The 58,751-nt window shown below is 33.2% G+C and overlaps 3 protein-coding genes and 1 long non-coding RNA gene across 4 annotated transcripts in view; 1 reads left to right on the plus strand and 3 right to left on the minus strand.

Annotated features, from left to right (window-relative positions):
* The window catches only part of LOC111413867 (SKP1-related A), a 998-nt gene extending 171 nt beyond the window's left edge, over window positions 1-827 (minus strand). The window contains exons 1-2 of the mRNA XM_023044987.2: window positions 709-827; window positions 1-617 (exon numbers count right to left, since the gene is read on the minus strand). The exon at window positions 1-617 is cut by the window's left edge and continues 171 nt beyond it. Of these exons, the coding sequence (XP_022900755.1) occupies window positions 129-617 (489 nt within the window). The 5' untranslated portion in view covers window positions 709-827 and the 3' untranslated portion in view covers window positions 1-128. The remainder of the gene's footprint in view (window positions 618-708) is intronic.
* A 20,835-nt stretch (window positions 828-21,662) lies between these two features.
* LOC111421249 (uncharacterized) lies at window positions 21,663-36,978 on the plus strand. The gene is made up of 5 exons (XM_071200101.1): window positions 21,663-21,726; window positions 36,351-36,480; window positions 36,560-36,646; window positions 36,715-36,757; window positions 36,815-36,978. The coding sequence occupies exons 2-5, from the start codon at window positions 36,368-36,370 to the stop codon at window positions 36,893-36,895; spliced, it is 324 nt and encodes a 107-aa protein (XP_071056202.1). The 5' UTR covers window positions 21,663-21,726; window positions 36,351-36,367; the 3' UTR covers window positions 36,896-36,978.
* Window positions 36,967-47,998, minus strand: LOC111421250 (mitochondrial ornithine transporter 1). The gene is made up of 3 exons (XM_023054392.2): window positions 47,749-47,998; window positions 47,169-47,693; window positions 36,967-37,401 (listed from the first exon to the last, which is right to left on the minus strand). Exons 1-3 carry the CDS (start codon window positions 47,828-47,830, stop codon window positions 37,082-37,084), a joined length of 927 nt encoding a protein of 308 aa, XP_022910160.1. The 5' UTR covers window positions 47,831-47,998; the 3' UTR covers window positions 36,967-37,081.
* Window positions 47,999-53,908: 5,910 nt separating this feature from the next.
* LOC111417415 (uncharacterized) lies at window positions 53,909-54,172 on the minus strand. Its single transcript, XR_002706680.2, has 2 exons — window positions 54,131-54,172; window positions 53,909-54,072 (listed from the first exon to the last, which is right to left on the minus strand). It is a non-coding gene; the product is annotated as an uncharacterized lncRNA (long non-coding RNA).
* Window positions 54,173-58,751: the final 4,579 nt, after the last annotated feature.

Here is a 58,751-nt window from a genome sequence, read left to right on the forward strand (position 1 = left end):
ACTCTAACATTTTCTGAATTTTCATCTCAATGTTTCTTTTAAATGAAAATATTTTTTAAACGAAAATACCGTTGTTATTAAATATACAAAAAAAATAATAATAAGAACTTAAAATCATGTACAAAGTCTTATTTTTCTTCACACCACTCGTTTTCCTTTCGCACCTGTTCCTCTTCGGAGGCGGTAAAATCATTTTTAATATTAAATGTCTTGCGGATTTCTTCAGGAGTTTTTCCTTTGATCATATTAGCAACAGTTTTGCATGTTACATCCAATAATCCCTTAATATCCAAATAATTAGCAGCCAAAATTAATTCAAAAAGCGTTCCTTGATCAACTTTAAGAAAGTCTGCATCCCAAGATGAAATATCATCGGTACGCTTCTCTTTGTTTTCATCATCTTCTGGTGGTGGAGGATCATCTTTATGATACGTAGCCCATTGAATCACCTTTTTTAAAATAGCTGAATTTACGTTTGGTAATGGGACGGGTTCTTCCTCCTCTTCGTCCATCCCCAAATCCTCCAACATTGTTTTGATGGTGACGGAACATTTCGCTATTTCAACATCCACCTCGAAAATTTCGCCGTCAGACGATTGTAGCTTTATGATCGGCATCTTAAGGGAATAAATAATTTAATCATTAAACGATTATGGTTTGTGTAGATTGGAATATGATTTGAAATGAATCCCAAATGGTACTACTTACGATTAAGAAGCGGTTAAGTTTTTAGCGGAGTTTATTTGCGAATTTTCAAAGAATTACTGGACAGTTTGAGCAAGAACTCGCACAATGGCCGGTTGTCAATGTCAACACAGCGCAAACTCAAAGCGTCATCTAGCGTTTTTTTTATTTATAGTTAGCTTGGTGTTGGAAAAGGAAAGAAAATTAAAAAGTATTCCCGGGGAATTAATGATTTAATTATTGATTTAAACTAAATTTAAAGAAATAAAATAAATATTTACGTTAATTGTTATTTCATAATGAAAAAATGATTTAAACTATAAATAAAAGAAAATTATTTAAAACTTGATTTAGTTGTGCTTTCCGACAAGAGATGGCGGTAGTGGATTTAAAAAAGATTGATTTTAACTATACCTTTTCAGGCACAAATTGGCACTAATCAGAATCAAAATGACATTAGTCAAAATCATATTGGCAATGTCAATTTCAAATTGGCATTAGTCAAAATCAAATTGACAATAATCAAAATTAAAATGGTATTAGTCAATGTCATATTGGCATTAATCAACAAATTTAGCACTAATCAAAAGCAAATCGGCATTAAACAAAATCAAAATGACATTAGTCCATATCATATTGGCACTTATGAATTTTAAATTGACATGGAAATAAAATTATATATCAGCATTAAATAAAATGAAATGGGCAAAAACATTTTATTGACTTACAAACACAGTAGATAACAATTATATTACTTAAGAAAGTAGGTAACGTTATGTTTTAAATAACACTCTTAAAAATTTATATCTTGCATATTCAATGCAGAAGGGATAAATCGTTGGATGTGGGCAATAAACACTGCGCAATTGGCAACAGTAATCTTGTCCATATTATTATGAACGGTGTTCTCTAATTTCTGCATTCGATATTCTGTTTGAGTCAGATGATCCTGGTCAGCACCAGCCAAGATGTTATTCAGCTGTACAGCCATATCTGCTTTTACTCCTGCTTTTAATGCAAACCACGCTTGTTCAATAGGATTAAACATAGGGCTGTACGGACATAGTCGTAAAAGTGTGTGGTGTTCAAATTAGTTTTCTGCAAAAACCTCTTCAATAGTAGAGTGGCATGGAGCATTATCAATAACTAATGCAACTCCAGTTTGGTAAAGGCTTTGCGCTCTTCTTAGGCATTGCCTCAGAAATTCATTTGCTTCCGGCTTCTTGAAAGAGCCCCGACGTAGTTCGGAATGAATTAGCCCCATGTTTCCAATGCATCCTATTAGGTGAATATTCGACCTGCAGACACTGTTGTGCAGCGAGTCCCTTTTTTTGAACGACCCCGAGTCCGCAACATGAACAAATTAAAGTTTGTCTCGTCCATGTATACGATAGGTATATTTTGTGCTTGAAGATCCAATAAATTTTCTACATAAATACTCCTGCTTGTTTTCGTTTGAATACTATTCGCGTTCTCTGGTTCTCTACAAGCAGTCTTCAAAGTAAACATCAATCCATTGAGATGCTGTCGAACGCTTTCGTTGGAGACATTGAGTGCAAAATCTTCACGGATTTTTTCACTCAGTCCTTTAAGAGTAATTTTAGGATTTTCTTCGACTGAACGTTCCATGAATTGACGGTGTTCATCAGTTATTTTAGCTCTACGTTTACCTCCTCGCTGCTTTTCCGGTTGTTCTTGGTTGTTAACCCATCGATACGCGGTTCTTTTTGGCACCTGTAGTACGTTTGTAAGATTACGCCAGTCACCATTGGCATTATACAAAGCGCAAATCTGTGTCCTCAGATTTGCAGCAGCATTTTTCTTTAAATAAGGCATCTCGTGTGAATATAATAGTTGAAATCTCGCAATAAATTACTATAAACTTGACAATAACCGATAAGTTAACAATTGTTTGACACCGATTTATACATTTATTTTTCATGCCATCTTGATATTGTTTGGTGCCAATATGATATGGACTAATGTCATTTTGATTTTGTTTAATGCCAATTTGCTTTTGATTAGTGCTAAATTTGTTGATTAATGCCAATATGATATTGTTTATTGCCAATATGATATGGACTAATGCCATTTTGATTCTGATTAGTGCCAATTTGAGCTTGAAAAGGTATAGAATTAAAAAAATAAAATTATATCAAAAGATGTGTGTCTCAAGATCTAAGAAAATAAATCGTTTATAGTTATTAAATATTCTTAAATATTTTTCAATCTGATTATGGACGAACCAATAACTGAAGTGAGGAACGTTGGAAAGGGATACACATTGGGGGAACAAAGAACTAAAGATAATCTGCTACGCAGACGATCTCGTTGATCTCGGAGTTGATCTCGGAGGACGAGGACAACATGTCGTTGAAGTTGAAAACGGATTCAGAAATGAAATTCACATTTTTACAGCGGACCAACCAAATAGTGCACTCTATTTATAATTTCGTATTTATTAGTGATAATAACCAAAAAAACATCAAAATTTGCATTACTCTCTTTAAAGCTAATTTTGATGTTTGGGAATCTGCAATTAACTTGCTTCGAAGCTACTTATTGGATCGCAAACAATAATGCATAATGAATCGTCCTCATTGATGATACTAGGATCAGAAATTGCCCACACTGAGGGAAATGTATTCTTGAACGAAGATTATTACTCTTGGCTCAAGCTTATCAAAAAGCTTATTAAAAACCACATATTCTTAAAGCAAGTATACAAATATTCTTGATTCTCAAGAAAACGAATTCTTAGTAAAAGTAAATCAATAATCTTGAAAAAGAGTATCTTAGTGTTGCTTCAACAGTCATATTTTCGTATCGAGAATATATTTCTTAAGTCAAGAATAACGTATCTTTCTTTTTAGAAAAACTTATTCATGTAATAACAATCTTGTATAATTCTTCATTTGAGTATTATAAAGTATTGACGCAGGAGTGAATTTTTTGATACAAAAAGTTGATATTCTTCGATGCTAAGAATATGATATACTTCATTCGATAATATTTCTATTCTTAAAATAAAAAAATATTTTTATTTTAAGAGTATCTTATACTTGTTTCTAAGAAATACATTCAAGAATAAATTTTTCTTGAAAGTCAAGAATAATTTTCCTCAGTGCAGGGATCAATATTATTACCACTCCTGTTTTCTATTTATACAGCTCATCTTATTAATGTTTTTCAGATTTGTAACATTTATTTATATGCAGACGACACGCAAGTGTATTTTTCGTTTCTTCCACATAATTTTGATGATAGCTTAGTCGTGATCAACAGGGAATTGGCTGGTTTTTCTCAGCTTGCAGAAAGGTTTAACCTTAGATTGAATCCCAGTAAGTCAAAGGTTATGGTCTTCGGTCGAAGGGGAGACGTTCAAAAATACTCCGACAGCATTAATATAAATATAAATGGACAACTTCCCCCTTGGTTTCTGAGGTTCGTAATCTTGGACTCAATCTTGAAACTGATTTAAGATTTCACAAACATATTTCTTATGTTCTCCAAGCGGCTTATGCTAAATTAAAGGCTTTTTACCCCTGTCGACACGTACTGGGCTCTCACACCAAAGCAACGTTATGCCAATCGCTGGTTTTATCTCGATTTAATTCTGACGATGTGGTGTATGGGCCTTGTTTGTTAAAGGTGGATCAGCTTCGTGTTCAGCGACTACAAAATGCTTGCCTGCAATTCATTTTTGGTATTAGGAAGTATGATCATATATCACACAAATTGGCCACATAGGGGTGGTTGAACATGGATAGACGTAGGCAGCTTCACTGTGCCGTTTTTTATCATAGAGTTTTAACCTCAAAAACACCTAAGTATTTGTTGGACAGAGTATGCTATCGAACTGATGTACATCATCTGAACTTGAGATTTAAAGGTCTTTTTACCCCTCCGGCGATGTTTCAGTTTTCAGATAGCCAGTGTGTACAATAGTATCCCTGACGATATCAAGTTGCTTCCGCTGTCCCGGTTTCGGAGGTCGATGTTCTTATCTCTACGCTCGCAGCAGAACCAACAGTGATTTAACTAATTATCTCCAGCATGTTTCAATTCAGTTTTTATATAAAAAAATTCATAGTGGTCTATTCTACACGGGCGACATTGGATGCTTTCACTTGGATCGTGATGATGGAGTGTTCAGTTTTTGTTTTTATTTTTTTTTAAGTATTATGCAATAGAGTAGTTTTTTCTTTGTTTTACCGCGTCCTTGCGTTGGCTTCTCATGTGGTATTATTGTTAATTTAGGTTAAGTTTGTGCAGAAACCGTACGTTCTGAACTTCGCCTTTTCACCTAGATGTTTTTAATTTCCCTAATGTTGGATTAATATTTTTGTATATTACTGTGTTCCGTAATTCTTTATTTAGAAATGTAAATTTTTGGGTGAAATAAAGTCATTATTATTATTAATACTTTTAACCTTACCTTCCCAAACTAATGGTGCATACATTATACATGGTTCAATTACACCTTTATAAATAACTGCTGAAGCTTTGCCATTTAATCCCCATATAGTTTTAGATGCAGCACCTAGAAAGAGCATTCTTTGCAAGTTGTCCTCATGTCGTTGAAGTTGGAAACGGATTCAGAAACGAAATTCACATTTTTACAGCGGACCAAGTAAATAGTGCACTCTATTTATAATTTCGGATTTATTAGTGATAATAACCAAAAAAACATCAAAATTAGCATTAAAGATAGTAAAATAGAAAACCCCTCTAAAACTTTCAATTAAAATTCATTATTATTAAATAAAAATGTGGGATCGAAATCACTCTGTCATTATGTGAAAAATTCATATTTGTATTGAAAAAGAAAAAACTCCACATATCAAAATCACTATTTCGAATAACATATCTAAGCACCACCCGGAAATTCAGAGGATAAAGGGTCGAAATCATCCCCTAAATAAGTAAAAAAATTCACAACTTTCTTGAAAAATTTTGTGACACCTCCAAACTCAGTCCAAAGATCGAAAATAACGTTTTGAATAACATACCCGCGAGAGTCGCGGAAATTCAGGGGATAAAGGGTCGAAATCACCCCCGAAATACGTAAAAAATTCATAACTTTGTCGAAAAATGTTGTGACACCTCCAAACTCAGTCTAAAGATCGAATTCCATCGAAGCCCACTGCACAAGATTTTAATTCATTTAAAGTAGTTATCACCACGGATTCCGTAACTATGTTAAATTTAAAAGAGGTATTCGAATTCAGGAAAGGATCCAAAAAGTCTTTCGCGCCATCAAGATCATTGGTGTGTGGTTGCGAAATTGAGTTCATGAAGTCATATTCACATGTTCACATGTTGTAATCATATTTTATGTAACCCTTTTTCCTGGTGAACGTGATGGTGTGGCACTTAGAAAAGTTTAAGTGTAACTGATTACTTGTACAGAAATTGTACATCAGGCAACGCGAATTAACAATATTATTAAAAATATCGTTTATGTAAATTAAAAAGAGTAAAGAACCAAGATGACTGCCTTACGGTACTCCGGATCCAGTGTGAATTAAGCGTGACTTATAGCCACCAATATGTACAGACTGAGAGCGATCGGACACGTATGAGGCAAACCAACGCAATAAGTTGCTAGAAATACCAAAAAGTTGTAGTTTACTTACCAACAGAGAGTGATCAATTTTATCGAAGGCCTTACTAAAATCGGTGTACACTGCGTCCACTTGAACATTTTCGTCGAGCGACGCAAATAGAAAATCGGTATATTGTAAAAGATTAGTTTCGACTGAACGCCCGGAAAAACCCGTGCTGATTAGTATTAATACTTTCACGAATTTGAAAAAATACACTGGCGTACACCAACTTCTCAAAGACCTTTCCAAGTATAGGTAATATAGATATTGGACGATAATTGACAACGAAGTGTCGATCACTTTATTTAAAAATGGGTGCAACGTTTATTATTACGTTTATTATAAATCAGCTGTAAAGGAGCCGATATCGCCTGAGCACAGTTTCTGACCAGTATAGCAGGTATACCATCAGCACCAGGACCCTTATTCAAAGCTACTTAACGCAATGACCCCTCCACTTCAATGAGACCAAAGTCATGAATGAATACTCGCGAAGAATCAACCGCCTCCACCACATCATAATGGGTAGCAGACGGTGCTGTGAAAACTACACCAAAATAATTCGCAAATAACGAACAGATGGCATCGCCAGAATCATAGTTGATGGGATATCCGTGCCGCTTCTTCTGCGTTTGACATATGCCCATAATTGCTTTGCGTCCAATGCGACACCATCCTGCACACGTTTAATATACGCCTTATAATCCTGATCAGTCAGGTATTTAAAGCGTCCGCGCAGAAGACGGAACGTTAAATAGTCAAACTGATTTCCACAACGCTTCCACTTTTTATGCGCTTTATACTTTTCGTTTATTACTTTTATTGTGCTCTTAAGGTGGGTTCATGCAAAGTGTTTTAGTTTTAGTCATAGTCATAGTCATAAGCGTTTGCTTTAGCTATAGTTATAAGGAAAGGGATCGGTTCATGCAATATTTAAGCGCAGCACATTAAAGGAAGCTTTTGACGTATAAACAGTCGTGCCACAACTCGTGCCAAATTAAAAAAAAGAAATCGGGAGTGAAACTGTTTTGTTTATTATAAATAAAAAGAAAATTGTTGTCGCTGCTAGTGTAATGTGCTTGAATGCAGCTCTATTAATCGCACAAAGATTAAGAAATAAAAGACGACGGCGTTTTAGCAGAAGACCAATCAATAAAAATAGAGAATTAGAGGGAAATTATGCCACTCTGATTAGAAACATGTTGGAAAAAGAGGAAGACGATTTGCAATTTTTTAAATATATTCGCATGTCGTTCGAAGAGTTTAAGGAATTGTTAAGACTGGTTGAACCTTTTTTAGCAAAAACACCAAATAAAGGTGCAATTTCACCCGCTCAAAGGTTGATAGTAACCCTACAGTAAGTTTTTGTTTAATTTTATATTATAAAAAAATTAAAATTATGTAATAAAATTATTGTAGTTATTTGTGAGAAGGAAGTTCTATGCAAGAGCTAGCTTGGAATTTTCGAATGGGAAAATCCACTGTACATTATATAATTAAAGAGACAACAACTGTTCTGTGTAACGTACTACAGCCCAGAGTGTTACTAGAGCTAACAAGAGACATATTAGCCTCTGTTGAAGATACATTCTACAAAAGATGGAACATACCCAACTGTATCGGGGCTGTTGATGGGAAACACATCCATATACAAGCACCAAAAGCATCGGGGAGTGGGTTCTTCAATTATAAACATACCTTCAGCAGTTTTAATGGCATGTGTAGATGAGAATTATAATTTCATTATAGCAGATATTGGAGCTGATGGAAGAAATCATGACAGCACTAAAGAATCTTCTTTCGGGAGAGCTTTTTTAAATGGAAACATAGATATCCCTTTTCCAAAGAAATTGCCTGGAAACAACATTATACTTCCACATTTTGTTGTGGGTGATGCCACGTTCCTCTAATGGAAAATATAATGAGACCATATCCCGGATAGTACTTAGAGCTGGAAAAAAACATTTTCAACTATCGTTTATACAGGGCAAGGAGGACCGTTGAAAATGCCTTTGGTATACTCTGCCAGCGGTGGCGAATTCTACGGGGGCCAATCATAGATAGGGTAGACATAGTAGAAAATATTGTAAAAGCCACAGTAGTTTTCCATAACTTCCTTTGTATTGAACAGCAAAGCGAAAGGTACTGCTCCCCAGAATATGGTGATACTATTCAGTCAGAATCAGGGGAAATTATAAATGGTCAGTGACGAGCTGAACCAATGTCACTGCAAAATATAGGACGGGTTGGAAGCAACAATGCGGCAAAAAGGTTCCAGAAGAACAGAGACTTGTTGTGCGAATATTTTAACGGTGTTGGAAGGGTAACATGGCAATATGACCATGTATCGCGCGTTAGACCTTAAATTTTTTATATTAATAAAATATTCATAAATAATGTATTTTGTATGAACTCTATTAATTTTGAGTCAATTTGGTCTGCATTTGACTCCATTGAAATAATTGTCGAAACAATAACGCACAACAACCTTAATACAATAAAATACAAAACCTAACTGACCTAACCTCAATTTATAAAATAAAACACTGCTATAATTACAAGGACACAAAAGAGAAAAGTGCGCATGCGACCGATTGTTTTAGCTTTAAGAAGTTAAAAGTTGGGCAACTCTTGGGACTAGGACAAAAACCATTTTAGTCGTAAGGTGTTGCATGAACAGTACTACTATAACACAATACTTTAACTTTTCACTCTTACGACTATGCCAACAACTACGACTAAAACATGTTGCATGAACCCACCTTTAGAGAATTAAATCGGGTAACCGTTCACAGGATGGCATTTATGTGGTATTTAACTTCCTTGGAAGTTCTCTTGGATGTCTTTGTCACTTTCCTAGTGACAGCAGATGGTTGCAGGAGACTGGGTTTGTATCGGAAGAAGGTCACACGAACAGATATCTATTTTGAAAAAATCATTGACTAATAAAATTAACTCATGACTTAAGTGGTTAAAGAAATGTTAAAAGCCTTACGACTTCTTTTTATGGGGATTATTTACACCAATAGTCTTATAGCAGGAAATGAACAAAATCAAAAACCTTTAGAAAACTTAAATAAAAGAAAATGTTTTGAAGGAATTAGTCGTTAGACACTTTAAGCGAAGTTAACTCTCAATTTTTTTCCAGTCCCCAATTAGATAGGGATTTATATGTTTAGTATTATGATCATAACAAGAGAACCTCTTAACCGATTTCGATGAACAATCGTTCATCGAAATTCATTCGAAAGCTTAAGCCTTGGACAATATGATAGTGGTTATGATTCAAAATCTCTATTGAATTTTACTAAAACGCCTAAACAATGCGACCGTACACGAAAATAACGGGTTATTTTTTTTAGTAGTCATAATTCCTGAACCATGTACTAAAATTTTTTATAAAAATGTTTCTAAACGTCTTAATAATGGTATAGAATACTAAAATATTAAAGCGAAATTTGAAGTACTTTCTATATGTATAATAGTCGCTTTTTCTAACGTTCATCATTTAATGAAGCGTTCTCTACCATTCTAGCTAGTAATACTAAAATCAAGTATGATACCCAGAGTGCTAAGAAAAGCTTCAAGTTGACAATTTAACGGTTGCCTCCAAAACAACTATACTCCGGTTTGAAAATGGTCGAAATTTCTGTTTATATTGTCGAATAAATGGACGAACATCCAAATATTCATCAGGAACGATGCAACGAGTTTCTGTTTATAGTAGTTCGCAAAGCACGAGAGGAAAACTTGGCAATGAAAAGGTCACTTTATGAAGACACCGAAGGTCTTGGAATTTCAAACTAGCCAATAATTCATTGGAAATTGAAAGGAATTAGTTCTTAATCAACTCTTAAACACGATACCTCAAAAAGTACTCCAATAATCATCCTATATTTTTTACAGATATAAGAAGTAACATCGTCTCTTATTTAAACTTAAAAATTTAAATGACTTATTTAAAAACCACTTTTTTATTGAATAATTTATCAACATTTTCTTTCAAAGAATGTTGTTAAACAATGTTATTTTTTTCTTCTTCCTCTTTCTCCTCTCCCCATTGTACCTCACGATAGTTCTAGGAGTCATCTCCTGTTTCTAGTCATTCTGCCTATAGTGAATCTCCTCAGTGAATTCTTGATGTATGTAGTATATTTCTTCCTTCTGGTTTCACACCATTTTAGCTGTTTCTCCTCTACCTCCCATACTAGCTTAGTTCTTTTCTGATGCTCTTATTTCCTACTCTGCCAGAAGAGACAGAGTTGTATCGTCTATTTTTGATTTACGTCTAACATTGCCCAAGTTAATGATTATCGATATAATATATAGACTTATAGAGACCTATGAGTTATTATATAGACTTAATGGTCTATAATTATATAGACTTCTGTTGATTTTCTTATTCTGTTGCGTATCTCTTGATATATCTTCTCATCATTACTAACCAGATACACGAATTTTTCTACTAGCTCTAGTCGTTGTCTATATCTACTTTAGATCTATGCTTTCTCTTGCTTCTTGTTTTATGTTTCTATGTTCTTCCTTCTCTCCTTTGTAACTTTCCATTTTGATTCCTTATATTTCCGTTATGCTTTGCATTGGTCCTGTTCAACTTCTCGACTACATTCCAGAACTATTGTTGGGTTTTCCCTACAATTTTCGCTCAACTTTCTTCCTAATTCTTCCGGATTTTCTAGTTTTATTCTTTTCACGGCTTCCGTTGCTTTCTGTCTCCTCCGTTTGTGTAGTTCTTGATTTGTGGCTATTGTTGTTCTCCTGAATCAATAATCTATCGGTTCTTCTTTGGTTTTTTCTGGTCGTAATTGTTTTTCTTCCACATACTTTGGTTGTTGTCCGTATTTTCGGACGAAATCATAATATAAATCAATAAATCATCATAGAGTGTCATCCTTAGGACCCTTTACTCATGGTCAGCGTTGTGACCAAGCATTTTGATAATACAATGAGATTCAGGTAAAGCAGATTGATTTAGCTTTGATAAGACAATTAACATCGGTGGCAAAAAAAGTGTGATAGAAATAACTGAATCTGAACAATAGTTCCAGAAGATTGACGTTACTCAAGCTGTTTTGACAATTTGCCAGGAATAAAATTAGACCGGCTATTAGAGTCTAATATACTTCGTATTAAATTAAATTTGACATCATGATTTTTAATGCGCAAAATAGCAGTTAACAAAATAATACGTTTGAGAAGTTAATATTACTTCAAAGAATGAAATTGAGAATTTTTATTTTCTATTCATGTATATATACGATCATTCTACAAATATAATCGTATTATTTAACTTATCTTCGATTAGATTACATTGAAATTAACGCTACTGTTTACCTTTGTAAACTTATCCATTATGTTGTAGTGTTTAATAAAGATTTGATTATATTTTATTGGACTGATCCCCAGACGGAAGAGGAGCAGTCCCGGTGACCGAGAGAGAGCAATATTGGTTTATCTGATTACGACGTTCAGGACGGGCAAACATGATTTAATTCCTCTCTCCGAGAATTCGGGCAAATTGAATTAAATCGTACCAGAGGCATAAACAGATTTGTTCGATTCCGTTTTCACGTTCAAATCCTTCTCTAATAATATCACAAAGAAGAAATTCTAATCGAATTAACCCTTTAATAATACACTTCAAAAATAAATTAATCTTTATTTATATATATAAGAAATCCTTAAATTAATAATGAAACATTCAGATGTTTGTATATAAATAAATGTGTATAATTTTATTTGTGTGCCTTTATTTTAGATTGAGCAAATAACAACAAAATAGGTATTTGAAAGTTATTAGGTGATTCTGATGACGATGACAATGCTCCTTCAGATAGTGACGACGAGGATTGGTTTCGTATAGAAAACAGAGCAGTTGATGCCTATAATAACGAAGAAAATGATGATAAAACCGGAAACTAGCGACGTAAAATTGAAAAAGATGCAGAAGAATTTGAAACATTATATGTTTGAAACAAATGAAGTGTTTCATATTTTCGTATTTTTCTCGATATTTATGCATCTGAGAGCAAAAGTGCAAAAGAGCAATGTTGTTACCCAATCCTTTCGAACAAGTCATCAGGAATAGATGAAATATTCTCGGAACTGATACCTAAAGTATAGGAGGAAGAAGCTATCCCCGAAGATTAGAAAAAAAACATTATATGCCCTATCCATAAGTATTTGTATTAAAACAAATACTATATATAAAAATATTATAAAAATACTATAAAACCCTGATATTGATATACAGCGTTTTCGTAGATATCAAACAGGCTTCTGACTCGATCGATAGATTCTGCATCGGATACTGATCGAACTGGGGATACCGCATGAATTATTCAGAATGATAGAAGCAGTAATGGAAACCACAGTGGTAGCGATGTCAGTGAATCCAAAACCAACTGACATACATATATGTTTAATACCTCGAACGGCTTGAAATAAGGAGATGGGCCTATCCTTTTCAATCTGGTTCTAGAATACATAGTAAGACAAATAAACGTCTGAAAAGAAAACCTACTCAATAAAGAAGAAGAAAAGTGTCCAAGCAAGTCATCGATTAACTTTCAGAATGATAGACGACAAAATGTGTTATACACTTACAGAAGTTGTACAGTAACAGTATACAATATACAGCAAACAAATGAAGATGTACTTCATCGCTCACTAATAAATTGAGATTCATATATACCTAGTACTTCGCCTGGGATGCTCAGTGGGTGGATTGAGTGGCTCACTGGGTATCACCCCCAAGTCCCAATTAAATATTGACTAACAGTACTGAAAGAAACGCCTCAAATGATGAACGGATTACTGAATGAAATATGACGGAAACTGCTATGATAAAAGAACAATGAGAGAAAAAGCTAGCCTGTTGGATTATAACCTATTGGAACGGAAAGAATCAGGAAATGATAATGGCAATGAGAAATAACACAGAAATAAACCATCGGAACGTCCTGTTGAAGTTATCAGATCCCATAGCGGGCGTCTCCTCAGGTGGCGAATAGGAGAATGCCTTCCAGATATGGATGGTACTGGGGATATTAGATACCCAGGGCTGGCTAAACCTGATAGTCATTTGTCCATGAGAAGACATCTCAAAGAGCGGACGTATCAGACATGATTAAAGGCATATGAATGCAGAAGGCAAGGAGAAACCGCTCGAAAATGGAACATAAAAATAATAACATACTAAAAATTTATAAAAATGAACACGAGGTTCTTATTTGAAGCCGCTAAAAGCTCACAATATTTGCAAAGAAATGAAGAGAATGAACATAAACATTCTTAGTGTGAGCGAAATCAGATGGTCCGGAACAAGCCAGACAATGATGATTGTGATGACCCTCAATACTATAATGGTGCAATAACAATGAACAATAATAAACACATATTATTCAAATCTATGGTTCCACAGTAGAAAACCGCGAAAATGAAATAAATCAAATCAAACTAAGTATGTATCTATTTTCCTTTCACTTTTTCTTACTTGTTCACGACTTCCCAACATTTTCACAAATATTCGGAGCAATATTCCATTTAGAATTTCAAATTTAGCACCATATTTCTCTTCTTTATTTTCTGTTTTTTATAGTATTCTTTTAACATGTAGTCCTCTTCCTGTAAGAACCTCAGGTTTACAGAGTTCAACTTTGTTTTATTATTATAATCAGTTCGGCTTGAGTATTTTTCAATTTCTTTCTTAGTATTTAAGTCAGCTACTACTACAGTAGGCGAATATATCTGAAGCTTAATATTTTCAAGACATAATAAATTTACCACGTCCCAAATATTATGCCTTGGCCGCAAGCGACCTCGGTTATGATTATACATATATACCAATACTACGAAGGATTCGCTTTGATAAGTGTAATATACACTATGTATATGAAGTAAGGAATCAAATCGATACAAATTCGGGGTATATTCTTCCAGAAAAAAGGCGTCGACTATAAGTTATTTTTGAACGTGCTTTTTTTTGAGATATATGGATGCTACGAAAAATTCTGAATATATTTCATGTAGCACACCCTATGTCAGGGTTTCTTAATTTGTGGGGCGTAACTCTATGTGAGGGGCGTCAAACCACATCAAAATGAAAAAGAATAATTACTAATAAAAAAAATTTAATTCACAGAAAGAAAAGCAAAATGATATTCCTTCTGACATTACAAAAAATTAAGGTACACGTTTAAACTAATATACTATTTAATTATTATAAATACGATAGTATCAGTAGGTACTGCCAAATGCAAAATGAAACTAATAATAAACTCATCAGTACTAAATTAAAAGTAGCTTTAATAATTATTAGTGACTCTCTTGGGCCTGTCTCGCACAGCAAAGTTTTTCAAAAGAAAGTTTTATATTACAAATAGCCACTCTCAGTTCTTTGTCTATATTCAGTCGAGAACTATATTTTGTCTTTAAAGCAGCTACTACAAAAAATCCAGCTTTGCAAAGGTAGGATGTTGAAAATGGCAATAATATACGAAATGTTTTCAATGGAAAAAAGGTAAAAAGGGAGATTTATTACTAAATTCTCTCTTGATTTTGCCGCTTGCAGTAAAGTCTATGAAGAATCCTTCTTCTGCAGTTGAGAGACCTTCGGGAGTAGTCGAAATGGATTCCTAACCCACTCGTAACTTACCACCAATTTGTCGTCAACAAGAAAATACTCTTTAAAATCCTGTGCCAACATGGCTAAACAACTTTCTATTGTTACAAAAACAACTTTCACATACACTCATTCACATTTGCAATCATTTCTAGTTTTTTTTGTTTCACATTTCTGCTCCAGAGCTCCAACTTTCTACAAAAAACACTAACTTTATCACTGCTATCCAACATATGTGTGTTTGCTTCTTGGAGTTGTAGATTCAGGGTATTTAATTTCTCGAACACGTCGACCAAGTAACTCCATTTAATCACAAACAAAGCATCTCCAAACTTTTCTTCTTCCGGGCGGTGTTCCTCTTCTAGAAAAGTGGGAATTTCCTCTTTTAACTCATAAACTCATTGTAGAAATTTCCCACGCGATAACCATCAGGCCTCACAATAAAATAGCAACGTCGAATGTTCTGCATCCATATCTTTGCAAAGTGCATTAAAGATTCTTCATTTAAGGGGTCTCATTTCTATATAATTTTCTACAGTTACAACCGTCGTTAACACAATGTTGAGACCAGGACTCATTTCCTTGGAAGCCAGAGTCTCTCTGTGGATCATGCAATGGGTCCAGACACGTTGCGGAGATTTTTGTTTCACAAGTACTTGTACACATTGGAATCTTCCTGACATTGTAGGAGCACCATTGGTGCATATTCCAACGCAATTCTTCCACTCTATGTTTGCCTCATTAATAAAATCATTTAAAACTACATTACAAACAGCACTAAGTCGTAGATCTTTCCATAAATTTTCATGTGTGTATTTATTTCTGTTTTAAAGTCAATCTTGTATGTAACAAGTATGTAACAGTTCATTCAAAGGTCAGAAAACAAGCCCAATGTTTTCATGAACGTTAATATAGAACAGAAAGGTATGTTCCTTATATCAGAAATTTGGGGCTATGGTACTCCAAAAGTGGATTCTCTTAAGTACGCGGTATGTATTCGCCAGTTTCATGTAGAACATATGCTTACGTAACCAACAGTGTCCGGTCAGGAAGAGGCTTTTTGATTTTCCTAGAAACTGAGTAGATCTCTTCCGGTCAGATTAGAGCAGAGTTTTCTTTGCAAAGACACCTACTGATGTCTCATCCATCTCCCATCCATCGCAAAAAGCTCGATGGGAGATGGAATTTATAAGCTTTGATGCCCGTTTTGCTAACCTGTTCGCATGATCATGTCCCTTAATTGCGATGTGTGCTTTTCACCACTTTATCGTGACGTTGTTGTATACGTTTGCCTCCTCGAGTGATTTCCGACAGGACTTCACCAACGATGATGTAGTTCGGTGCCTACCAACCGCCAGCATAGCCTGTCTGCTATCAGTGCAGACTACAACGTTTCTACCGATTTTTTTTTAGAATCAATGATCACATTGGCTGCTAAGTTTATAGCAGTTATTTCGGCTTGAACAGTCGTGCAATACGACCCTAGCGAAGTGGAAAGATGCTGCTAGCGATCGTGGGAGAAAATTCCCGTTCCGAAGCCTCCAGCCTACTTTAATGCATCAGTGTAAATGGTCAGCATTTTGCCCGTTAATCTTTTGTCCATTTTTGCTTTTTGTCTTTTTTATGCAAATGGTTATTCCTTAGCCTATTCTAAGAATATTTTGTTCTACGATAATTTAGGAAAAACCTCTTTGTTTCGAAGATACAGGGCGAACAAAATTTGCGACCGTATCAACATTTTATTATCAAAAAGTACATGTAAAGTTAGTCAATCTACAATAAATGTTCGAAATGACTTCCTCCAGCTTGAATACAAGCATTCAATCCTGTCGTCATTGACTGCTGAACTCTTTCAAACACACCAGGGTCGTTTTCCCGATTTCGCAAATCGTCCAAATTCTCCACTGGAATAGCGTAAACTAATGACTTCAGAGATCCCCAGAAAAAATAATCCGGAATCCAGCGATTTCCGTGTGTTGCTGTTTAAAAATTACGAGCAATCAAACTGAAATGTGGTGGTGCACCATCGTGCATAAATTACATTGCAATACTTGTCGCGTATGTCGCCTCCAAAAACTCAGGCAGCGTTTCTGCCAAAAAGTTGCGATACATCACGCCAATAAGTCTTCCTGGTGGAAATACCGGTCCAATTAGATAATCATACACAATTCCAATTTCATATTCAAGGAGAATTGATGTTGAAAATGATATTCGCATACCTCATGCGGATTTTCATCTGCCCATACATGATTTAGTGCTTGAACACGTTGAATGTGGTATGGATACAACAAATTGTCCTTAAGAATTTTCCAAACTGTCCAATGACTTACATTCAAAGTATTTGCATCTTCGCGTAGAATTGCTAGGATCTTCCTCGATCGTGCCCAGTACATTCTGTTCCAATTGTACCGTTCTTGCAGTCATTGATCTTCCTGGCCTTCCAGGAAGGACTTCGTTTTAATGAGCCTATTTCACGAAGACGTCGATGAAAATAAAATAAAATCGAAATAGTTCCTTTCACTTGGAGAAGAAAGCTACAAATAAAAGCACCCTCCATTGAAAGCAGAACTATCAACCTTAAAATAGAAGTTGGCAAACCAGATCTGCCGCAGGCTCCTAGGAAGAAACTGGGGTCTCAAACCACGAATGGTTTGATGGCCAAAAACAAAACATAAGACAGTACAACAACAGCTGGCACAAATCCAGCGGTTAGCATATCTTAACATAACGGGTGGAATGAGATCCTGCCCGCCGGCTGCTTTTGAAGCTCTACTCGGTCTCACACCGCTCCATTTATATATACAAAAGGATTCAGCCTCAAGTCCCTTATCACTGAAAACAGTTTCTTCACTCAAGTTGATGCAGGGTAACCTCAGAGCACACCTTGAAATCCTCAAAGACCCATGTCTAAATCACCTGATTGAAATTAAAACGGACCTTATACCGACAAAATACAATTTTAACTACCGAATAAGGTCATATTTAGAAGCAGAGATGATTGGGCTCAACTAAAAGGAGGAGCCCTAGCCTGGTACACCGATGCTTCAAAGACAGTTAGAGCCGGAATAGGCATGGGCATCAGTGGACCAAATAGCCACATCAAACTGCCTTTCAGCTCGGACATAACAATTTTCCAAACAGAAGCTCTTGCTATAAACTTTTGCACCGCTTTGAACCTACAGTAGGGACAGAAAGGTACTTCCCTAAACATTTTCACAGACAGTCGAGCCGCCTTAAAGGCAATTCAGGCCTACACGTGTGACTCCGCACTGATCAGAGAGTGTACCAGCAACCTGAGAGAACTCGATAGGGGCAATGATGTTACCCTATGGTGGGTTTCAGATCACAGCAACATTGAGGGCAATGAGAAGGCGGACAAGCTGGCCAAAGAGGCAGCGAACACGCCCTTCATTGGACCCCAACCTGGTTGTGGACTATAAAAAAGCCACCTAAAACAAATAATCAACAATTGGGAGGTCTCAAAGGCAGCCTTACGCTGGAAAGAACTTCCAGGTCACAGACAAGCGAAGAGTATGATGTTTTATGCCTCAGCAAAGGGGATCTAAGAACGCTCTCGGGTTACCTGACCGGCCATGCGCCCCTAAAATACCACCTCTTCCACATTGGAGAAGCTGAGGATGAAACTTGTCGACTATGCAACGACGAGTCAGAAACTGCTGAACATATACTGTACAATTGCGTCGTCAAAGGCCGTCTAAGACACAACATTTTTGGTAAAACTCCCTTGTCACCTACCGACATAAAGGTTCAAGACCTCAGGACAATCCTAAGGTTCATCAAGGCCTACATTTGCCCTAAACCTTTGGAGGGCTAAAGTTACAATAGATCTTATAGGTCGCGGTAACGAGAAGGGCCGCTCCCCTCAGCCCGGCAGCAATAATAATAATAATAATAACCCAAACATTCAAGGAGAATTGATGTTGAAAATGATATTCGTATACCTCATGCGGATTTGCATCTGACCACACATGATTATTACGAAAATTCCTTATTGTATTTCTGGAGAAACTGGCTTCATTGGTAAAAAGAATCTGTGTCAGGAATAGAGGGATGCGTACTGTTTGCAATATCCATTGACATAATGCAATACGTGGAGGAAAATCAGTAGGTAGTAGTGCTTGAACACGTTGAATGTGGTATGAATGCAACAAATTGTCCTTAAGAATTTTCCAAACTGTCCAATGACTTACATTCAAAATATTTGCATCTTCGCGTAGAATTGCTAGGATCTTCCGCGATCATGCCCAGCACATTCTCTTCCAATTGTACCGTTCTTGCAGTCATTGATCTTCCTGGCCCTACACTTCGTTTTAATGAGCCTGTTTCACGAAGACGTCGATGAATGTTTTCGAAGATTTTTGAATTGCCATCAGAAGTCCATACATGAAATGCATGTCAGTCATCTCGGCGTTCGTATAAATCATAATAGAGTACTACACTAACTGTTAAAGACACGTCAAACAGCCAATCTAAACAAATGCGAGCGATGAAATGTATTTAGGTACTTGATAAATTCCCCTGTATCCCTGTATCTTCGAAACAAAGGGGTTTTTCAAAAATCCTGTATATTACACCTGTATATTGCACAATAATATTGACCGTCTAGGGGCCACTTAAGCATAACAGCAGTCATTAAAGATTCAACAGATTCAACGGTCGAGAGTTTCAACAGAGACAAAGGGGAAGAAGAAGAGGTACACCAAGTCTTACTAACAAACAACTTTTTACATATCTTGAGTGAAGCTTGAAATTGAAGCTTCTTTAGATTTTCCACTGTTAGTCGGAAGAATTGATCAAGGTGAAATATTGAATCCAGTAACATGTTATGACTCTACATAACATGCATTGTTTGGATTACAGTTACAAAGTGATTTTATAGCATTCCTTAAGTGGTAGTATATGAAGTAAAATCTAAAGATTAATCGAAGCTATTTATTATGCAAAAGCAAGGATTGAATTCCTACAAATTCTTCCGGATATATTGGAATGAATGGTTGTAAAAAATTAATTGCCAACCATTTTACCGGTTTTATTATTTTTTTTGCTGTTCGAGTATTGTCGAAATCGATTGAAAATAAATTTTTCCCTACGACACCGTGAAATACATCCGTGACACCATCGTGAATTCCGGATGTGATTTAACCCCGAAAATCGAATAACGAACGTGAAATAACCACAGCAAGACGTTTCCACGTACATTTCATATTTTTCGATTTATTTTTATCCTGATTTTTCTATTAAATTTTCGCTGAGCTTCGATTTTCTCTAAATTTTTTCATTTTCACCGTTTAAACCGCTCGGTGCTCGTAAATTTATGAAGTTACCGGATAAATTATTCCCCGTGAATTAAACCGAGAATCTCGACCCGCCATCCAAAACAATAATAATAAAACAAGAGTTTTGAACAACTAACTTTTAATATTTATGATTCTCTCATTTTCTCTATTCCTATGCCTCTTTTTATACGGAGATACGATGAAAACGTACTTTTATCGATTTTGATATTTGATGTGGTTGAGTCGGAAAGCTTTAACCAGGTGAAATTCTATCTAAATATCCCCATATTTATGGATTTGCCGTTGAGACGTAATAAAGCGAAAAGGATGAAGCCCTAAAGGTATAAAGATCGGTTAAAAAGATTGCTATTTAAAAAAACCTTTTAACGTTTTTCAATTTTATTCACAAGTTTAAAATTACCAAACCAAATTTGCTATCAAATAATTTTTTTTTAACTTTTTATTACATCCTAGTAATTTTCGACTGCTAATTTAAATAAATAGACCGTAAATCTCAACTAATGACCTGTACCTCAACAACATCCATTACAATTGCGACGTTCCAAAGTATTGTACCCGCTTTACCGTGTGAATTTATAACCCATTACGTTTATTTTCACATCCCCAAAATTATTTGTCAACCTGCACATCCGATTAATTACTAAAATGTTATCAACAAATTTCGTTTTATGCATGTTAACCGATAAATTATTGTTAAATTAGAAGTGATAATAAAATATTTATTACTTCATTTAAAAATTATCTCGAAATTTATCTCGATATCACCAACAACATGTGACCAAGTTTAATTATAGAAACTTATGACGAGTTCTTGGGAAGTAGAATATAATGACCAAAACCCAATTTCACGACCGCTCGATGTCAAAAAAAGATGGATCGCCGGCTTAGAGAAACTAATTTCAATTCCGTGCGCATTGCAATTGCTCCATATCTGCATATAAATTGGAGTAGAAGCGAAAATCCCTAAAGCAACCACGTGGTACAAATCCCCACAGACCTACTAAAACCCCTACACTACTAATTACTCCGCTCACTCATTAAAAATTTACTAAACATCACACAACGTCAAACTTCCTTAAATTAAATTATAGAAACTAATCGTAGAAATCTTCATTGTTTTGGAAGTAATTTAATAATCTCTTATTGAAATCATTGTTTAATTGTATGGTGAGTATTAAGAGGTTCGTTGGATCGTAAATAAGTTTGAATGAGATGTTAATTCGATTTTGAACTGGTAAACGGTTGGATTCCGAGACGGTTCTGATGATTTGCATGTTGGAGGCGCCAAATACGAGTTCTTCTCTTCAACCGCAAAATGATGCTGACCGTGGTGGTTTGTTATTATTATGATGGTGAATCGCGCGCAACGACAAACACCACCGTCGTTTATAAGGGTGCGAGAAAGACCCGTTTAACGCCAGTTGGTGATTTCTACTGCACTGGGAAAGTCTTGATATTCAACCAAATTTTTTTGGTAAGTAAATAAAAAATATTTATATAAAATAATAATTTGAATTAAATAATATTTTTTATACAAGGTTTTTAAAAATTGAGTTAAACTTACGAAATTTGAAACGCTTTTAAAAATTATCAATAAATGTGATTATTATTTAATAAACAAACAACATTTTTCGTGAGTTTATTTAAAAAATATTTTTAAAATCCATTTCTTGGAAAGTTAATATAGAAATTTCCTATCTTAGAGAGTTTGTTGACGTTCCACTTTTGAATATAACCGTTCAAGTTTTGCAGCTTAATAAATATAACCCAAAAACTAAAAGCACCAAATATCAACAATTCCTATCAAAATCAAAATATTTTTGTATGAAGTATCCGAATAAGTAATAAAAATCATTTTAATTAAAATAACAAAGTTGCAGACCAGAACTGATAAATTATTGCCAAGCGCATTTAAAATTTTCCGTCATATTTAATGAAGTTATCAATTAATTATTAATTAATTATTATTTCAAATTTTCTTATTTGAATATGCCTCCCGATTTGATAGATCCGTTAATTCTATTGTAATCGCCATAATTCCTGCATGAAATCTTCAAAAAGTTTGCATCATCTTAGCTATTTTTCAACAAATTTTTGGTTCGATTGTTTAAAAAGGACGTAATTTAATGCGAGATCAATATTCAAAGATTTGTTGTAAACGAAATTTATATCTGCTTATTAGAATCACTCTTAACATCGTTCCTGATATTTGTCAACGTTAATATTGACATCTCTCAAAATCTCGTTTTGATATTCACCATCAGCATTACTAATTTTCTATTTAAAACATCACTCTACATTTGCCTAGACACTTGACAACAACTATTTGGTTTTCGCCAACTTCTTACCCAACATCTATAAACAGTACTTTTAATATCTCCCAACATCGTCCTTGATTTCCACCATCATCACTGGTGGTCCGCAACATTGTCTACAGCATCACTCTATATTGTCCTTAACGTTTCTCAATCATGTCTTGCCCTCAATCAAAATATTCTGTATTATACATTATTCCTAATATTTCTTAACATCACTCTGAACTTTTGCCATCGTTTAGGACATTGTCTTTCACATGTCCATACTTTTCAGACCTTCATCAACATTATCTACAGCATTCCACAAAATTATCCCTGACTTCAACATCATTATTAACACCCTCTTTGATACCCTCTACAATCATTATTGACGTTGCTCAACATTGTCTACAGCAATCCTCAATATTATTCCTGACAACTCTCAACACAGTCCTAGTCTTACAGAAGATCTTCTTCATAATCTATAATCAACGTCTTTGATATCTCTAAACATCATCCCTGATATCACTCAACATCAATATTAACATCGTTCAGTATCATCCTTGATATCCCCCAACATCATCACTGCTTTTCCACAATTTTAAACATTCCTCCAAATTTTCCCTGACATCTCTCAACACTTGCCTAGCCTTACTTGAGATTTTTCTTATCATCCATCACAAACGTCTTTAAAAACTTTAAATATCATCCTTAATATCACTCAACATCACTATTGACATGGTTCCTTGATATCACGCAACATCACTGTTGACATCGGTCAACATCATCCCTAATATCCTGCAACATCATTGCTGACGTTGCGCGACATTGTCTACAGCATTCCCCCATATTATTTCTGGCATATCTCAACACCGTCCTAGTCATACTTAAGATCTTCCTCATAATCTATAATCAACGTCTTTGATATCTCTTAACATCATCCCTGATATCACTCAACATCAATATTAACATCGTTTAGTATCACCCTTGACATCCTCCAACATCATCACTGATTTTCAACAATATTGTCTAAAACATTCCCCCAAATTTTCCCTGACGTCTCTCAACACTAGCCTAGCCTTACTTGAGATTTTTCTTATCATCTATCACCAACGCCTTTAAAAACTTTAAATATCATCCTTGATATCACTCAACATCACTATTGACATGGTTCCTTGATATCACGCAACATCACTGTTGACATCGGTCAACATCATCCCTAATATCCTGCAACACCATTGCTGACGTTGCTCAACATTGTCTATAGCATTCCTCAATATTATTTCTGACATATCTCAACACCTCCTTGATATCTCTAAACATAATCCCTGATATCACTTAACATCAATGTTAACATCATTCAGCAGCATCCTTGATATCCTCCAACATTTGACTTTCCAACTGACTTTCCACAATATAGTCTAAAATGTTCCTCCAAATTTTCCCTGACATATCTCAACACGGTCCTAGTCTTACTTAAGATCGTCCTCACAATCTATAATCAACGTCCTTGATATCTCTAAACATCATTCCTAATATCACTCAACATGAATATTAATAGCATTCAACATCATCATTGATATCCCTCAACATCATTACTGGCGTTGCTCAACATTATCTACAGCATTCCTTAATATCATCTATGACATCTCAAAACACTGTCCAAGTCTTACTCAAGATTTTACTCTTAATCTATAATCAACGTCCTTGATATCTCTAAACATCATCCCTGATATCACTTACTGCTGCCGTATTTTACATCAATATCTTCCCCATCATCTGTTAGTATCCCCTCTAATATTTTTGAATATCATTCCTAATCTTCTGCAACATTGCTCCCGAGACTTTCCGCTATCCTGTTATCACTCAACTAGTTTCCCATAATCTGCTAACATTACCTTTGATGCACATCGTTTCTGTACTCCGTATAATCTCTCTACGTTGCCGATACAATGTCTCCATCATAGAGTATGAAGTTTACATTATCTTTAGAATCTTATTTTCTTCTGCATTGAAACTGTATGTAAGATGCGTTATATCTCTATCAATTCTGCTTCATGTATAAATCAAGTCTTTATCAAGCTTGTATCGAGACAATTCCGAATGATGCTTTTACATCATCAAATTTTTTACTTTGTTTCTATTAAGAACAGAGCACATATCGGAATCTGTATCGTGTCTGTATTAAACAACATCTAGGAGCAGGTAGAAACTTCTTCATGATCGTATACAATTTCCTTGCAGTTCTTATTAAATGGGCTCAAGTCTTTTTCAATTTTCAATTTTCACTATAATGATTATGATAGGTCCAGTAAAACTGTTGTTCATTAAATCTGAACTTAAGATTTCATCAAATCTCCATTGATACAACTCTGTATAAAGTGTGAATCATCTCTGCATCAAACTTGCACCATGTTTGTATGAAGTTAACGCATTAACCCTCCATCGTGCATGCATCGAGTCAACAGCAACATGTTTCTGCCAAATCAAATGTCCATTTCTTCATTTCCTAGATAGATTCAGTACTGAAATCGATATTAATTCTATCGTATCTGCATGAACTCTTCCATCAATACAATTCTCTATAAAATGTAGGTACATAATCGTTACATCAAATTTTCACCATGTATTTATGAAGTCACGTCTTTACAGTGTCAAGTTTCCTTCAAATTTGCACTAAGGTTACATCTTATCTCTGTTCGATCTGAATCAATACTCTTTCAAAATCGCATTTAATGTTCATAGTAGGAATTGCAATCCCAGGATTTCAATCCCGCAAATCCCGGGATTCCGTACATATTTAAATCTCGAAAATTATCCCGGGAATCGATTATAATTTCAGGATGTTTGTGTCTTTAATTTACTATTTTTAGAAGAATACGACTCGATCTATCGGTTGACACTGCAAGCACGCATTCGATATTACAAAATTACATAAAAAAAAGACCACAAAAAAGAAATTAAATTAATTTTAAATTGTCAGACTAGGTGGAGTACACTGTTTGTTATGTTGGAGCGATTCCTGTCCACCTGTCTAGTTAACTAAGAATGCACTCTTCAATACATTGATACAGGAAATTGATATATTCAGTAATGGAGGAAGTATGGATAAAAATCTTCAATCCGCTTTTGTATGTTTGAAAACTATTTCACCAAGTGTGGAATCGGAACGGCGCACTTCTTTAAAAATAGTGCTATCGACGGTTGATTTTTTTTTGGTTGAAATTTCTTGTATTATGGTTAGAATAAGCTGAAATGTTAAAAACACCTTGAACACTTTTTATTTATAATTACATATGTAGCCCAGAAATCCGAGGATTACCCGGGATAGAGAATTCTGATCCCGAAATCCCGGGATTGTAAAAACCCTTCTTGATTATAATCCCTAGTTCATAGTCATTACAGAGTTTACATCAAGTTTTCAAAGGCTGCATAAAATCACCAACAATCTAACTTAAATTTTTATTACAACTGCGTCAAATTTGCATCGAGACAGCTCCATATACATATAATATACATTGTCTTTTCAAGGATTTATAAAATCTTAACATTTCTTTGAATCTTCAATTTTCGGAGTTATGATTTTTCGATCGCCACCTTGACCATAACGATGTATGTAGTGCATTTTTGGCGAGAGTTACACCTACGGTAGTTGATGTTACAAGTTTATCTATCTCACTTCAACGATTTACCGAATTGCCAAACTGTATATAGCTTTATAGATTCTTATTTTTGTAACGGTTCTTACTTCTTTCTTACCTATAATTGTGCTGTTGATTTGGCAGTATATATATTTGGCAGTATTACTGCTTTTTGAATTATAATTCATGTTTCATCTTCTTATTTCGTTATGTGCATAAACTATATTTTTCTTATATTTGTTTGCTTTTCGATTTCTTCTAAGCAGTTTTTAGATAGTCTGCTATTAGCCTATACTATTATGCTACTTCATATCTTGCACCGCATTAAAGCTTTCAGACATTTCTCCCTTTAACTTGACACAGCCTTTTACCTTATTACATACACTTTTAATTATTCTGTGTATTTTTTTAATTCATATTTAACGATCCTAAGGCTTTCCACATTTCTTCTTTCGGTATCTTATGAAAGGCTGCTGTTAGGTCCGCAAAAGCTAGATATAAAGCTAGAATCTTACCTATTTCTAAACACCATTTGTTCCTCCTCTATCAAGAGCTCGTTTACAATATGCCGTTATTGTTTCTGCTGCTCCAAAGTCGCCCAATGTTCCATTCCATCCTTGTGCATTCTAATCTCCTGCTCTCTATCTCCACGTCTTCAATTGGAGCACATAATTGTATTAGTGTTACTTTTTCTTCCAATTCTAGGTTTATGATAATAATTCTGAAATTTATACTTTTCCAGTTTACTATTCTCATTTCAATCTCGACATTCGTTATTATTCCTGCTACTTCCTTGATCCGACTTCCCACCGGAATTACTTAATATATAATTCTTAGCCTCTTCTTCTTGATCTCGCTGATACCAAGTATTCTATATTTTTCCATCTCCTGAACTATTATTTACTTCGCTTTTTCAATTAGCATTTTAATGTTCCACGTTCCAATTCTTAACCTGGTCCTTGCTTAATTTCCAGCAATTCCGAGGTTCCCGTAAAAACTCTAAAAACGCTGATTGGTTGCCCCATTACCTCGAGACAATTGGTCTTTTGTCTACGACTGTTTATTATAGAATATTCACAGCAATCGTGTCTCCAGGACTTCCCCCATCGACCACCCAAGGGATGTGCTCTACCAAATAAGGTCTCGCGAGAGATAAATCTCAAACATGAAATTTCTACGTAATAGAAGATTTTACTGTACAAATTTCAGATTTTTCAATAATAAATCGAAAATATGAAATTGCAATATAAATATTGAAAATAACGATATGATAATTAAAAAAATTATCTCGTCAATATCACTCTTTATTACACTTTCGTCTTTGTAATCTGAAAATCTCCGTTTCAGAACATTTTTAGACTGCTACTCTTCGAGCAAAACAGAAAAAAAAAAGAATGAAAAAAGGATCTTTTGTTATTTGGGTTTTTGTTCAGAAAATGCGTCATAAAAAAGATTTTTTTTCATTTTCCAATAGCAATCAAGGAGTTAGTTATTCTCAAACGTGTACTTAACGAGAGTTAATAATCGTTAACGTTTACTTTTGGGGACGCCCAACGCGAATTTCCGCAAACTAACACGGTAGTACCGTTATTATGAGTACAGTTGGTTTTTGTGTTCTTCGTCGAAATTCGTCGTCCGGCAGCTGTTGGAAAGTTCTCCCTTATTTTAGTGGCACGTACGGTGCTAATTTGCGTAGTTTTAAACGTAGTTTAGAAACTGCTCATATGATATCTCCAACGGGTTTTCAGATTTAATGTAATTTTAAGCTCGAACTAAGCAGAGTTTAAATTACATTCTATAACTATGTAATTTTAGAATGCTTTATATTTAATTAATAAAAAATGTAATTATTCACGTTTCGAATTCCTTTCAAAAAGACGAATAACAAAAGAATTTTTTTTATGGGATTTTTCTTTGTAACTGTTTTACAACGGATTCTTTCAGATTACAAAAACAAAGTAAATTAGGGGTTGATGTCGAGTAAATTTTTAATTTGATGAGTTGGATAATCCGGGAGTTAATTAACAAATTTAGATCTGCTTTCGTTTTAAGAGTTTAATTAATCTTTTAAATTGTTTTTAAGGATGAAATTTGATTTATTAAAAGAAATTTAAGGATCGTGTAAAATTTAATATTTTTATTCGCAATATTTTTTATTTCTTCTTTATTTGAATCAGATAGACAGATTCAAATACTGGCAATTATGATATTGTTGACAGCAGCTCGAAACAATTCTGCAGACGTTTCCCCAAATCAAGTTATAAGGTTCCACAACCAAGAGATTTTTCAATGACTCCTTTATGGCTTCCTGCAATTTCCTTTTTAGTATGTCGCGATCTGACGGACATGGAGGATTAAAGGATTCTAATGGTGGTACAATGTTTACTTCTGCGTTTGATGATGAACAGGATGGTTGTTGTGGATCTTCAAGTAATAGTGCTCCTTCTTCTGTAGCTACAAGTGAAAGTTGTTTGCTTAATGAAACAATGCGCTTCGTTAGGGATATTTTAGTTATGCGTTGCAGTATCTCATTTTCTGCTTGATGTCCACTTTGCAGGTACTGCAGTATTTGATTTTTTTTTGCGATATTCGAAGTTTTAATACATTTAGCAATTCCAAAGCAATGGAACTTTCTTTTTCAGACAGCGTATCTACCATGAACTTGGCAGTCAAAAGATTTTAAACTCTTCGGCATAACGCATCTACTGTCACTTTTACAGGCGCCAAATTGCTAATAATAAATTCATTTGATCTTCTGAAAATTTTATATCGCATCCAATTATATTAACCAGTGATAACATTTCTCTAACATAACCAACAAACTGCTCCAGCGTGTCCGAAAATCTAACATCAGAGAAAGAACTCTGTACCCATGCTCTATGATGACACTGACACTTGATTTGTTCAACTATATCATCATTTCTGCTTTCTCCTTCCCAATTTTCTACATTTTCGTTTGTACAGTTTCGTTTGTATAGAAAACATCTGTTAAGGTTAAATTTATACCATGAGTCAAGCATAACGGATCTTCAGATATCTTCATCTATTAATTTTCCTAATTTTATCATAACAGCTGCTCCATCAGTGGTGATGCTAACTATGTCTTCATTAATTAATAAACCAAAAGTTGGTAACTTTTCTTCAATTAATGATAAACATTTTCCTGCTGGTACTGACCCAATTGAACGTACTAACCCGATATTCCTGAATAATCCTTCACTAGAGTCTACATTAATATTAATGTATCGATTGCGAACTGAAGTCCGCTGTTGTTATGTTATGCTGAATGGTGTACCTTTAGACTTTAAACTACACATTTCAGAAGTTATTTTATCTTTAATTTTCTCAGAGTGGAGGAGAACCGTATTCCGTATTGTGGTTGAGGTTTTTCTAATATCTGCAAATCATCGTGTTCGTAAACCTTCTCCGACGTTTTGAGAGGTAATAAAGATATGAAATACGTGCCCGTACTTCATCATTCTCCTTGTTTTTGAAATTTTGAGCTGGTAATCAGTTTTGGTTTCTTGGAAATAATTTGACTATCAGTGTCGCTGGTGGTGGGTTCATATCTTCTTTCTTCACATTAAATTCGTGAATTGTTTTCAAATGGGTATGAGTATGAAGACCACTAGTTGATCCACCAATACACTTTATTTCCCGTGAACATTTTTTACATTTAGCAATGTGCCATACATTAGCATTTTTCATCATCCCCTTTTCTATGATCGATAAATCGTTTTTTATCCATAACCAACTTATTAAAATAATTTAAATAATAAAATATTATTCATTCCAACTTTACTTAGTTTATGAGTTGTAAACTGAATTGTTGTTAATTGTGCCTTCTAGCTTCTAACAAGTCCTAACTGGAATTGTAATACAGCGCGCCGTTTAGCAAGCACTATCACTACCCCAGAAAGCCGGATCGATAAATTAATACTAAATACCGGTATTTTCGTAGGAATAAAGGTTTTAAATACACTAATTTTGCACCAATTTTAAAGCAATTTTGTCCGGGATTCCGGTATTGTAAGCTCTATTTCCGATCCCTTATTTATTGTTTGTAGCACGTGTTCCTCATGTGCAGCAACAAAAAATAAAAAAAGCCTTTGAGATGTGACTTCCAGTTTTTAGTTGACTTAGGTGACTTGAAAATTTTGCTCCTTTTATTGAAAACTGTCCTCACTTTTCATATACGACATTTTATTTCTTGTGTACTGTTCCAATACTCATTTATTATAGTTCCCAGATAATAGAACTGTTTTACGCGTTCCATTCGAGCCCTGTTAATATAGAGATATTTTCTTTGCTGATTATTTTCTATGCTATCTGCCATCACCATAGTGTTATCAGCATATCTAATATTGTTTATTCTGATGCTCTCAAGTCAGCATCTTTAAGAATATTGATCATCTTTTGATGTTGAACTCCATGGAACGCTTTGTTAAAAATTTATGTGATACAAGTTATATCTTCTTCGTTTGGTAGTTTTAAGAATTCGGCCTCCACCAGTGTTGTCGATACATTGTTGTAGCCGATTTCTGAAGTGCAAGTTGACTCTTTCCAGCATAGCAATCGGTATGTTGTCTATTTTATGACGAATATTGTTTTTTTAATGCTTCCAGAGTTGCAGGAGGGTTATTAAACGCTTTCGAATTGAGGTAACCCCATATAAAAATTACATGGGGCTAAACCTGGTGATCGTGCGGGCCATGTGATGTCACCTTTATTTGAGATAAGTCGCCAGAGAAAATTTTCCCTCGTCTTGCTGAAAACATACTTCGCCAACAGAAAAATTTTCAAGAGCTAACATAAAAATATTGCCCAGCCAAGTATGGCCACATAATAATAATAATGCCTTTTATGACATGAGCATACTTTGGAATACCGTATACAAACCTCAAACAAGCATTCTGCACTCTTTGAATGCGTAGAGTATCAACACTATCAATGGCATGGTAAAGCGGAGTGCAGAAGGTAAAATGGGATAGAACCAATGAATCACACAGCTGTTTCTATTATGTTAACGTCAAAGACCGACGATGAGGGTACAGTGCACGAAGACTAGCATATGCTCTACGCATAAGTGACGAAATCTGCTCTATGTATTTAAATGTGTTATCCATGATAACATCCAAGTTTTTTAAACTTTCACTTATCGGGACAGTAACATTATTAATACCAATTGTAAACTGTGAGGTAAGCGATTTGGTCACCAAAGAACTACCGAATAAAATTGCTTGGGACTTAGAAGAATTCAAGATACTTTAGTGTTAATTGATATAATTTTTTTGTTCGCTTAGTCCTTCAACCTTTTTAAGAGTATCCAGCAATGATTTCATATCATAAGCTCGCCAATCTATTCCAAATATGTGTACTTTTTCAATTTTTTTGTAAATTTCGTGGTAATGTTCAGGTAAAAGAATTTCTGCATGCCTTCTTAACTCCTTTTCAATTTTTCCGAAGACCATATCTGCTGGGAGAAGGAATGGCCAGTCATTGAAAAAACTACTTCAATTTCTTTAAGATTACGTGTTGAATGCATGTAAAGCCACCAGTACAATAGATGGATTATTTGGTTGTTTTTATTTTGGCCACCACAGCCATCAGCAAAGAATCTAATTTTTCGTACACCAGCCCAATCATTACTATTTAAAAAATGTATAATTGGTTTAATGGCTTTTACATTAAATCGACACTGAAATATAATATTTTATTTCAAGAAATATCTTCCGCTATAGAGCATCTTTGGATTGAACTTATTGACATTCCTGTTTCCATGGTGATTGGTGTTGTTTATCGACCTCATGGAGGTTTGGGTGAATTTCTCTCGCGTTTTGAAGATGTCCTATCCTATCTTACTCCATCTTCTGAGGAACTTGTCAGCTTAGGTGATTTCAACATCAATGGCATAGATGTTGATGGCTTTTATGGTAATCGATTTATTCCTACCATTGAGCAGTTTAGTCTTCACCAAGTTATATCGAGTCCAACACGGATCGCCCTTTCTTCCGCTACCTTGATTGATTTTATATGCCCTTCGGTTACTGACAATATTAGGCTGCTTATGAAGTTGAGGGATAAAGACTATAAGTCATTTAAGGCTTCCAGACTACCTTCTGATTTTACCTATTATAAAGAACTGCGTAATTTCACCAATAATACACTTCAACGTGAAAAAAAGGTTTTTTATCTCACATATGCAGGGGTGGTGATTCCAGGCAATTGTGGGGTGCCTTTCGGACTTTAGGGATTGGCGGTAATAGGACTGGTAGTATTCCTAGCAACATTGGTGATGCTGATTTAATTAACAATTCTTTTTTAACCTCTCAAATTACTAACTCTGGTGATGCAGAGCTTATTAAATTCTACAACTCTAATATTCTACATCAGATCTATACTACCTTATCCTTTTCCTTAGCCTCGGAACACGAAATCTATCGTGCGCTGCAATCTATTAAATCCAATGCAGTTGGAAGTGATGGCATTAGCGTAAGGATGTTACTTCTGTATTGCCCTGTGATTGTTCTGTATTTGTGCCATATTGTCAATCTTTGTCTGGAGCTGGGTGTCTTTCCTGATCAATGGAAGACTGCCTTGGTGTCTCCAAGGATTGTGGCTGTATGGATTTGTAATCATCTTAATACTTTTAATTTACTTCCATCTACTCAGTCTGGTTTTCGTCCTGGTTACAGCTGTACTACAGCTCTTCTGAATGTGACCGACGATATCTTTCGTGGATTGGATGAGGGAAATGTTACGGCTCTCATCCTAATTGACTTTTCTAAGGCGTTTGACACCCTCCATCATTTGCCTTTACTTGCTGTGCTTCATTATGTTGGTTTCTCCTCGTTGGCTATCGATTTTTTCAAAAACTATTTTTTACATCGTTCGCAAATTTCAGGATGTTTTGTCGAAGAGAGGTTATATTACTTCAGGTGTACCTCAAGGATCAATCTTGGGACCAATATTATACCTAATTTACACTATTAATCTCTGTTCCAATCTAAAGCATTGCAAAACGCACATGTATGCTGATGATACTAAAATATACCTCGGCTGTGATGGGAGAGACTTGGGCATGTCCGAACTTCGAATTAATTCTGATCTTAAATTATTGCTTCAGAACGCCAGGCGCCATTGTTCATTTATAAATACATCAAAATCCATTGCAAATGCATTCAAGAGAGTAGAAGTAGTAAAGTACTAATTGTGAGTAAAACAAGGTGATATAATGTTGAACCCAAATTGTTCATCACAGTCCTGGAGAGTGCATTTAAACAACTATATTGGACCCAAAAAGGCATAAACATTGATGGCAAATGCCTAAGTAATTTGCGCTACTCGGACGATATAGTTCTTATTTCGGATAGCCTTGGACTTAAAGGAGTATGTGCAAGAGTCGGGCTAAATATCAACGAGGAGAAATCAAAATTTATGACAAATCTTATTCCCAGCTCTAACATCAACATTGGGGATAATGAGATTGAGAGGGTTGACATCTATGTATATCTTGGCTATGAGGTTCGTGTATCCAGAGATAATCAAACAAGCGAACTAAACGGAAGGATCATTATTTAAACGGATGGATTAGACACATCTTCAAGAGAAAAGGCCAAGAAAGGCTTTCATTCAAAGCGTGTTTCCGGTTATGACATACGGCTCCAAAACTTTAACATCACTGGTATCCACTGCCAGGAGGGTCCAAGTAACCCAAAGATAGATGGAGAGGTCGATCCTGGATGTAACTCTGAGGGACTACATACGAAACGAAGACCTATGAAGAAGAACTGGCGTAAATGATGTGGTCAACATTGTGGCAAAGCTTAAGTGGAACTGGGCGGGTTATGTCGCGCGAATAAAGAATGAGCAGTGTACAAAACGATTGCTTGAGAGGAAACCGCGAGCGAATAGACGAAGTAGCCGTCAAAAGAATGACCAACAATTGGATTCAGACAGCACAGAATAGAATCGAATGGAACAGACTAGGGGAGGTCTATGTCCAACAATGGACGCAGAGGGCTGCTTGATCATAATAATCATAATACCTTGATCTAATCTAAATTACGACAGATTCGTCTGATGATACGTCTTTGATTGTTGACAATTCCACGTCTTCAACGTTCATTTCATCATTTTCCTCTTCATTTTTTTTTTGAATCTGATATATTTTCACTGGTAGCACTTTTATACGCACTGTTTAGGTATTTACTCTGGGCCGGGGTAAATACCCGGATAAAAAAACCCATTTTAGAAATACTTACCCGCCGGGTATTTACCCTGCGCCCATCACTGGATGTACACACTTTCTGACAATCCACCTTTCTATGTGTAGGTCTTTTGGTTTGTACCTTAAATGAAATCCACAATCAAAATGTACAAAACGGGGTTAGCAGTAAGATTTACCTTGCTTTCTTCTTTTTTAACCTCGCTTTTCCTTTAATACTTTGCCGTTTTTTACTGCCGCTATCAGACACTTCTTTCACTAATATTCCATTCATTATTGTAACACAGATCGATGTTCCTTATGAACCAATTCGTCGTCTTATCACTGGTTTGATAAAAACAACACAAATTGTCAACAAGTACGTGGCAAGCATATAGACTCTGCTGTAACTTCAGCCGTAACTCATATTATATGGACAAGTTGCAGTTTGATTCAGTAAACACTGTGGACATGTTATCTCTCATATTATCACTCAACTCCGCCAACTAGGTTTCGCTAATTGAAAGAATATCCAATGTATTACTATGTATTTACTATGTACTAATGTATTTATCAACTGTGCCAAGTCATCAATAGGTTTAGGTTAAACAGATTGCACATTTAGGTGCGCCATCCTAATACCATCCCTAATCACCACAACACCGAATGTTAAAAAATGTGGCCCAATGATCCCTATTCTTGATATCGCAATCCAAACTGTGACACAATACGAATGATGAGACCTCTCATGGAGTTCCCTTAGATTGATATCGGTCCACTATCGCATATTTTGTTTGTTAGCACAACCTAAGATATGGAAATGAGCTTCATCACGGACCACATAAAACAAATTATTTGCCATAAGGAATAAATTCCCAAGTTTATGCGTATAGGTTGAGAATCACCCTGTATTTATATTATATTTATGTTTACTAGCATTGCCTACTTTTCCTCCTCTTGCCATAGTTCTAACGTTCCAAGTACAGTGTGCTAATTAATTATCGTACCCGACGTCATCATAGCAAGTATGCAACCAATATCACAGTACTGGTATTGCAATACGCGATTTGCGTACGTGGTTGCATAGTTGCAATGAAGACGTCGGGTACGATAATTAATTAATTGTTTCTTGAATAAATAATTTTTAATTTGATGAGTTGGATAATCCTGGAGTTAATTTATCATGAAAACTTAATGATTGTAGCCAAGTGGGGTACCTGAAAACCCCCGGGAAGGTTTACGAATCATTATTTTACGATTACATCAAAGTTAAATTAATAAATTTTGTTTTTTTCAACATTTTATTCCTAAAAAACAATTCCTTTCATACTCCGTTGGTAACGCGAAAGTTAATTAATTTAGATCTGTTTTCGTGTTAAGAGTTTAATTAATTTTTTAAATCGTTTTTAAGGACAAAATTCGATTTATTGAACGAGAATTTAAGGATCGCGTAAAATTAAAAATTTTCCACGGGAGCGAATAAAAATTCCTTCGGTGTGTGGTAGTCGCAATATTTTTCGTAACAAAGGAACGTTTCCGGGGCAATTACACTCTTTAAAAAAAATCTGGGTTAAAAAAGGATCTCGTTTGTTCTTGGTGTAAATTCTTGCGTTTAATCTAATTTTTTTTTTTTCAAACAATATTTATTATTTAGAAAAATTGTTATTTTCAAATGGATCAAAAGAATATTAAGTGGGTTTTTAAACCATCGAAAAAAGCCTCGGTTCGTTGAAATATTAGTTGGTTTTGATGAAACGAGAATAAAGTTTATTCTGGATGCACGAATAAATTATGCATTTATAATTTTCAAACGGATTATAATTTAAATTGCAAAAGATGATTGCCATTTTCAGCTTTAAAGTTTTTGTTTTTCACTTAATTACAATTAAGTAAAGGCGAAAATCTTACTTTATATTCGGACTAAATTAAAGGTCTTTATTTTCATTTTCTTTTTCAGAAAAAAGTCGTTTGAAAATGAACTTTTTAAGAATAGCTTTAGTTCTCTTAATGGTTTTCTCAGCGGGTTTATTGTGCTGCGCTGGTAAACTACGAGATCACCGCGAGTGGTCGGGAGAATATTTCTGCAGGTATAAGAACAAAAAGAGAAAAAAGGACTTCTTTGAAGTACAGTTTCGGTTTTCAATTATCGGTTTTTGTTATTCTTAGGACTCGGCCATTTGCACCGAGATGTAGGGGAGCTGCCGGAAGCAAACGAGACCTGCAGAAATTGGAGCCGTTGTTGGAGGAACCGAGGTGAGCTAAGAACAACAAAACTTATAAAATAAATCGAAATTGTTTCTATTAAAAAGATGTTGTTTTAGGCCGCGTGATTATCAATTAAATGACAAATACTTAAATGAATATGTAAGTATTTAATAATTCATGTAAATTAATTAATAATTCATATCATTTCTTTTAAAGGAACTTAACACTCAAAGGTTGGATTCTCTCATCCCAAAAGTCAATACAAAAACCGTTGAAGAATTAGACGAATACATCTAGAAAAAACATCCACTCTATTAGAAAATTAAAAAAAAATTATTAATTGTATTTTTTCTTTTAAATAAATCACCTTCTAAATAAAACCATTTTATTATTTCCGTTCACAAAAATATTAAACAATACAAAATTTAAAAACATATAAATAATTATCTTTGGTGTAAACAGCCGGAAAAAAACGAAAATTTGTCAAAATATTTGGTGTAAAACTTTCTTTGAATACTCATAGGTAAGAAATAGAACGGCAGTAGCCGGAACCGTTCGTACCAAAGTGGGAGTTAATCCACTGTATAAAGCACGAACACCTTCATTTCTACCGATTTGATAAAGCATTCCAACCAATCCTTTTGTCGCCGTTTTTTTACTAATCTGTACACGTGATTTTACAACATCCGCCGGATATGTGACGGTCCAGAAAATAAGTCCTCCTATTGCACCGGCGATCATTGTTCTTCCAACGCCTATATCGTCTTTTTTTTGACCCGGTCTCGTTAAAAGCGCACGTGTACCTAAAAAAATTTGTAATATTAACACTTGAAAATTGTGCCAATCAAAACTTCCAATGTAACGTTCAAATTGGTAAAAAATAAAAAAAAAAACTGCATTAACTGATTGGATGAAATTGTAAAATAAAAATAAATTTTACAAAACGGTAACAAAGACGATAAATAATTTCGATTGAAATTTCATCGACAGAACATCCATAAATTCCGATTACCTTTCCAAAAAACTCTGTTCACAAAAGGATTATTTAAATTTCTCGTTGTATTTTTTGTCGACCTTTGATGTATGCCGGAAATGATTGACCTCTTTTGATTAAAACAAAAACAACGCCCCATTTTGTCAACATTTCAATATTTTTTTGTAACGATTTTTTTAAATTAAATATTAATATAACAAGAAAAATAATGCTGTTATATTACGTAAAAATTATAAAACACCTATTCGGTTATATTAAAACTAGTATATCAAACAAAACATTAAATTATTTTGTAAAATTTTAAAACGTTTTAATTATTTTCAAACTTAGCTTGGGGCAACTGCAGGATGGATTTCAGGGGCGTTTTAACGGTGGGCCAGTTCCCCACCCTATGTAACAAATTTATATGCGAAATTTAATTTTATTTTATTTTTCGATTATTTGTCATATGATATGTTTTTTAACGTAGATTCGGCTGATGATGAGTGGTCCATAACTCGAAACCGGTCCGAATAAATAAAATATTTTAAAGCAAGTAAGAAGTTTTTTTATATATTCTTTTTTAAATATATTCTTTGAATTTGAAACTTGCAACATGGATCCCAAAGATATACAATAACGTTTTGGCATACATTGAATTAATCCCATGTTAGTACCAGAGCATTATCCCTCGCCCTGGGCATATTACGTACTACTGTTAATAATAATAACATTCCTTTATTATCCAACAGGCATAGCTCCAAAAAAGGATAACAATATATATTACATAATGTAATAATACAATAATATGTATCTGTATGTGAAAAAAAAAGCAATAATTACAAAAAATTCAAGAAATTAACAATTGACCGAATTATAAAGAAAATAAAAATAAAAACTAAATAAGTGAATTTACATGCAGGTGATCACTGATTGTCTGGAATCCTGTTGCCCACTCATAATGCGCCCGTCTCATAATGTTTGTCCTAGCATAAGGAATGACGAATACGCAGCTATATCTTGAGTTACTCCTTGGAACAACAAACCCTAGTCACTCAAGAATGAAAGGGCAATCGATGTTATATTCGATAAGCTTTTGTAGAAATCTTTCATAAAACGGGTTTCTTCTGTCCATCAAGGAAACCATATTGTGTCGTGCAAGCAAATCATTTTGTGGTATACCTCGCTCAGGGTAAATTCCATCAGATTTGTAAGAAAGAAATTTTAAGAATCTACGATGGACTCGATTAAGGCTTAAGAACTCACACGCATATAAAGGACTCCAAATCAGGCAAGCGTATTCTAACTTACTCAAAACGTAAGCACAATACAAGGTCTTTAATAAGCTGACACTTGTGAAATATTTAGACATACGCATCACAAAACCTAGGGATCTAAAGGCCTCCGAACACACATTATTGATATGTGTTTTAAAATTAAGACTTGCATCAAACAGGAACCCCAAATTCCTGTACTCTTCAACACGACTTAAAGTGCTGCCAGCAATATTGTAAGGATATATGCATGTTGACGAGCATCGGCTATAAGTAAGTACACAACATTTATCTATATTAAGGTTAAGTTTGTAGGTCTTACACCATTGCACTATTGTGTTTAAGTTGTGCTGCAGCTTATCTGCATCTGCCACCGATGAGACTTCGGCAAAGATCTTGATATCGTCAGCATATCCCAAAATCCGACAATCAATTTTTAGAAGTAAGTCATTTATGAAAAGAACAAATAATAGAGGGCCCAAATTTGATCCCTGTGGAACCCCTGAGGTAAAAGTGAACTCATTAGAAAAATATCCATTGTAAGCAACATAACATTTTCTATGTTGCAAATAAGAGGCCAGAAGTTGAATTGCTGAAGGAACAAATCTGAAAGAGCTCAATTTATACAGGGTTCCCCATAATAGACTACCCATTTTATTTTATTAATAAATTCCCTATGAGATAACTAAATAAGTTTTTCTCTGTGGGAATATCTTCTGTAGTCTTTGGGATTTAAGTTAATTATTAATCAAGTAGTAGCCTGTCACAAATAAGTTTTAAATTATTAATTATTATTATCGAGATAATATTCGATATTATTTTTAGTTTCGTCATTTTTTTTCAACATCTGTTTGAACTTTCATGGATTACTCAGTCCAACAACGTGTGTTTTGTGTAGAAACTTACATTAGAAGCAATTCGATAGAAGAAGTTAGGCGTGCATTCGGGCGTCAGTTTAATAACAACAATAGGGGTCACACGCCAAATCGTAAAACTGTTAAGTTATGGGTTCGTCATTGGCGTGAAAATGGTTCTATACAAGATTTGAAGAAGCCTGGACGTCGAAGAACAATTCGTACACCAGAAAATATTGAACGAGTTAGAATTGCGTTTACAAGAAGTCCTAAAAGGTCTGCTAATCGACAAAGCCTTATCTTAGGAATATCAAAGGGAAGCTTAGATCGAATTATTCGAAACGATTTAAAATTTCATCCCTATAAGTATCAAATGGCACAGCACCTTAGAAATCAAGATAAAGAAGCAAGGTTAGCATTTTGTCAAGAATTTTTGGATTTACATCAAGGAGCAATTCACAATCTCCTAATGAGCGACGAAGCAAATTTTTATTTGAACGGCATGGTTAATAAACAGAATTTTAGATACTGGTCAAATGAAAATCCTCGTGAAATCTTTACACAGAACCTCCATAATCCAAAAGTTATTGTGTGGTGTGGAGTAGGATCTTTTGGTATTATTGGTCCATATTTTTTTGAGGATGAAAATAACCGTGCTGTAACAGTAACATCCGAGCGCTACGTAAACATGCTAGAGACATTCCTCATTCCAGAATTAAATAGACGAGGATTACTAAACAATCCCTTACTATTCCAACAAGATGGGGTAACAGCTCATACCGCCAGAAACTCAATGAGGGTTCTGCGAGAAATGTTTAATGGTCGACTCATTTCTCGATTTGGAGATTTGCCTTGGCCTTCGAGGTCCCCCGACTTAACGGCACCCGATTTTTTCCTGTGGGGATATTTAAAAGCCAAAGTGTTTGCGAGTCGTCCAGGTACAATCGAGGAACTCAAAGTCAAAATTCGTGAAGAAGTTGAAGGAATAGACGAAGGTTTGCTACGCCGTGTAATGAACCACTTTTTATCTAATATTGAAAAATGTGTTGAAGTTGGTGGAGGTCAATTAGAAGACGTGATTATTAAAAGTTAAAATTAAATTAGTCAAATATTTATAAGTTATCATAAATCCTAAAACGTTTGCTGTAATTTAGTATAATAAAAAGTTTGTTTTGTTAACTAAAAAAATTTTAATTCAAATTTCAAAATGGGTAGCCTATTATGGGGAACCCTGTACAAGAGAATTCTATGGTCAATCAGATCAAAGGCTTTGGATAGATCAGTGTATACAACATCCACCTGCCCACGTCTATCCAAGGTGCTACAGATAAACTCGGAAATCGTAGCCAAGTTGGTAATTGTAGAGCGACCGGAAACAAAACCATGCTGGGAAGCTGACACAAAGGGGCACGTGCAGGTGTACATAAAAGAATATAATAACTTTTCAAATAGTTTAGCAAAATTGGAAATTATCGAAATTGGTCTATAGTTTGAGAGGGACGTACGATCATCCTTTTTATAAACAGGCACAATTCTTGATCGTTTCTATCTTTCAGGAAATTCACAGGACGTAATGGACAAGTTAATAATAAATTTAAGAGGGCAAGCAAATATATAACGACAATCTCTGACCATAAAACTTGGCAACAAATCATCTCCAGCAATATGCTTATTAGAAGACGTTGCCATTAATTTAATTAGCTCCTCTTCTGTAGTGGGATGAAAAGAGTATGGCAACGGATTGAAATTAGATTCAGTGAAAGTTCGGTCAGTAGATACAGTGTGAACAGCAGAAAACATGTTAGCAAAAGCATTTACAATATCTTGAGGAACAGCGAGAACATTGCTCTGACTATCAATCAGATTACAGGGTATTCTTGTGGTACGTTTCTTAGCTCGGAGAAAATTCCATATACTGGACGGATCCGTCTTGATGGTATTTTGTATGTTGTGAAGATACTTCATGTAACTGTCGTTTATTTCATTTTTTAACAACCTCCTTAGTCGCTTAAATTCATTATAAAATACATTTTTTTTTGTTTTAATCCATTTTTTGTGATAGAATTTTTTGATATTAATATGTCTCATCATACTGTTTAAATATTTTGAAGGATCATATAATAATTTCTAATAACGCTAGAAAATATAGGTTCCCTTGAATGTTCCACAATGTACTTTTACGCCAGGCATTGAATGAATGAGATTTTGACTGCAAATTGGATTATTGTTATTGGATATTAGGTATGATAAATGAAAATAGAAAATTTTTATCTGAAAATTCTTTGGACAGATAATTAGTCTACGAAAAATCCTCGTTAATTACGCGAAATTCAACATCAAGGGCGTTGGAGTCTTAATATGCGGTGTGGCATCCTGAGAGGCAGCATTATCGGACCACATTACTTCAAGCACTAAATGGCAACGAGTTTCTAGATTTTTGATCAATCAATTACCGATTTTGATAGAAGATGTAATTGGAAAGACTACAAACTTTGTTGTCACAACGGTACGGTTGTCCGGCACATTTTGCTATAATTGTGAAAGACCATCTAAACGCAGTGTTTCACCAACGATGGATCGGAAGAGGAAGCCTGTTTATATGATTCAGATTCCCAGACTTAACTTGTTTGGATTTTAATTATGGGGCTCGTTAAAGGACATAGTATTTCAAACTCAACCTACAACCAGAAAAGACATAGAAAATGGGATTCGGGATGCCATTCTCAACATACCAAGAGCCGAAAATGAAGGCGCAGTTTTTTTCCACGCAACAGAGGCTCTAGCAATGCATAGAACGTGATGGACGGCAATTTGAGCATTTAAGGAGGCATTAAAAAAACTTTTAGAAGCTCGAACTAATTTCTTTAGGGCAATTAGTAGTAGTTAGTTTTACAATTATTACCGTATTTTCTCGAATCTTATTCGCACTCGAATGTAAACCGCACCCCGATTTGAAAAATTCGTGGTGGTAAAAACATGTAGCTTGCGAATGTAACCCGAATCTTTCTTTGTGCAATCCGACGGCACCAAAACTATACGATGTCGTTGTTTAATAATAATAATAGTTTTATTGAATAAGTATGATTATACATTATTCTCGTCAATAATATACAGTTCGTAAAACTCAAAATATTACATATCCTTCCTTACAACCCATTCACAACCCAGGATTTACATATTAGGAAAGTTCTTGTCTGCAAGGTGAGTGTGATATTGCTTCAAATGTTCAACCTTTAAAATATTACAACAGAAAAAAACCTGTGATTTTGGAATGTGATGCTAGTAGTTTCGGGTTGGGAGTAGTTGCATTTCAAAAGAATGGTGTTATAGGTTACGTATCCAGAACACTTACTAGATCTGAAAGAAATTATGCCCAAATCGAAAAAGAACTGTTAGCAATAGTGTTCGGTTGTACAAGATTAGACCAAATGTTAGTTGGAAATGGAGTAACAGTAAAAACTGATCACAAACCTTTTTTACGGATACTTGAGAAACCATTATTAAATGCACCAAAACAATTACAACAAATGTTAATGACACTTCAAAGATATAACATTGAATTAGAATGTGTCACAGGAAAGAATAATGTAGTAGCCGACACATTGTCTCGTGCTCCATTAAACGATAGTTATTATAATGAAATATCGAAGCACAAAAGAATCGATATTTTCAAAGTATTTGAAAAAGTGAAAAATGCGACATATTTACAGGTTACCGAAGAGAGACTTAAAATGATTAAAGAGTAAACATTGAGACACAAAACTTTACAAAAAATGATAACATTTATTACAGATGGTTGGCCATCTGTAATGAAAAACATTCCTGAAGACATAAAAATATACAATCAGTTCAAACACGAAATATCAGTGCAAGATGGAATTTTATTCAAAAATGATAGAATAATAATATGTAGCATACAATTTGAGAAAAACTATATTTGAAAAAGTTGATTTAAGTCACAATGGTATTGAGTCAACAGTAAAACTAGCCAAACGAAATTTATTCTGGCCTGGTATGACAACAGAAATAATTAATAAAGTAAAAGAATGTGACATATGTGCTAAATTTCATAACAATCAACAACAATCAGAAATGAATTCACATGAAATTCCAGTTTACCCATTTCAATTTATATCAATGGACATTTTTACACAAGAACTGAATAACAAAAAACCTGAAAGAATACCTGAAAAAATATGTTCAGATAACGGAACGAATTTTGCGAGTGTGGAATTTAGAAAATTTTGTAACAGCTGGGAAATACAACATACAACATCGTCTCCACACCATCCAAAATGAAACGGAAAAGCATAATCAGCGGTTAAAATAGTCCAGTTGAAAGACTCTACTCGAGAAGTACACGAACCGGAATACCGTCACCCATAAACAATTTAAAACCTAAAATTGTAGATAATGTTCCTAAAATTTTAGAAAACAACAGAAGGAAAAGCAAATTTTATTACGACCAGAAAAGTCGAAAATTACCAGAATTAAAAATAGGACAATCTGTAATAATACAAATGAAACCTGAACAGTCAACTGTATGGACAAAAGGGAAAATTGATGAAAAACTGAATGATAATACATGTATAGTTAATGTGGAAGGAACACTGTATAGAAGAAATGTAATACATATTAGACCACATAATAGCGAGATTAACAAAAATGAGACACAGTGAGAATAATGAAAAGAAAATGGAAACAGAGAAAACGGAAGTGAATACTGAACGAATTTAAAAACAAGAAGAGGGGTTAGAAGAGAGGACGAAGGAAACAAATAACAATGATACAAACAATTTGAAGGAAGAAACGAATGAGAATAATATTGACAATTCGAGGGACAAAATAAGACAGCAAGAACCAATAAAAGCGAAGGAAGAACCAAGGAAGTGAGAAGGAAGAACCAAGGAAGTGAGAAGGGAGACAAAGAAAGATGAGAAGTTTGATGATTATAAACTTTATTAAAAGAGAAGGGGATGTTATATATATAGTTAAGTTAGTTATTTTTAGTTTTAACAGTTTAGGTTGGTAAGAGAAAGGCATTAGATGTGAGAGAATGACATGTAAGAACTTGTAAGAAGCCAAGCTGTTTTATCTAATAAAAAACCTATACATTTTTTAATATTAAACGGAGTTTAATATAACACAACCAAAACTTTTTCATTTTTAATAATAATTATTACCAGATGAAAGATGGTCTCTCTATGGGTTCGCCCATCTCAGGTATAATAGGTGATATTTATGTCAATCATTTCGAAAACAAGCTTTTCTCAGATAAATATAAGCTTATAACCAAAGATATCTCATTTTACGGGAGATATGTAGATATCTTTATCATTTTTGAAGGTAATGCAGCAAAACTTTCAGCATTAAATAATATCTTTTAAAATATTAATAACCTGCAGTTTACTTTTGAAATTGAAACAGACTGTAGACTTAACTTTTTAAATATTAATCGGAATTTGATATTAACGTGTGTAACATATAAATGAAACAACCAGAAGTTGGGATATTACCATTACCCAGTTTTCTCATCGAATTCAAAAATATCTAAACATTTGTTAAATAATAAACACAAATTTGATAATATATCATTGAACGGTGTATATAAGATCGAATGTTCAAATTGCAAAATGTGCTATATAGGTCAGACTGGAAGAAACATCCTCACTAAATTAAAAGAACACCTAAATAAAGATACTTCAGCTGTTTTTAAGCATTTAAAACTTAATAACCATACTACAGAAATTAATAATGTGAGTCTGTTGAAGAATATAAAGAAGTCGAAAATACTTGATTTATTTGAGGAATACTTTATATATAAGAATAACAACAATAATTGTCTTATGAACGACATAGCGGATAGTAATAATTATAGATTTTTCATCAAACACATGCAATAAGTGATTTTTCCATATAATCTATTGATAGATGTTTCATATTTATAGATATAGATGAGAAATAGAATTTAAGTTATAGAATAGATACAACATATAAACGATACACCGCTTTCTAGAATGAGATATCGCCTTTCTTCTCTTTTCAATAATTCTTTATCGAAACCAGTCTATCTCGTCCTTTTGTGTGAAGAGTAGTCTTTTTCGATTTCTTATATTTTGTTGTTAAGTTCGTGATTTTTGCATGTTTTTAATATGTAAAAACGCCGTTTATTTTACTTTCCGACATACATCATATTGATTTTTAAATATTCTGTAACGGATAGTTATTGTAAGTACGCTATTTGTACAATTCACCATTTTGTATTTCCTTTTTATTGATTTTTAGAACAACTTTGAGTTAAGATCATTTATCCTAAATATCTAAATTACGCTCTGACGGTAATTTATGTTCTTTACTTTTATATTTTTAGATCATATTTAGGGTAATTTCTGGATTGTTCTATATTCCTTTTAATACATTTTTATTAATGTAGTTGTGCCTGAGCAAGACCACTATATGGTCGAATACTATAGTAAGCACTGAATAATATAAATAAATTATTCTATTATCGTTACAAGAATTTTATGTAATAAAAGATGTCGTCAACATTCTTTAAATTGGAAAATATAATTTTTTTTTTCGTTTTTCTTAGGAATATAAAAATATTACATAGTCCCTTTCTAAAATAAACGATTCAATTATAGCAATAAGAGCAATTTTTTGTTTTGAAACAGTTTAATTGAATTTCTTGTTGTATTATTATCTTGTTCAAAAAAATAAACGCTATTAATTTCATATTTTCTAATTTATATTATTTTTTTCAGCTTTCTTTGCTTTTTGTCAGTCTAAAATATATTGTTGAAGATAAATTATAAAATTTTGCTCAAAAAACTTATTAAAAGAAAAATAAAACAGAAAAAAGCGTAACTCCATCTAAAGTGCCCGAAATTATATGAAATTACCAACCATAATAGATTCTAATGTTCTCATTTTCAATTGTATCTAAATTCAACAGTTAAAATGTAAATATAATTTAAAGAATCCAGTTTTTTCTGTCTCAAGCTGTCGGATTACGAACTTAATAAATAAAATAATTTCCAGATATTTCTCTTGCCCCCTTTTTCTATAAACATTTTTTTCCCAAACCTCTATGCCTTACTATTGTCCAGATACAGCCGCTCTGTACCCTTATCAAGACACCTGTATAATAAGACTTTTTTGGTAAAATTTAAAATGATTATTTTTATAAAAAATTAATGTTAGAAACCAATTATTTGGTAATGTTGAAAGATATCTATATATTTAAAAATAAAACTGTTGTGAAACTACCAAAATAACACAAGTTACAACTTATTTACATACAACCACAGCAGCTAGTAACTCATCAACCCAAATTACTCAATTCTTATCATTTAAAAGGTCACCATTAAAATTTTAATGACCTTTAACCTTAACTGATTAAAAAAAACATCCTTTCAAAACGCAATGTAAGATAAAATAAATTAATTATTAAAAAAAAAAATAGTTACCTTCATATCCACCAAAAAATACAAAATACCCCGGCATTTCTCTTGCTAAAGTTGCCACCAAACCCTTAAACATTCCCTTTATTCCCTCAGTCTTCAGAATTTTCCCAACTAAATCAACAGGGCCCACTCGTTTCATTGTAATTCCCTCTTGATTATTAACTTCATGCATAGCTTGTAATTTACATTTAACTAGCTCCGTGGGGCATAAAACCAATGAGGAAAAAAACGCTGCTAAGCACCCAGCCGATGCATTACTTATAGTGCTTAAACTTTCTATGCTTTCAGCTCCAGTTACTTTTTGCATAAACTTTTGACAGAAACCGTAGCCCAAAAATAAAACAGAATTTTCAGCTACATTTGCAGCTAAAGCCGGAACTGTACCCGCGTATAAACCAGAATAAACACCATCCACAGCGAGCGTTTGTTTAAAACATTTTATCATCGTATTGTATTGCCCTGGAAAGGTTTGCATTTTGACTTTTATGGTATCCAAAGGTTGGCCTACATAAACTAAGGCAATACCACCTAGAGAAGAAAATAAGATTTATATGAAAATTAATTAAATTATTAGGAATATTACCTAGTGATCCAGCAGTAAAATCGATAATCGCATCTTTGGTATGGCTTGCTTGGTCCACCACTGTTGTAGCTTCCGTTAACATTTTCTGTTGCTTTTTTTTCAAAAAAATCTTTGGTTAAAAGGCAAGAAAGATACTTATTAAACGTATTATTTTGAAATAGACTTGTTTGCGATAAGGAGTATCGTTTACTGATGTGTTTCAGATTTGGGTGATGTGATGACGTTCCGCGTTTGAGGTTATGTACCCGTTGCTATGTTACGATTACGTATACAACACGTGTTTTTGACGTATTTACGATCATTTCAAAAGTTTCAAAATAAAACTTATCTATTATTTATTTTTTATTAATTTCAATTATTAAGTAATCTTTTTATATTGATAATAATCCATCTTTTGCAAAAATATTTTATATTGAATAATAAATTAGAAGTAGAAAAATTTAATTGTGATGTTTATTAATGATTGTATTCATTTTTATTCTTTACTTTTATATAGGCAACCTAAAATGCAACATTGTAATTTTGGTTGTACTAATAAAATTGTTTTAAATATTACAAATTTGCTTTAAAATGCTGTTTATTTCATTATAATATCTCATTGTCAGTATATTCTTGAAACACGATGTTTTAAAGATTATTGAGATTAAAAAAATTAAAAATTGAAGAACGTTCTTCAATTTTAACATGTTAACTTGCAATTTTGTCTTTAATCTTTTAAAATTTTATTAGAATAAATACCTTTGTGAACTTAATATTTAACGATATGACTTTTCTGTGAACTCTTGTAAAATTAGTCTCTGAGTATGGTCATGGGCCGAAACTAGTCAGACTTAATTAATAAAACCAGTTTTAAAAGTTGAGAAAATTTAGAAAATAAAATTTAATTACCTTTTCATAATTTAACAACTGGTAAAATGGATTTAAATTATAACTATAACCTATATTGCCACAAATAAAAAGAAACAAATTTTATAGCGAATTTTGAAAATTATCGATGAAAATTGCAACATCGAAAATTTTATCAAAACTTCAAATATTGTTTTCTCAAAAACTAAAAGTTATTTTTCAAAACGTTATTAACATTTTTAACACTTTTATTAACATTTTGGGAAATGTTCATACTCATATTCAAAGAAATCGATTTTATACGAATTTTTAAAACTTAATCGGCGAAAATTGCAAAATTCGAAAAAATTGTCGATCACTTCAAAAATATACTTCTCAAAAACTAAAAACGATTTTTCAAAACGGCTTGTTGCATTAAAAAGGGGATACTTTAATCAATAATTGGTGATATTTCCACAAGGGTCCTTCAAGAAATTAATTTTATAGCGAATTTTGAAAATTATCGATGAAAATTGCAACATCCAGAATTTTATCAAAACTTCAAATATTGTTTTCTCAAAAACTAAAAGTTATTTTTCAAAACGTATTGGTTCATTGGAAAGAGGACACTTTTATTAACATTTTGGGAAATGTTCATACTCATATTCCAAAAACTGGATTTTATACAAATTTTTGAAACTTAATCGGCGAAAATTGCAAAATTCGAAAAAATTGTCGATTACTTTAAAATTTTTTTTCTCAAAAACTAAAAGTGATTTCTCAAAACGGCTTGTTGCATTAAAAAGGGGATACTTTAATTAATAATTGGTGATATTTCCACAAGGATCCTTCAAAGAATGAATTTTATAGCGAATTTTGCAAGTTATCGATGAAAATTGCAACATCGAAAATTTTATCATAACTTCAAACATTGTTTTCTCAAAAACTAAAAGATATTTTTCAAAACGGGTTGATTCATTGGAAAGAGGACACTTTTATTAACATTTTTGGAAATGTTCATACTCATATCCCAAGAAATCGATTTTATACGAATTTTCAAAACTTAATCAGCAAAAATTGCAAATTTCGAAAAAATTTTCGATCACTTCCAAATTTTTTTTCTCATAAACAAAAAGCGACGTCTCAAAACAGTTTGTTGCATTAAAAAGAGGATACTTTAATTAATAATTGGTGATATTTCCACAAGGATCCTTCAAGAAATTAATTTTATAGCGAATTATGAAAATTATCGATGACAATTGCAACATGGAAAATTTTTTCAAAATTTCAAATGTTGCTTTCTCAAAAACTAAAAGCTATTTTTCAAAACGGGTTGGTTCATTGGAAAGAAGACACTCTTATTAACAGTTAGGGAAATTTTCATACTCATATTCCAAGAACTGGATTTTATACGCATTTTTAAAATTTAATCGGCGAAAATTGCTAAATTCGAAAAAATTGTCGATCACTTCAAAAATATATTTCTCAAAAACTAAAAGAGATTTTTCAAAACGGCTTGTTGCATTAAAAAGGGGATACTTTAATTAATAATTGGTGATATTTCCACAAGGATCCTTCAAGAAATTAATTTTGTAGCGAATTTTGCAAGTTATCGATGAAAATTGCAACATCGAAAATTTTATCATAACTTCAAATATTGTTTTCTCAAAAATTAAAAGGTATTTTTCAAAACGGGTTGATTCATTGGAAAGAGGACATTTTTATTAACATTTTTGGAAATGTTCATACTCATATCCCAAGAAATCGATTTTATACGCATTTTCAAAACTTAATCAGCAAAAATTGCAAAATTCGAAAAAAATTTCGATCACTTCAAAAATTGTTTTCTCAAAAACTAAAAGCGATTTCTCAAAACGGCTTGTTGCATTAAAAAGAGGATACTTTAATTAATAATTGGTGATATTTCCACAAGGATCCTTCAAGAAATTAATTTTATAGCAAATTTTGCAAGTTATCGATGAAGAAAGCAACATCGAAAATTTTATCATAACTCCAAATATTATTTTCTCAAAAACTAAAAGATATTTTTCAAAACGGGTTTGGTTCATTGGAAAGAGGACATTTTTATTAACATTTTTGGAAATGTTCATACTCATATCCCAAGAAATCGATTTTATACGCATTTTCAAAACTTAATCAGCAAAAATTGCAAAATTCGAAAAAATTTTCGATCACTTCAAAAATTGTTTTCTCAAAAACTAAAAGCGATTTCTCAAAACGGCTTGTTGCATTAAAAAGAGGATACTTTAATTAATAATTGGTGATATTTCCACAAGGATCCTTCAAGAAATTAATTTTATAGCAAATTTTGCAAGTTATCGATGAAGAAAGCAACATCGAAAATTTTATCATAACTCCAAATATTATTTTCTCAAAAACTAAAAGATATTTTTCAAAACGGGTTTGGTTCATTGGAAAGAGGACACTTTTATTAACATTTTTGGAAATGTTCATACTTATATCCCAAGAAATCGATTTTATACGCATTTTCAAAACTTAATCAGCAAAAATTGCAAAATTTGAAAAAAATTTTCGATCACTTCAAAAATTTTTTTCTCAAAAACGAAAAGCGATTTCTCAAAACGGCTTGTTGCATTAAAAAGAGGATACTTTAATTAATAATTGGTGATATTTCTACAAGGATCCTTCAAGAAATTAATTTTATAGCGAATTTTGCAAGTTATCGATGAAGATTGCAACATCGAAAATTTTATCATAACTTCAAATAGTGTTTTCTCAAAAACTAAAAGATATTTTTCAAAACGGGTTTGGTTCATTGGAAAGAGGACACTTTTATTAACATTTTTGGAAATGTTCATACTCATATACCAAGAAATCGATTTTATACGAATTTTCAAAACTTAATCAGCAAAAATTGCAAATTTCGAAAAAATTTTCGATCACTTCCAAATTTTTTTTCTCATAAACAAAAAGCGACTTCTCAAAACAGTTTGTTGCATTAAAAAGAGGATACTTTAATTAATAATTGGTGATATTTCCACAAGGATCCTTCAAGAAATTAATTTTATAGCGAATTATGAAAATTATCGATGACAATTATTGCAACATCGAAATTTTTTTCAAAACTTCAAATATTGTTTTCTCAAAAACTAAAAGTTATTTTTCAAAACGTGTTGGTTCATTGGGAAGATGACACTCTTATTAACAGTTAGGGAAATTTTCATACTCATATTCCAAGAACTGGATTTTATACGAATTTTTAAAATTTAATCGGCGAAAATTGCTAAATTCGAAAAAATTGTCGATCACTTCAAAAATGTATTTCTCAAAAACTAAAAGCGATTTTTCAAAACGGCTTGTTACATTAAAAAGGAAATACTTTAATTAATAATTGGTGATATTTCCACAAGGATCCTTCAAGAAATTAATTTTATAGCGAATTTTGCAAGTTATCGATGAAAATTGCAACATCGAAAATTTTATCATAACTTCAAATATTGTTTTCTCAAAAACTAAAAGATATTTTTCAAAACGGGTTGGTTCATTGGAAAGAACACACTCTTATTAACACTTAGGGAAATTTTCATACTCATATTTCAAGAACTGGATTTTATACGAATATTTAAAACTTAATCGGCGATAAATTGCAAAATACAAAAAAATTGTCGATCACTTCAAAAATTTTACTAGCTATTAAAAAAATATTAATTAAAACACTAAAGGATTTCAAAAATACTCATTAAAATATTATTATTTTTATAAATTAATAAAATGATTTATAACACAAAAATTAAAACAATATGCAAACAAAAAAATCCTCACAAGCTAATGTGTTAAAGCTGTGTTTTTCAGTTAATCATAACTGAAAAACTAGAAATGCTAGGAAAGAATGTTGAAGATGAAAATTGTTTGTAATGAACCAATATAACATTATCCGCAAGCGATTATAACTCATCTGTAATTATTATTAACCTAGCTCATTTAAAGTACAAAATCATTTTCATCTCATGCATTAAAAGATGTGGATGTGAATGTTATGAATGATATTAACAAAAATTGTTCAAAATACATCAAAAGAACATAGTGCATAAAGAATTTTTTGCAACTAGTCATTTTACTTACAAACAATAAAAATCCCCTAATCCTCTAAATAGACGTTTCTGAATTAAAACTTTTATAATAACTTAAAAATTATAAATGATATGAAAACATGTTAAGAAGGATATCCGAAGACATGCCGAATCACGAACCACAAAAGTTCCAGTGATGAAAATCCACCACTGTCAGGAAAGCTCGAAAGTTGTTTGAATGCAGAATCATAGAATCGTTAAACACGATTATTTCAAATTTCGATCCTAAACATTTATTATTTTATTTTGTGTTGCGAAAACAATTGAAGTTGCCAGTGATAATCTTCAACACCAGATTTTTAGCAATTTTTAAAGTTATAGATGTGAGAAGTGAAAATTGGGGAACAACGAGATTCGTATTAGCCGAGCAGAAAGGCGCTCGTCCGATTTTGCAAAAGAACAAAGAATGACATCAAAGAAGGACCCTTTTATGACCCAAGAATAGCAGATTAACAGTAAATATTTGAGACTCCTCGTATTAGCGTGTAAAACCTTGTAATTATGAGATGTAAATTGATGATGGCGCCATCTTGGTGCTATAAAGAGAAGCTTTTGTAGGTCAGGTGTATTAGAAATGTTCTTCGTTAGGATCCACAATACTGTGCTTTCAAGAAATATATCGTACTATTTCATTTTAATTCAACTTTTCACTAGGCTACCTACTCACGTTGTAGAGATAGGTATCAATATTTATAAAACGGGCGGTAGACTTTGTTAGTGTTGGTAATCAATTTTTGATTTTATCGTGAAGCATTGAGAGGTAATTATGAACATTTACAATATAGATTGTACGATGATCGTTATTTTATCATGTACAATATTTGAATTTATACAATATTTTCTACTGCATTAACTTGTTATATTATTAATTTGTTTTTTTTTGTTGCTTTTGTAAATTATATAACAAATCATTTATTAAAACAATTTTACATGGCACACTTTGTGTGGTGCATGGCACACTACATAGATAATTGGCTGGAGTAGATTTTAATTACCATTACCATTATTTTTTAGATTTTAATATACTAATTTTTTTTTTGTTCGAAAAAATTGAGCCCCCGTGTGTCCGGTTACGGACGTCTATGGGCGTTCGGGTATCATCGGAAATTTTTACTGCTATGTTTTATTGCTGTCTTCACACCGGTCGATAGTTGTTGGTCCAAAGCGAAATTGAAACACCATAAATTTAATGTTGTTGTGTTAGTTTATAAAATATGTGAATATAAATCATAAATTAAACTTTATTTTTAATATTTTATTGAAAACCAAACTTATTTTATAACTTTCTGAAATTGGATACAATAAAATAAATTGTATTATTTTAATTTGGTTTTCCATCATTTCCTACATTCGCCTTATTTCTTCGTTGCATTGCAATCTAATGAATCTAAAACATAAAAGGGAAAATTTAAAAATAAATTCAATCGAAAGATTGATTATTTTACCCTTTAGAGTTTGTATAACCCATTAATTAATCAATTAACTTAATCGTGTCATCCCCCATTACGTTATTAACTAATTCCGAGCCTAACTGTGTTTGCAAAATTTTGATGAGACCCTCTAAAAACAATAACGAATCATCATTTTATTAAATTTAATTAAAGAGGTAATTCGTTTGAGTACCAGCACTTTCTAGGCAACATGTTATCTTCTTAATAGCTTGTTCTACTAAGCCACACTTGAGACAATCTTCTAATTCTTTTGCAGATTTAACTACAAATAAATTATAAATAGTTCATTAAATATACTTTATAGCAATAATATTGACTTACGGATATTTATGACCAAATCATCTTGTCCTTGTATATTGTCGACTAAGAATTAAAAACAAGAAGAACATTTCTTATAAATTAAATTTTTACTTAAATATTTACTTATTAGATTTATGACCTTAACACCATTCTTTGATCCTTTCTCAGATGCTGAAATTAAATTTTTCCCTAAAAAATGTAATTTTTAAATAATTATTTATTTATTAATTAAAAAAATCTTAAAGAAAAACAACTCACTAGTGCCCCGAAGAATTTGTAAACTTTCTTGAAGTTTTTTAACACATGCTTCCAGTACGTCTGAAAAAATAAATTAAATTATTGGATTTTACTAAATTAATTAACGTTTTTTTGGTTTACCTTGATCCTTTTTAGACAGATTTTTATTACAAGTATCAACGGAAGCAGCTAATGAAAAAGATATGTAACCATTAAAAATAAAATAAGAAATCGTAAAAGTAATCAAACCTTGAATGCTAGAAACACCCAAAATAGTTAGTAACAAAAAAATGTTGAATTTCATTTTTTATTTTTCTGGAGAAAAATTGTATATATTCAAGTTTCGCCCAAAACTAATTCTGTATCTAAATCGTTTGGCTTTTATACTTCCAAAAAGTCATTAAATAAGATAACAAGATGATTAAAAAATAGTACAGCAAAATTTTTCTTTATCTAACAAGGGAAGTGTCACAACTGTGTCTCACCGATTTCGATGCAATTTGGTACAGTCATAGAATGGGCCAAAATAAGGTTCGTACATTTTTTTATACGTGCGGTAAAAGCCCCTGGGGCGAGTTATAGGGGTTGAAAGTTTGGAGAAAAAGTACGTTTTCACTTATATTTTAAAAATGAAAAGTGCTATCAAAATTTGGTAAATTGTAACTGATATTCATTTTAAAAGAGCTTTCTTTTGATGTATCACACATATACCAGAGGGTTAAGAAGGGCGAACTACCCCTATTTTTTTGGAATTATTTAAAAACCACCCTATCGATTTTGGCGGCATTAAGTATACTTCCAGCACGTTCAAAAATATTAGTTAAGGGTTTTTTCCCATTCGCTCTAGATCATCCCCAGCGAAGTTACGGGGGTTAACATGTAACCACTTTTCGTAAGAATGATGTGATAAAATTGTCAGGTATTTTGAAAATACTTTAACAAAACCGTAAATTAGTCGCACAATAAAATGTTTAATGTAAAATAAGGCATAATACACCATTTAGGGGTGGTTGGGGTTAACCACCCCCTTAAAAATTAATTCTATCCCGGGCATTACTTGTTGATTACGGCGAAATTTGGTACTGTGTTTGTTTTATATAGTTTATTAGTTTATTTTTATTCTACATAATGTTGCCAAAAATACACCTACCAAAAAAATTTTGGCACAATATTTGTTTTTTTAGTGCCGCTTGCTAAAGGTCATTTCTCAAAATAGTTTTTTCTAGTATAAAAGAACGTGTGCCCAGTGGGTAGATTTTAGTTTCAGAGCAACTGACAGAAGCAATGGTTACAATAAACCCAATAAACGTTTTAAATTTGCTAATGACAGTTTTTACTGTTATGAATATTCCCCAGACTCCTGTAAATGAAGCAGAAGTTAGTTTAAAAGAAAATATACAGCGTATTTTAATGGAAAGTATGGAAGACTACAATATGCAAATTGAAGACGAAACTGTATTAATTTTCGATTCATCCAATGGCATCAATGACGGTCAGCAAATTATTGAAGACCAGGATACAACTGACAGGTTTGTAGAAGATACTGATGCTCATTGTCCATTGAAGGATGACATCGACTACGAGTACAAATTAGAGGCGGTAAATTACTGGACAAGTGGGAAGAAAGGTTATTTGAAACTAGAAACCGTAAAAAACAAATACCGAAAAGTAACGTCAAAGACCCAATTGCACAGATGGTCTAAATATATTGAAGAAAGAGGGACATACAAAGAAAAATTAGCAGAAATTACCGAATTTGTAATTAATCAAGCGAGAGCCGCCGTAGATAATAAATTGCCACTACATGATATTGATATACGCAGATGGGCTATACAAGCTAGAAATGAAAAGAATTTATCTCCTCAACTGTTCAAAGCATCTCATAGCTGGGTGCAACGTTTTAAGAAAGCAAATCGGTTAGTAAGCCGAAAAATAACAAAATTTCTATCCCAAAAACAAATTGGAAATGTTGATCGAGTAAAAACTTTAGCAAAAGATTTCGTTAAAGAGGCAAAGCTACAAATCCAAATATATGGACCTGAAAACACCTACAATTCGGATCAGAGCGGTTTTAACTTGGAATTCCATTCGGGAAGAACATTAAGCGATTTAGGAGTTAAAACCGTAGAAAGTGTGGTCCAGTCGGTGTCATCTACAACGCACAGTTACACAATTCAACCCGTAATATCTGCTGATGGGAAACTTCTTTCTCCACTTTTTATTGTTTTAAAAGAACCCTCTGGCAGCTTTGGACCGAGGGTAGCAAATACAATGTTTAAAGCAGACAATATATACGTTTTGGCATCAAAATCTGGAAAGTTAACTTCAGAACACATGAAAAATTGGCTCCAAAATGTATATTTTCCAAATACTGGTTCTAAATCATTATTATTATTAGATTCTTGGAGTGGCCATTGTCCTGAAGTTATTAGTGAAATAACTCCATCAGGTACTAATTTTAAACATTTATCTATACCTGCAGGGACAACAGGTCAAATACAGCCCCTAGATGTATTTGGTTTCAGAATATGGAAAAATTTTATTAGAAGATTCTCTGATCAGATTATTCTTTACCAGTATGATGTCAATTTACATCAGAGGGATAACATATTAAAATTGCAATCGTTGACGCATAACCAGTTGGCTTCCCCTCGGTTTATAAATGTTTTTAAATACGCATGGTTTGCAAGTGGCTATATAGAGGAGAGACCAGACCATTTTGAAAATCCCGTGGAAGTTTGCTTTTCGAGTGAGAAGCCAACGTGTGATATCTGTGGGGATATAGCGGTCATAACATGTGCATGGTGTAAAAAATCCTTATGTTTAAAACATTTTTTCCACGACTTTCATTTTTGCCAACACTACGTAGAATAAAAATAAATTTAATATTGAAAATTAATATAATACATAAAAAACGTCAATTAGTAATGTAGAATAAACTTCTTTGGTATATTGAACTATTTTTTTTGTCAGTTGCTTTTTAACTCATAAATAAATAAAATATCTTATTTATCTAGTAGTTTTATATTTATTATTTAAAGAAAATGAGGGTAGTTTACCTCGTGGAACATCGATAGATAGATTTTTAAAAAACAATACCACAGTTACGATGGCAGTTTTCATCTTCGAGGTATAAACAAAAAACTACCCCTAATTTGTAACCCTTATAACCATTTTCAAAAATTTTTACTTCAAATATAAAACAAACACAGTACCAAATTTCGCCGTAATCGACAAATAACGCCCGGGATAGAATTAATTTTTAAGGGGGTGGATAACCCCAACAACCCCTATATGGTGTATTATGCCTTATTTTACACTAAACATTTTATTGTGCGACTAATTTACGGTTTTGTTTAAAGTATTTTCAAAATACCTGACAATTTTATCACATCATTCTTACGAAAAGTGCTTACATGTTAACCCCCGTAACTTCGCTGGGGTTGATCTAGGGCGAATGGGAAAAAACCCTTAACTAATATTTTTGAACGCACTAGAAGTATACTTAATGCCGCCAAAATCGATAGGGTGGTTTTTAAATAATTCCAAAAAAATAGGGGTAGTTCGCCCTTTTTAACCCTCTGCTATATGTGTGACACATCAAAAGAAAGCTCTTTTAAAATGAATATCAGTTACAATTTACCAAATTTTGATAGCACTTTTCGTTTTCAAAATATAAGTGAAAACGTACTTTTTCTCCAAACTTTCAACCCCTATAACTCGCCCCAGGGGCTTTTACCGCACGTATAAAAAAATGTGCGAACCTTATTTTGGCCCATTCTATGACTGTACCAAATTGCATCGAAATCGGTGAGACACAGTTGTGACACTTCCCTTGTAAGATATTTTACTTTCAAACAATTTTTGTTTAAATTCTTTTAAAATGGAATAGCTATTTCAAAAAATGGTACGAAAATAATTTACATAAATTAACCATTAAAATGATTGGATTCATATTTTTAATATGTCGTTTTGTGACTTTCGTTCCAAAAGTTGTTTTGCTACATGGTCCGTTTCCCGAGTGTTATAATTTTTATTATAAAAGTTTTTTTGTAATATGCTCTAAATCCCGAGTGTA

This window comes from Onthophagus taurus, chromosome 11 (assembly GCF_036711975.1).
Source record: "Onthophagus taurus isolate NC chromosome 11, IU_Otau_3.0, whole genome shotgun sequence".
Lineage (NCBI taxonomy): Eukaryota > Metazoa > Arthropoda > Insecta > Coleoptera > Scarabaeidae > Onthophagus > Onthophagus taurus.

Bases quoted from the DNA above. Each gene is read 5' to 3' on its own strand.
- LOC111421249 (XM_071200101.1), top strand. From the start codon at position 36,368: ATGAACTTTTTAAGAATAGCTTTAGTTCTCTTAATGGTTTTCTCAGCG. The intron at 36,481-36,559 runs GTATAAGAACAA...TGTTATTCTTAG, and splicing joins TCGGGAGAATATTTCTGCAG to GACTCGGCCATTTGCACCGA. The intron at 36,758-36,814 runs GTAAGTATTTAA...TTTCTTTTAAAG, and splicing joins ACAAATACTTAAATGAATAT to GAACTTAACACTCAAAGGTT.
- LOC111421250 (XM_023054392.2), bottom strand. From the start codon at position 47,830: ATGTTAACGGAAGCTACAACAGTGGTGGACCAAGCAAGCCATACCAAA. The intron at 47,694-47,748 runs GTAATATTCCTA...TTTCTTCTCTAG, and splicing joins TTTTACTGCTGGATCACTAG to GTGGTATTGCCTTAGTTTAT. The intron at 37,402-47,168 runs GTAACTATTTTT...AAATTTTTTTAG, and splicing joins ATTTTTTGGTGGATATGAAG to GTACACGTGCGCTTTTAACG.